We start from the raw sequence: 72,089 nt of genomic DNA on the forward strand, positions 1-72,089 counted from the left end.
TTTAGAATCTCCCATCATACCGAACTTCGCCAGTAAGGTCTTTTTGTAAGCCTCCTGACTAATGAATATGCCTTCTGGTCCCTTTCAGGCTCTAGGGGCTTGCTTCAGACCATAAACAGCTTTGTCCATAATGTATCAATGATCGGGATATTTCTCGTACACAAAACCCGGTGGTTGCTCAATGTATACGGTCTCTTTCAGTTCCCCATTCAAGAAAGCACATTTGGCGTGCATTTGAAAGACTTCAAAATTTTTGTATGCAGCGTATGCCAGAAAGATCCGCACCGATTCCAACCTTGCTACTGGAGCGAAGGTTTCTTCATAATCTATTCCTTCTTCCTGACAATATCCCTTCACCACCAGCCTAGCTTTGTTGCATATCATATTCCCTTCTTTATCCATCTTGTTCCGGAATACCCATTTTAATCCAACCATGGATGCATCCTTTGGTGTGGGAATCAGCCTCCAGACCCGGTTTCGCTCAAACTCATTGAGTTCGTCTTGCATGGTCTGCACCCAATCAGAGTGATCGAGAGTGGAGTTAACAGTTTTTGGTTCTATTTTGGAGACAAACGAATTAAACATGCAAAATTCTACTTGAGAGAATAGAGCAGTTTGCTTTGCTTTTAACTGAGAGCGTTTGAGAACTCCCTCGGATGATTCACCAATGACTTGAGTTGTTGGATGATCTCTTGTCCATTCTGTGAGAGGAGGATAGTTTGGATCATAAGCAGGATCCAGTTCAGCATTTATCTCTTCTTCAAATTCTGATTGAATGTCCGAATCAACATTCTCATCATTCGTCCTTTGATTCTCCCCCCTCGAATGATGAAACAGTTTTAATGATAGGTTCAGAATTATCTCCCTCGACTGGACGTTCATGGGTCGTGGTAGGTGATGTAATCTCCCTCTGGAAAGGCGAATCAGGTCTATTTGATAAAGACGAACCCTCCCCCTGGAATGTTGAGCTTTCATTTTGAGGTTTGCTTGATGAGGGATGTTGGCTTGAGCCCTGAGGTTCTCTTGGACCTTGAGGTTCGCTTTATATGTCTTCTGCAGCTTCGTCGATTATCTTCTTCAAGTTGTCAAACTTGTTATTAGCTGCCTTTGCTTCAGAGAGAATGGCTTTCTCCGGTTCATCAAAGAGCAACATGTACCCTTCAAACAGATTAGATATTGGAACCGAGACTTGACTTGTTTTTGGAAAGATTTCCTCCATTGGACCTTCGCTTGATTGAAGTTTCTTCATGTAATTATCATCAAACGTAACATAATAGATTTCCTCGATTTTCTTTGAACGTTTATTTAGAACCCTATATGTTTTGGAGGTGAGAGAGTAGCCCAGGAAAATCCCTTCATCAACTTTTACATCAAACTTGTTTCGGTTCTCTTTAGAATTAAAGATGAAGCACCTGGAACCGAAGACATGGAAAAACTTAACATTAGGCTTGCGATTATTTAGAATTTCATATGGAGTTAGAGTAAATCACTTATTGAGGAATGATCGATTATGTATATAGCAAGCAGCAGCAATGGTATCAGCGCAGAAATAAAAAGGAAGAGAAGCGAAGCTAAGCATAGTTCGGGAGGCTTCACATAAAGAGCGATTTCGCCTTTCAACTATGCCGTTTTGTTGTGGAGTATAGGGAGCAGAGAAGTTATGAGTTACTCCCTTTTCAGCTAGAAATTCTTCAAACTCTTTGTTTTTGAATTACAATCTGTTGTCGCTTCTTACATTTCTAACCACGTTTCGTAGTTGAAGCTCCACTTGCTTTATAAAAACTTTGAGCTTTGGAGTCGCCTCTGATTTCTGTTTAAGAAAGAATACCCAGGTGAAACGTGAAAAATCATCAACGATAACAAGAATGTACTTACTACCACCGACACTCTCGATTGCAGAGGGACCACATAGGTCGATGTGTAGAAGCTCAAGGGGTTCGATGATCTTCGTATTAACACGCGTGGGATGACTTTTTCGGCTTTGCTTTCCCATTTCGCATGCAGCGCACAAATGTTCTTTATCAAACTTAAGAAGTGGAATTCCTCGCACATGATCACCAAAAACTAGCTTGTTGATATCTTTGAAGTTAAGGTGCGACTGTGCGAGAGCCTTCGGTGCCATAACCAGCTCTCATCAGAATTGGCTTTTGTTAGTAGGCATACAGCAGGCTTCCCTCGTATTGGGTTCAGATTTAACAGATACATTTCGCCTTTGCGTTTGGACTTCAACAGAACTGTCTTTGTCTTCTTTTCTACGATCTCGGATCCCTCATCATCAAACGAGACCTTCAGGCCAGTCCCCACGACCAATTGCGAGACACTTATTAGATTGTGCTGCAATCCTTCCACATAGGCTACCTTTCGGATTGAAAAATCACCATTTGTGATCATTCTGTAACCTTTTATTGTGTCATATGAGTTGTTTCCGTACTTGACAAATCCACCATCTTTGAGAGCCCGAAACTCTCTTAGCTCTTCCCTTTTTCCTGTAATGTGATGCGAGCAGCCACTATCTATATACCATTCGTCGTCGAACTGCTCGTCACTTATAACCTGCAAAAATTAAGCATATTTAGGAACCCAAAGTTTCTTGGGTCCTCGTGAGCCTTTTACAGAATAGGGAATAGCAACCGAAAGATCAACCATATATGTTCGTTTTATTAATGTGGTTTCATCTTTCCTTTTGATAGTGAAAACTTTGACTCTGTTATCTTTTAGTTTCGGTTTATTGAGTCATTTTGTTTATTTTTATTTTGATTCTTATCGAAACTTTTCTTTTGTTTCCTAGGGTTAGATGACGTCTTCTTTGCTTGTGCTTCAGAGTCCGAGACTAGCTTTCCCTTCCCTTTAACATCCTTGACAGGATTCGGCTTCGGTTGGTAATGAGGAGGATGGGATTTAGGACCGAAACTACTCTTTCGATTCTTTTGACTGCAAGAGTTGCAGTGAGAGCATTGACCTGGGTTTTCATGTGGGGTTGCTTTCACCTTTGGATTAGACACCTTTTCCTTGCGAACATAATTGGAGTTTTGGGACTGCCAAAACTGCTTTCTCTCATTGAGATTCTTTTGGTATCTTCTGTTCCGCTGGCGTTTCTGTTCTGCAAGCTGCTTTTGAGACTCGTGAATGTTTGCTTTCGGCTTCGGTCTTTCTTCACGAGTTTCGCTTTTCACTGAAGATGATTCGCTTGCTGCCTTCATTGGTTCACTTTGTATCTCTTTAGTACCACTGGTACTTGGTTTATCAAAGCTTGAAGGCTTGTTGAGCGGTTTAGCCACGTATCTGCCTTTGACTTTCCATGAGGTTTGCTCGAACAGATCGACAGTTTCGTCTGCATTATCAATGGGAGCTGACCATAAATACTCTTCGCATCCTTTAGCGTTATCTTCATTAACCAAGGATGTCAATTCGATCATTTGGTCCTTGGTTATTCCTGTGACGGCATATACTTGATTTGGCACAGTTTGAACCTTTTGATATACAACCGCCTTCTCTTTAAGGACTTTGGACTTGTCCTTGGACATACGAGCGAACTCAACTAAATTTTCAGATATGAGATGTCTTACAGGTTCGGGTTCACTTTTGAGAAACTCTGAACAGTGAACCTCATCCTCTACAAAGATTTCACTCATATCACTGTCCACATCAAATTCAGAAGTATTTTCCACATTTATCTTGTTTTCTAAACTCAACTTGGTACTCAATGAGTCAAATTTCTTCATGATTTCGGTCTTGATTTTCAATTAGTCATTCTCATCCAATATATTTCTAAGCATGTCCTTATGGTCTTTGGACTTAATAAAGGACTCAATTTTGTCCAGACTGATTCGGTAGGCATCCGAAACCTCATCCAAAGAAACAATAGATTCACAGTTATAACAATCAGCATCGACTTCGTCCTCCTTTAATTCAAGGAAGGGCAAAATCATTTTATGAATCTCTATGCCTATCTCACAATCTAGATGCAACTGGGTGATATTTGAATATAAACATTTAGCAATTAGACAAAAAAATATTCCTTTTTTTCAAACACTTCAAATTATCATGTTATAAATAAATAAGTTCGTCTCTAGCCCTAACTAACTCCTTTTCCTTCTGTTCTATCCACATCTTTCTTTCCTCATTTTTGGAAGACACCATGCTGATTTGATCAGTTAGGTTAGAATTTGCTAGGCGAGTTTGTTTTAGACTTCCGCTTAAACTAGAAAACATGAATTTTAATTCGTTTAATTCCTTTTCATAGTTAGTTACGGGTATTTTAAGTGATTCAAGGATGGAATTTACCTTCTTGATCAACTGATCGCATTCATTGATCTGCTCGCCCACTGGTTTGACAGCGAAGCACTTGTCTTCCCTTTCCTTCGCCTCATCACACCCGTCATCCGTTGTGTAGCCTCTCATCTATGACACTCCAGCAGTCACCATTAAACATCTCCCAGCAAACTCAGAGTTATCTTCCTTTGCCACAAAAACCCTGCCATGCGTGGGCTTGCGAACTTCTTCATCTTCGGAGTCGGTAGACCAGACCTCTACTCCTCTGAAATCATCATCAACTATGTTCTCCTGCACAATCAAAGCATTCATTGAACTATTAGAAGCCTTTTTCTTCTTTATCTCCTCCAGCTTACGCAAATGGTAAGCCTCATCATCTTCACCATCCTTCTTCTCGGATAGCTTCCTCAACATACAATCTTTGGCAAAGTGACTTTTGCCATGGAAAAAGTTGCAATCATATCCGGAGTCTCCAACAAGCTTTCTTTCCTTCTTCTCTTCTTCTCTCTGAGGAGTGCTTTTGATCTCCTCTTTCGCCTTTTCTGAGTTGTAGCTTCCGTGCCAGTTTCGGTTCTTGGTGACAGGGAACTTCTTGGGAGCAAAACTCTTCGGGTTGGAAACCATCATTGTGTATTCTTCATTTGTCAGATCACATTCTGATAGATCTGACTCTTCTTCATCTTCTGCCACATTCTTACCCTTTGAGAGAAGGGCCAAGGATCCCATACCAGACACAACCTTTGTTTCCTTTGTCACAACACTTTCGTGTGACTTGAGGATTCCTACTAGCTTCGCCAACAAATAGGTTTTGAACTGTTCATGAGCTTTCACATTTGAAACCACCGCCATCCATTCGGGTCTTAAACCATTCATAAAGGTGACCTTCTGCTCGATCACTCCTCTACCAATTCCGTGCTTGATCATCTTGCCGAGAAGATGGTTGAAACGATCGAACGCCTGAATTAGTTTTTCTTCCGGCCTTTGCTTGAAATCACCAAACTCTGAAAGCAGAAGAGTTTGAATTGAATGCTCTAGATCCTTATCGGTGGAATACAACTCCTTTAGCCTATCCCAGATTTGTTTTGCTGTTGTGCATGAACTAACCAGACGAAAAGTATCAGATTGTAAAGCGAATCTGATCATTCTCATAGCTTTGATGTTGCTCACAAGTTTGTCTTTCTCATCTTGGGGAACTTCCTTCACATCGACCAAGAGCTGGTTATACTCTTTTTGTGTTTTGATGGTTCTATTTGTTCCAGAATGAACAAAAGGACCCAAAGTAATCGCCTCCCATATCAGATAACCGTTGTCTTCTGAGCCTACAATGTAGTCTTCAAAGTGATGCGTCCAGACTTCGTATTCTTGAGTGTATAGAATCGGAATTCTAGTGGTAGATCCGTTGCTGTTGGAGATATTTAGAGGATTGGATTGTGAATCTTCGTGAGACATGATCGCCTGTTTCGAATATCTATCAAGAACCAGACTTGTAAAGTTTGAATTAGGGTTTTATCAAAAACAAGGAACGACGTCAATGAAGAGATGACGGCTCCTACAGTTTTGACAAAAGCGGAAACCCTAAAGAGATTCTTCCAACAGAAGAGATGCGTATGAATTACAAAGTCTCCTACTTTGATACCAATTGATGAGAACTTAATCTCTAAGATCGAATATATTCGTTAACAGATAAGAACAAACACAGTAGAAACAATGAACACGACGATGAATCAAACAGGTGTTGAATGATTAATATGCTCCACCTCAGAAGAACTCTATAAACAATTGCTACTGTAGAGGTGTGCTAGGGTTACAATACAATTAAGGAAGTAATCAAATAAAAGCGTACAAAGAATGATGCATGCATGCACCATTTATACTAAACCCTAACGACAAAAACACGGCTGGACAGGCCCAGGCCGAGTGTACAAAGTGGACTAAGAAATAAGCCCAATGATGCAACTCCTATACTCAACAAATTTCAGATCAATACTAATTAAATAATATGATTTCTCAATTAATATATTATTCTTATAATATATTAATAAACCATTTATCAACCTCTTTCTTTATAATTCATCCTATCAAATTGCTACGGTGAAGGCAACCCAAAAGGACCATGCTACTATCGGGTCAAGTACATACCAATTATAGTTATGGGCTTAGACACCTAATCCAACACAATCTAGCTCCCCCAGTGCTCCATCAAATCTCTTGCTAAGCGCAAGCAACACAAAGGATCAGGTAGCCCCCGAATCAAACAATACCAATGTAGAAAATACCGTTCACAAGGAACAATCCTAAAATAAAAAAACATAAATATAAGCAAGCAATTCAATATAAATAAGGAGATAAGGAGAAGATACATACCCGTCACCACATCGGGATTCGTACGAGCCTCCTCGGCCGTCAACTCAAAAGTCATGCTCTTCACCACAGGTGCATCTACCCATCCCTGGCGGCCGTCAGTAATCCAGAGAGCTGCAGGAGCGGGTGCTGACACCGGTCCTACCGTAGCCAAACTCATAAAATGGGTCTTCTTGTGGCCCTTCTAATTGTAATGGAAGCAAATTAGATCAGATACCGGGGTGGTAGTGGTAGTAGAAGTTCAATCCCTGCTAATATGACCAGTACGGCCGCACTTGAAGCAGCCAGAACGACCCACCCTGCACTCCCCATCGTGCATCCTTCCGCACTTGCCATAATGGCCCCAACCCTGTTGGCCCTTCCCTCTCACATCAAAAACCTTGGGCCTCTTGCCCGAACCCCCGGATACCTGAGCCTCATCCGACTTCCTCTTCCTCTCCATATCAAAATCAATCTCTCTCTTCCAAGCCCTCGCTATTATATCCTCAAGCATCCTGCAGCTGGATCGGCTCACAAATTGCCGAATGTCACTCCTCAACATCTCATGATACCTAGCTTTCTTCATCTCCTCATTCTATACATACTGCAGAATCAAAAGTGCCCTCACTCGGAACATCGCGGTGATCTCAGCCACCGTCTCAGTAGTCTGGCGGAGATCCTAAAACTCTCTTGCCAACTGCTGCACCTCAATCATCGGTGCGAACTCAACCCTGAAACTAGTCACAAAACCATCCCAGGTCATCGAATCAACTGCAGCATCACCAACGGAACGCCCAACCTTTACCCACCAATCTCGTGCCATGTCCTTCAGAAAGCAGGAAGCAAGTCTAACCTTTTCCACGTGATAGTCCGGAGCTTCACATGCCTGAAACTCCCTAAAGGTCAACAAACACGCCCATACCAAGTCCACCATCTCAAAACAAAGACACTCAAACGCTCATCTAAAATCTCTAGAATGCCCTTCTTGACCATACCAAAGAACACAGGAGTCTGATCAAGAATGCAATGCCTAATCTCAGATGAGATGAACTCCCTAGTCTAATTATCTAGCTGCTCGGCTCCAGAACCTAAGCCTGAGCCCTCTACAACACTAAAACTGCCAACAGGTCTGCCCCGTAGAGTCATCATATTGAAAATAGACCATACAACCCATTAGAATAAGCATTAGAATATATTAAGGGATCACAAACTATACAAGCTTCCTGGTTTCCTCGCAACTCTCCTTGACTCGAGTACGGATCCTCTGCTTCTAGTAGTACGAGCCCATACTACCTTCCACGTCTATCCGTACTTTCCTCAAGGATTGCCTTGAATCCGCCAATTCACCCTAAATACATCCAATTAATCCTCATCAAATAAGGCTCCCAGCACTGGATCTCATCCTAGGTTTTTCCTAGGGCAAACTCCACGCCACTCTCCGCCATCAGCTGCAGAAGGAACTCCCTATAACTAGCTCATGAATACAATTACATATCACTAAAACCATATAATTCTTCAAATGAGAGGTCTCACACTACAATGGTTGGACTCAGATAAGAGCTGTGCAATAGAGTTGAAACCTAACCTTCTAAAATTATTTAGTTCCCATGATATGTAACTTAGAATATTCGCTTACTAGTTAGCTGAAGCTAGTAAGAACTAATAAAAGCACAAAGCAAGCAGCATTCGAGCATCAAGTAATCAGAACCAAGCATCACCTATTCATGCCATCATATCACTGACTGATCAGTACTAGCATGCAAGTCTACAAGCTCATACAATAGGCATACAAAGGCATCTCTCCTAGAATTCTATCATGCAAAAACTAAGCAGATCCTTAGCCCTAACTAGCATGTGATTCACAGATTCAAAGATCAAATCATATTAGATAACATGTATGGGTATCTTGGGAAAACTTACTTGAGCTCGGTCGATTACATGCACCACACCCTTTCTTGTCTTAGAAAACTCTTTTCTTAAAAATACATTTCTTTTTGAAAAACTTTACCAAATCCTCAGTTTGAGTTCAGACACACCCGAGAGTATGTCTAAATCCCTCAAACCAAGGCTTTGATACCAACTTGTAACATCCCAAAAATAAGACCTGAATTTTTTTCATTTTTAGGTTAATAAAATAGTAAACAATATCATTGTTATAAAACCAAAGTAAAAAAAATTGTATCAATACATCATCAATCATCATAGTATATCACAAAATGCGAAACATGTGGTGTGTGCTCTGCAATCATCCCGAGCTCTTACCTTTGGAACCAGAAGTACCTGAAACATAAACTGAAAACCGTAAGCACAAAGATTAGTGAGTTCCCCAAAAATACCACATACCATACACAAATAATCACGTAAGGGGCCCCGCCCAATGAGTGTATCGGTCCCCGCCTACACTCGCATAGCGGGCCCCGCCCACTAAATATAACAGGCCCTGCCCAAATTTATATAACAGGCCCCGCCCACTGAGTATAACGGGCCTCGCTTAAACTCATATAACGGGCCTCGCCCACATACAAATCATATGAGCATAACAGATAATAGCATACAAAATAACCATCGGGCCCCACCCAATAAGCATCCCAGCACATACATATACAAGAGTCACACAGACATCTAGTATTCTAGCATAACAGATCATGGGTTAGCATTGGTGCCTTCGACCCGCTAAATACAGTGAGGAAACTCACCTCACGCCGTTGAATCTCATAGATAAGTCCAAATTGGGCCCAAATCTCTTTCGTGGGCTTTCACCCAAAAGTCTGGTAAATTACCAACAACCCAACACTAGAATTCTAATGGCCCAACAAGGCCCAAGACAACGATGGCCCAATACTGAGAAGCCCATAAAACCGAAGCCCATTGCTAAGTACGCGGGGCGTACTCATCCTGTATGCTAATCGTACCCACTTTAGGGCTTGTACGATGCACGTACCAGCTTGTACGCCCAACGTACTTGACTAGTTTGGCCAACCTTCTCATTCAGCTCTTAAACGGTTAAGACTTCACTCCAAAACTTAGATCTGACTTCCTTGGGGTGGTTTATCACGTAAAGTTGCCAACTTTACATGCATACATGACTTAATGAGGCTCTTAGAGCTCAAAAGAGCTTAATGAATGACTTAATACATGCATGAGACCATAAACACCATAAAGTTTGCACCTTTAAGCTTGAGGAACTCTCCAAACATCCAGATCTATAAGATTTAGCTTCTAAAATGGCCTTAACCCGTCAAGACCAACCAAAAAGGGACAAAGAAGCATAAAACCATAACATGAAGAGATCTAAGAATCCAAAGATCAAGGTTGAGACTTTATACCTTCTTGCAACTGAAAAAGGTGCCTAATCTCTGGATACACAAGCTCAAGCTCTAACAAAGCTTCTTCACCAACTCTTTCTTCTACCAAAGCCACCAACTAACTAAGGAATCACCCCAAAAGGCCAAGAACACTCAAAAATGCTATTAGGGTTTTAGGACAATGAAGGCTAATAAAGAGGCCATATCTTGGGACTTAAGGTGATTATATAGGGTGCAACACCATAAAATTAGGGTTTCATTAAACCTCTCGTACGCCCAGATTACGAGGCTTGAACCAACGACCAACCTTCCCATTAGTACGCTAAGTGTACACGTGTGGTACGCCCCGCGTACTAGCTTCTCAGCTAGTACACTAAGCATACTAACCACTAGGAACAAAATGCAATAATATTGATTACAAAGGGCTAAAAGAAAACATACCCATTTCAAGTGTTACAGTTTAGTATGTGGTATTTTGGTGGAACTCACTAAGCTTTGTGCTTACAGTTTCAATTTATGTTTCAGGTACTTCCAGTTCGAAGGGGAAGAGCCCAACTTGATCACACCGCATCACCCTATGGTTTTTGCATTTAGAGATTTTGGGAATTTGTACTCTGATAACATTTTATTGTGATACTCTTTGACTATTTTGATATTAGTATCGTATGATGGAATGAATTTAAAAACAAAAATATTATTCGTATTTTTGGGATGTTACAAATATGTTGTGACATGCGAGGTTGAAACACTAAACATGTTGAAAAACTATGAGTTAGGTAGACGGAAAGAAAAAAGTAATAGTTGGCAGTAGGGATGGGCATTTGATCATGGTGCACCGGACAAGAAAAAGACCAGAACCGAAACCAAATTAAGAACCAGGTTATTTAGTCTGATTCTCGGTTCTCCATTTCCCACTAAATCGGTTCCCGATTCTTCGGTTCTCGGTCGAGTCCAATACCAAACACATCCACGAAGAGCACACTTTCTTGTAGAACCGAGCTAAAACCGAAATCAGGTTATTCGATCCTAGTCTCAGTTCTCCATTTCTCACTAAAACAATTTCTAGTTCTTTGATTCTTAGTCAGTTTTGGTCCGGTCCGGACCCATGCTTAATGGCTAAATTCATAGTAAGTTTAAAGGGCAAAATGGAAAAAGCTTGAGTTACAAGGTGGAGGGCGGGATCATGAGGATGAGGGGTGGTCCAGGGGACTATGTAGTATGGGAGATAATAGAAAAATTGAAAATGTGGTTTTAACCTAGACGACTAACTCATTTCTATATTAAAAAACGACTCAACCCAAATGTTTCTTTTACGTATGGTTTTGGTTTTGTATATTTCTAATTTATTGAAACAATTCAAATAACTTACATATAAACGACTCATTTTCGAGTTGAAATTCTCAATCCTAACCGTACCTGTTTAATTTTAGTATCGTGTTAACTCATTTTATTAAATGAGTTGAAATATCTTACTCAAGTTTATTTATTTGTGGCGATTCCTATCGTGTTAGTTTTTTCCACATCTTAATAGATGCTTGAGAGATTTGAAGTTTCCTAAGATTTAAACACTTTAGTCTTTACTATGACTGTTATTTTTCTTTATGTTATTTTTCTTATCGGTTAATATTTGAGTAGACATCATGTTGAGTTTTTTTTTAATAATATATATTATTAAACATTTTTGTTATTAGTATATATATATATATATATATATATATATATATATATATATATATATATAAGAGAAAATGATAAAAATAGCCAATTATCCTAATCACTTTGCGGAAAATAGCAAAAAAAAATCGAAATTGCAAAAATGGCCACGAAAATCGCAGATGGGAATGGTCCATCTGCGATTTCCCTTTTCCATCTGCGAATGTACAAGTACCTAAAGCACAACTGTGCTTTAGGTACTTGTACATTCGCAGATGGAAAAGTCCATCTGCGATTTACACTGTTCATCTGCGATTTTCGTGATGAAATTCTATAAAAGGATTTTTTTTTTCCTCATTTTTCACTCTTCAATATAGAAAAACTCTCTCTCTCGGGGATTCCTTTTGACGATTTTTTGAAGAAAATGGACGATTACTTCAACAATCCCGAAAATATGGTTAGATTTTAACTCTTTTTAAGTTTTAATTAACATTTATTTAGTATATGTCTTTATTATTTTATTATTTATTGTATTAGTTAGTGTAAAAAAAAAGAAATTATATTGTTTGTGATTGGGTAATTTTGTTGTATTTGATAGTTATAATATTTGTTATTACTAAACTTGAAGTTTAAATGCTATTTTGTTAGTGGTTGTATGAATGTACAAGTAGAGACTGCGTAGAGTGTGCATCGGGTAGTTGTACATTTAGTAAAATGGTTAGAATATGCTTATTTTTTTAAGTTAATAGTTAAATAAATTGTTAGAATAATGTTTACAATATGTTTGGTTAGTTATTTACAATATGTTTGGTTAGAATATGTTATTTTATATATTTTGAAACTTAAAAATTGTTTGTATATTTGTCGTATAAGTTGAAAAATTGTTAATTTAGTTGTCGTTTTAGTTGAAAATTTGTTTGTTTATATGGTTAGAAAATGTTATTTGATATAATTAGAAAGATAAAAATCGTTTGTAAATTTGTCGTATAACTTCGAAAATTGTTTATATAGTTGCCGTTTAAGTTGAAAATTTGTTATAGTATGTTATTGTTTTTTAACGTAAATATATAAATTATTTATTAAATATTTGTATTTGCATTGTTATTATTGTTTATGTTATTATTGCATTTAATCTCTAATAATATATTTTAAAATGAAATAGTTGTTTAGTTTTTTAATATGTTATTGTGTTTTTTGCAGCATAATTATATAACTTCGATGTGAAAGCTATTGTAAACTTAAAGGGATCGGGGTGTAACATATGTGAAGTATTTGAAGTGTTAGATGGTGTGAGACGTGATATATTTAGAGATACAGTATTTGGTTACTTGTTGGACGTCCCTCGTTTACAAGGGGACGGATTGCTGTTCCACAAAATGTTCCTTCATCAGATACGGCCGGACGGTGTTTTATCTTCAGATGGAATAAAACGGTTATACTTTAGAGTAGGCGATACGAAAATGGTTTATGGGCCGGAAGAGTTTTGTTTGATAACCGGGTTGAAATTTGCGGAATATCCAAAAAACATCGGGAAAAAAGTGTCAGAAAAAACAGTTAGTAGTAAAAAAAGATGTTTATTGCGTGAGCGGCTATTTCCGAACCATACAAATAGTTCGGTGAAAATCGATGACCTGAAAAGTTTTATTTTAAATCAACCATTCTTAGAAGTTGACAATGCGGATGCAGTTAGAGTATGTTTGATTTACATTTTATGTGAAGGTTTTTTGGGAAAAGAAATAAATGATCGCGTGCCACAAGATTGGTTTTTTTTTTGCGGAGAATTTGGATGTTTGGAACAGGTATTTTTTGTTTACTTTGAAAGTTTTATATTATTAATGTTAATTTATATTATAACTAAATTTTTTTTGTTTTGTTAGTTTCGCTTGGGGTAGCTATTTATGGGATTTTACGTATGATGACCTTGAGGATACATGGAACAAGATAAATAAATATTTATCACTTCCTGAGCGTCGTCAAACTTTAAAATACACCGTCTTAGGATTTACGGCTCAAATTAGGGTATAAAAATTTACTTATATTTAAATTGTTTTATTGTTATGTTAGTTATTTTAATTTTAACTTTTATTACTATAATTGTAAAAATTGTAGATATGGATATATAAGATGTTTCTGGCTGTTCGTGCCTGTGGATTTGTATTGAGAAAAAATAGAGACATGCCTCGGATGAAACGATGGAGTGGGACAAAAAAATTGAAATGGGTTGATGTGAACAAGATTTTTGCAAAGATACAGGTTTATAAATTTTTTTAATTATTAATAAAACTCATTATTATACTTTTATATGCATTTTTAATATGTTCAATTTTTTAGGAGGGACAACCACCAAAAATAAAATGTCACCGAGTGATGATGAGATGACATCTTTTTATTATATGTCATTTCAAGAGTATGTATATGGTGAACGGAAATCAGTTCCATCCCCAGTACGGGACCATTTTAGGAGACAAGACGAATCTTCGTCTAGTATGGCGTCTAGTGGTCGCTCTCACGGTAGAGGTGGGCGCAGTGGAAAACCCAACCTAGAGGAGATGTTGAAACAGCTACATGCACTGGAGCAACATGTGTTTACGAACCGAGAACCTACAGAGGTGTTTGTTGAAGAAGTGAATAATGAAGATCTATGGAATAACATCAGTTTTGAGGAGCCTGTAGTATTCCAAACAAATTTTGATGAATGGGTTAGTTACACGCTACATTATTTTTTTTATTTATTGACATATATTAATATTTGTGTTCATATTTTATATTTGCAAATTTAGATTGTAGAAGATGAAGTGATGAATAAAAATAATACAAATGAAAATATTTTTGGTGATATTGAAGACGACAAGGTTATTATAGATATTACATTTACGATTTTAATAATTAATTTTTAATGTGTCTTTCGTTAATAACTATAATGTGTTAATTTTAATGTAGGAGTTGGAGGAGAGGAATGAAAATGCTGGTTGTAGTAGGAACAAATTTGATGATGATGTGTTTGATGTAAATGATAATGAAGCTAAAGAGGTTGTTATACTTACATTTATTTTAATTTTTATTTAGTAGATTGAAACATGTTTTAATTAGAGATTTTTGCTTATTAATTTAGGTGTCGGAGGAAGATGAAATACAAATTACGGGAAATGTAAATTATTATGATGCTTATGGTTTTGATGGCAAAGAAGTTACACCTGATAGACCGAGGGCTCGAAATCCATCAAAGTATTTGTGCCCTCCGTACACCGAGGTATTCGTTTAATTTAAAAACTTATATCGTAATAATAGAATTTTTTTTATGTGAATTATTTGAATAATAGAGATCTAAACATTTCAATATTGTTTTAGCTGCACACAACACCGAAGCAAAAAAGAAGAGCAAAAAGGAATGGTGATATGAAATCAACAAGCCCCGTTCCTCCTCCATCATTTGCTGTTGCTCACGACTTCTCCGTGTTGCGCCTGCAACCTTACGTAGCAGGCGGTGAGGTTGTGATCCAGAATTATTTATTTCATTCATATGACGTGCAGCATCGTTTGTTTTATTTGGTGTTAGATAGAGAATTTTGGAGCGCCTTGTTTGGGCATACACACGATGGATGGTTGGAGGCAGCGGTAAAATAATACTTAATTTATTTTTTTAAAAGTATTTTCTTTTTTAGTTATTAACAAAAGTATCATAATTTTGTGCAGCATATCACCCTTTGGTATAGACTACTGATGGAGAGACGTTTTGATAGCGACCGACATACAATAATGCCACCAAATTTTTTTGTTTGCCATGCTCTGGAGGAAGGGCAGGATTGGAGGGCGTTTATGGCTGGTATTGCTAAATACCCCAACTTCATGGTTGCTTGGTGGGATGTCTGTGACAACCGTCAAAATTGAGTCAAGTCAAAGTCAAACAAAGTCAACAAGTCAAAACCAATCGACTCAATTAACCCTTGTATATTAGGGTTTACACTATGTAATTACTGTACAATGCAATATTTTAATGAGAGAAACATTATTTGGAAAGTTCGTGTGTTGAATTTCCTAAGTCTCAAATGTAGTAAACATTGAACCAAAACGATAAAAAAAATATTGCACACTCATCGGGAGTGTGTACGACACTAAAACACGGTTTAACGGGGTTTACGAACCTTGCGTTGTGAAGCCGGACACTCAAATTAATCACAAACGAAACCTCTCTAAATCGTTTTCACTCTATCTCTTTCTATTTGAAATCTCTCCCAAATCTCTCTCAAAAGTTACTTTAACTTTTTGTAATCATTCGGGCCATCCCGACCCTTAACCGGGTCAAAAACCACTTGAAACGGGGTAAAAACGGGTAAAATAACCGTAAGGAACCAAAACCCTCCTATTAGAAGCGAAAACTCTCATGAGAAGCCTCTCAGGACCGAAGCCTCTCATGAGAAGCCTCTCAGGACCGAAGCCTCTCATTAGAAGCCTCTCAGGACAGAAGCCTCGCATGAGAAGCCTCTCAGACAGCCCATGCGAGAGGTCTCGCAGACGGCCCCTTTTTACCGGTTTTTCGACTACGACTTCGTTTTAACTCCGTTTTTCATTATTTTAACGTGGGATTTTCACCCAAAACTTTATTTTATAAACTAAGGCCCCAAAATATATAAATCTCCAGGGTTTTTATAAAAATGTATTAAAAGAATTGGTGGTTGGACTAATTATTGAGGGAATATTTGCTTTTCCTTATTTTATGACAAAAGCAAGCCACCACCACCTCACTCTATGATCAGCCACTCTTTCCCACTACTCCTTGTCACCTTAGTGGACCTTTACACCCTATCTCCAGCTCTTCCCACGTTCTAAGAGCTGGAGGATTGGTCCTCTCTCCTCATTCTCCTTAAAAGCCCTTTCATTCTACACTTAGCAACCAAGAACACTCTCCAAAATTCTCTCATCTTTTCTCTCAACTTCAAGAACTTCAAGGCTTTCTCCAGGGATTTCTTTCTTCAATTAGTAAGTATCTTCATCATTCACATAATTATTAAACTCCATTCTACTCAAATCATTGATATCTTACACAAATTCCATCTTATTCGGTGTTAGATTCTCGAATCATCAAGACATCTTCTTAGTGTTCTTGGGTTGAACACTTCCTCTATCTCACTTTCATCTACTGAAATCACATAAGGTGAGTTCATACCCCTACATTTACATGTTTTTCTTAAGTTTTAAGGGGGGAATACAAGTAAAATCATCAAGAACACAATTAAACTTTTTCTATCAGATTACATCAGAAAAGATGAACTTCGATCACGGACTGTTTTGGTCAACTTAAATATTTTAGTTTTCAAAACTGTTCCAGGTGCAAGTATTTCAAACTCTTAGCTTTAAAATGGCTACTTGCACATCTCCATATGATTTTTCTACAATTTATGGTGATTTTTACAAAACTGCCTATCATTTCAGAGGCAAACCCGGACCAGTCTGTGATTATGAACATTTTCACCTCTGTTAGAGATCACTAAAAATCATGATAAAATTTACGAACAAACTAGACTCATATTCCAAACTCTCAGAATTTGCGGATTTGGATTTAGATGATTTTTGTATAAATTTTCTAAGAACAGTAACAGAAACTGTATACAACAAAAAGTTGCTGTCAATTTCGTTTCACCTTGTAACATGTTGAGCAAGGTGTATATCTTTATGTGATTATATGTTATTGCAATATATGACATTTTATCTTAATATTTAGACACACATCAGTTTACAAATGGATTTGGACATATAAAATATAAAGAATAACAAGTGATTATAATCAAAGTACAACCGATACATTCAAACATTTAATAAACTATTTTGAATATAGTTTGCATACATTACTACGTACTACCCTTGGTTGATAAACTATAATAGGTATAGTTTATGATACATTACATAATACATACATTTAAAAAGGGTACATTTATACAAAGGATATTTTCATTAAGCAAGGTACGACCATACGGTACCAAGTTTTCATAACACGTAATTCCGTTAATGACTTTATGAAACATTACATAACACATACATTTAAAAAGGGTATATTTATACAAAGGATATTTTCATTAAGCAAGGTACGGCCATACGGTACCAATTTTTCATTACACTACACGTAAATTCATTAATGACTTCTGTGAGACATTCGATTCAATTTACAAATAAGTCCTGTATTATAACCAGAGTCTCCTCGAGGGAGAGCGTGATACTTGTGTATAGATCTATATTGGGTCTGACAAACCCACACCTTAGCTGCATGCAACAGCTAGACCGACAGGTCTGGGGTGACAAATGTCATAACATTTCTGACGCCTGAAGAACGTCGTTTCAGGCCAACTAGGTCATAGCATGGCTATAATAACTCACATGTGGTATTAACAAACATAGAATTTACGGGGATTTCATTAAAATTAAACGAGTTTATGTCGATTTAAACTTACATTATTTATTATAAGTAAGAAAAGTTACTTATACATTTCGGTCTTTGGATTTAAGACTACATTTACACATTAAGGAAAATATTGGATTTTTCTAAAACAAATACTACTTTTACAAACGAAAGGCTTTTAATAATACCAAACAAAAGCTTATGAACTCACCAACCTTTGTGTTGACACTTTTTCAAACAACTTGTATTCTCAGGAAATCATTAAACAGGTAACCAAGTGCTTTTGAGGATGGGACGCTTAGGCGTCTACTATTTCATATTTTGTCAACATATTGTAATTGATTCGTAAACATGTAATTCATACAATGATGTAATTTTTTCAATTATATATATGTTGGTTGTGTTTGCTTGAATTACTATTACAATTGTTGTTATGATACTATACATGAAGTCCTCCACCCCCGGACATTTCCGCCATCCTTGGTTTGGGGGTGTGACAATGTCGATACGGTAAACTAAATTTTATTTTTTGAAAATATTATCGTTATTGTCGTTATGTTTTTGTATTCTTATTTCTAAACAAAAAATATTTCTTTTTTATCCTTATACAGGTCCTATTTCCGATTCATTCAGCCCCTAATCACTGGTTATTTGGGGAACTACGATTGGCGAATATGGAAGTCCATATTTCTGACAGTCTCGGTAGAGTGGCTTATGAAAAATTCAACTCTGATGGAACCTTTACCAAATTTGAGGCTCGAGTGGCAGATTATTTAGACAAGATTAGATATTGGGCCCGGAGGAACATGCCAAGGATTCCATTGAATATGCAATTCATATTCGAAACAAATGTTCCCCAACAAAGTAGCCATTTGGGAGATTGCGGTGTTTTTGTTTGTATGTTTATGGAACAATTAGTTTCAGGCCAACCAATACGTGAACTTATTGACCCAAGGAACGCAGCTTTAGAGTTTCGCCAACGGATGGCAAAAATTTATTGGGGGTCGAGTCTTGGTCCTATGTAGTTGGATTATATATTTTTTATATGTAATTGTATGTTGGATTTAATGACCTAGTAATAACTTAAATACTTACAACATAAGAACGACACCACCATTTGTTTTAAAGTAACAAGTACAATGCTCTAAGCATAACAACAAATACAACAATTTATTGATGTAACAACCTAAAAACTATCAAAACAATACTAAAAAGCTTACAACTTGTAAATAATAATTGCCAAAAACAACACCCAACTACAAACCAAGGCTATCTTTAACTGCTTATTTTCTGATTGAAAGAGCTTGTTACTGTTAGCTATTTTAGCTATTATGATAGATGATTGGTCCTTCTCTTCATCAACCCAACTGATAAACCCGCATTTTGGTCCCTGTAAATTTAAACATTGACAATAAGAATTGTTGCTATATTAATGATTAGGGTGTAAATATGAATGAGGTTAAGAACATGATACCATATATGGGCAAGCGTAAAATAATCTTCCTGGGTTTTTAGTTGTACCCGAAATCCTAATGATACGTTCACCTCCTCAATTACAGTATGCCATTCGCCTTTTTTAGTCTATCTAATATGAATTAATTTCACATATAAATTTAATGGAGTTACATTACACCCATTTATAGAAGAAAATTTATTACAAACAAGTATCTTTGACTATGAAATGAACTGGTTTGACTACGAATTTATAAAGTTGATCTATGAACTGCATACAAGTACATTGTCTTGTCTTGTCGGTTAGTGATGTTTGACTATGAAATGCACTGGTTTGACTACGAAATTAAAAGGTTGAACTATGAACTGCATACAAGTACATTGTCTTGTCTTGTCGGTCAGTGATGTTTGACTATGAAATGAACTGGTTTGACTACGAATTTAAAAAGTTGAACTATGAAATATGAACTGTAGAGAAACACCAATTTGTATATAATTAAAATTGTATTTGTGTGATGATTATAATACACTTTCATTGCTTGTGAAAATAAGTACTTACACCGAAAGAAGCTTTACTCAGCTACCATTATTCCTGCATAATCTACAAAGAACAAATCCTAATACCTTCACAGCCATCAAGAAAACGGATACCAACCGCTTTCAATTCTGTTTTGTGGCTTTAGGTTGCGTGGTATAACATATTAGTTTTATTGACTTAATTAAGATTTCTTGCTAATGTATCTCGTGTACTCTTTACTTATCACCAATTTATGTTTGTTTTTTTATGCAGATTCGTACCTTCCTTAGGTGCATGATACCGTTGATATATGTGGGTTATTTACCCCTTCTTGGGAGCTATCTGACAACAATGTACTTCGCAGTGGCTTTGGATGGAAATCATGAACCCCTACTCTTAGCAATTGGTTTGGGAACCTTAGAGTGTGAAGAATCATGGAGATGGTTCATGATGAGGTTAAAAGAGTGTTTAGGTGAGGATACAGAGGTTGGTTTCATAAGCAACCTATGTGATAAAATAGACTTTGGTGTTCAGAGTGCCTACCCGGATTCGTATCATGGATATTGTCCTAAAGATATAGGTCGAAAAATACGTGAGTCTGTTGGACATAACGATACGGAAGTCGAATCGTTGTTTTGGAAGTCATGCAATGCATATAGTGTTCATGATTTTTACTTGTGTCTGGAAAGGTTGCAAAGTGCATGTAGGAAACCACCTTTCTGCACCTTGCTTAGGAGTCCAATTTACTGGCTTGACGATATAGCAATTTCAAAATGGACACGAGCATTTTTCCCAAAAGTACGTTACAATGTTAAATCGATTGATGTCCCTGAAATGTTGCAATTTATATCCACACGTGAGTTTCCTATAACAACGATAATTGAGTTAATCAATACGTCGATACAATCAAAGTATGGTGAACGGGCTGAAGTGGCGGGTAAGGGAGATTGTTATATTTAGTTTTTTTCTTGTGTTATTATTTTTCTAAAATTATCAAATTTTCCAGGGAGGTTGTCTGGTGGGTTGACCCCTTATGTTGAGAGTAAGGTTCAAAAACGTGTCAACAAGTCTTATAATTGGATGGCAAGACGTTTGTATGGGGATACATTTGCAGTCGATGACAATTTTGCCACCAGCAAAGTACAACTTGAATGAAGGGTATGTAGTTGTGGGAAATGGCAAAAAAGCGGTATACCATGTGGCCACGCTATAGCATGTCTAAGAACCCGTACGTCTGAAGCCATTCATGAAATGGTTGATTACAAGTTCACTGCTTTCTTGTATCGACTTGCATATGGATCTGAGTTGGTGAATTCTATACCATCACATGTGCTCTGGAAAACAACAAATGAAATGGTGGTCCTGTTACCTCCCTCAATGAAGTAGTTATTCATGTAACCCATTTGTATTTTATGTCGTATTATGTATTAGTTATTCATGTACCCCGTTTGCATTTTATGTCGTATTATGTATTACTTATTCATGTACCCCATTTGCATTTTATGCCGTATTATGTATTAGTTATTTATGTACCTGTTTTGTTAATTCTTTTTTAATTGCGATTGAGGAAACAACATACATTAAAAGTAAGGGACATTTATTAAATAGTCACAAAACACACGTACAACAACAAGCAACTTAACTAACGAAAAACAATTAACTTAACCAACATGCATATTAAAAATGAGGGACATTCTTTAAAAGATTCCATGCATCTGCGTGGGTAAACTCGCTACCATCATATTCAAAACGGTATAGTTCCAAAGCCACCTGTCGCAGAATGTCTTCATCCGTATTTGCATGTTCATTATCCAACTCGTTATAAATATGTTGAAATTGTTTCACCTTTATTTTCAAATCCAGAAACTTCGCTTTGACATCTCTTCTTCTTAGATATTGAGTACGCCCCATTAAATGGTGAAACAAATGACAGACACGAGACCAAAATGATCCAGCGCGAACTTGTGGGGGACCCGGTGGAAAATCCTCCTCTACAGTTACAATCCAAGCTTGAACCAAAGCGACCTCCTCTTCGTTCCTCCATATATGTGGTACAGGTGAGTCCATAATTGCAAGGGGAGAAGTAATACGATACAATTAAAATGGATATTAACAACTATTTATAGCGACTCCTTATTTTCCCGGTGCAATGGCTTGTCAACTCAAGTAGCAGTGTATTGTGTTGTCATTCGACGAAATGACTTGTCAACTCGAACAGTGATCTGTTGTGTTATCACTTAGTACACTGCGTTCGTCAGTTAAGTTTGACTATGAATTGCAGACATATTAGAGGATTGGACTGCGATATTGTGTATAAACTACTATAAATTGACATTAAGTTAAATAAGTAGTTTACTAAACGATGTTACAGCTGTTCATATATTATTTTTGAAATTTTACTCTCTTTGTTTCAATCAAAATGAGTTCTATACCATGGAGCAATGACGAGTTCTTGGTTCTTACACGTGCTTATATTCATGTGTACGAGACCAGCAAGTTGAACGATCCAATGTTTTGGAGTCGTTTAACCAATATTTTCAACGCTGAAAACCGAATGACTACAAGAAACGATCGTGACGAACTAGACATCTTAGCAAGATGGTATGAAATGAAAACCGAAGTTCTATTATTCAACGATGTTTATACCAAAATTGATGACAACCGTTTAATTGCTACTGAGGAGGTCATCTTGGAAGCTGCTAAGGAGGAATACAAGTCATTAAGTGACGGGTTGGAATTCCAGTTTGAAGCCCCTTGGAATATTTTGAAATATATCCCGTTTATTTAAAATCTATTTCAGTTTATTAGGTGAGTACTAGGTTATTTTCATGTATTACATATATATTCGATGCATCTTCTATGTTTAATTTTAATTAATAAATGCCCATTCCATTAGTTTTCACAATACATTAGAATACATTACTAACTAGAATTCCATGAACCATTACAAACATTACAACAATTACATTAAAAACAACGACATACTACAAACAAAGAATTAAAATAAAAAACAAGTCCATGGGTTATTATTAACGGAAATTAGAGTGGTCTACATGAAATACTGATTATTTTTTACAACCTTCCAAACTTCCTCATATTCGAAGTCTCTGCCGTCACGCTCACAGATGTAAAAATCTGTAACAACTTCCAAGAACTCTTCTTCGTCCCGACAACGAAGTTTGGTACTTTTCGCATAATTACACGCTCGATTGAACCATGTCACTTCTTCCTTTACATCCATCCATTTAGTAACAACATCTGATTGTTCTCGTTGTTGTCCTTCTCCCATCTCATGGTTGAACAAAGCTGTTATGCGAGTTCATTCATCACCTACTAGGCAATGCGGGGGAGCAAGTAACGATACACCATCCTTAACACTTAGCCAACATCGTGTAAGAACCAACACCTCGTTTGTCGTCCATGGCCTTTCAGAATTGGAACCAGGTACTTCATTCGAAGAACTTGCTGCATTCGACGACATTTCTAAATATGAGAGTTCGTTTCATTTAGGTGATTTGGGTGTTTGGTTTTTAGATCTTAAACATCTATTTATATTAATAAATTTAGGACTATGAATTACAACTTTGACTATGAAATGGTTGCATTTGGACTACGATTTGCAGCTTTCTGCAGTGACTTATCATGTCAAACAGTCATTTATGTCTTGTCGCTTAAGAGTTTGACTACGATTTGCAGGTTACTGCAGTGACTTGTCATTAATGTCTAGTCATTTCAAAGTTGGACTATGAATTAGAACTCTGACTACGAAATGGTAGCATTTAGACTAGTATGTATAAATACCACTTATAGCACCAGTTTATTATAATGTCGACTTTATTATGAGTTCCTCACACAAATTCGAAGTTTGCTCATGCAACGAAGTAGATTGTTACTACTGTGATTCATTCGACCCTTTTTTTACACCCTCTTCAGCCGGGCCATATATGTCAGATGAAAATTTTGAAGAATTGAAGAAGGCTGAAGAACAACAAGAAGAGGACAAAGAGTCATCCCAACTTCTCACTCAACGTGGTAATGATATTGCATCGGAATGCAAACAAGCTCAAGAATGGATAGACCTCAATAAAAACAAAATCAAAGAGCATGAAGATTGGATAAAAAAGACTAAGAAGGCAATCAAAACGACTGAAAAATGGCTTGCTGAGAAGGACGAGCAGTTGATACACATTATGGTGCAAAAGGATCGTTTGGAAGACAAAATGAGAATTAGGGATGACTATATAACAATGGAGAAAGAGAAGTACCTATTGCAGTTCCCTGAGTTTAAAAATTAGTTACAAAATTGTTGTAATATTATCATGATACAGATTAGGTTGCAAAAGGATCGTTTGTTGTTTTTTTTAAATAACATGTTGTAATTGTTATAATCTGCAAACTAAATTTTATAATATAAAAGCTTCATTAATTGTTATAATCTACAAACTAAACTAAAATATGAAAGCATAGCAATGTCTTGTAAGATTTAATAAAAAAATTACAATACATAATAAGTTAACAACTCTTCATTTCAAGGTTGTTTTATATCAAAATCAGTGTCATAGGTTTGTGAGCAACTCGCTAAACCACCAATATTAAATGTCATTTCTGCAGTAGAAATTGTGCGACGTGCTCCACTACCGGACGCCCTTCCAGTACAATTGTTTCTCGTGTGTCCTAGTTGACCACATGTAGAACACTCTTTTCTAATTGGACCCTCACCTTGGGATGGAATGCGGTCTGTGTTTCTTGGCCTGCCTGGCTGACGTTTATCCATTATAGGTGGCTTAACAATCATCAAATCATCGGGGATATCCCATTCGGATGGCTTTGGCATAGGATTTATTGATTCCTCATACGTTTTCCTCAGTGTTTTGGTAAAGTAAGCATTTAATGCATACCTCGAGCAGTCTTGGTAATTGTTCACTGTTAAACATCTTATGACATGACCACAAGGTATCCCATCAAGTTGTCAATGCCTACATGTACATGTCATATGTTGGAAATCAACAATCACATTTTGTGCCCCCTTTTTGACCTCGCATTTCGTATTTGAGATCATGCGAACATCCCACTTAGTAAAAGTTTTTTTGTTTTCTTTTACAATTTCATTGGCCCAAGGGGTAAGTATTGTTGTTGCTTCCGCTAAAAAAACAGGCAAAATGAAGAAGTTAAGATCAATAACATTAAATTAATAAAACATTAATATTAAAAATTAACTTAATACCTGCAAAGTTACGTCTTTGAAACCACCATTGTTGCATTGTTGCACGAAAAAAATCGATCAACATAAGTATCGGCACCTTACGTGCGTGTCTAGATAATGCATTTATAAACTCCGCATTGTTGGACGACATAAGATTGTATCGGTTCCCTTTAAAATGTGCTCTTGACCAAGTTTCTGGATTTATACTTTTTAAGTACTCCCATACCGGTTCTTTTGTCTTTTTCATAACATCCATGGCAGCGTCAAAAGCATCAACTGTGTACGCCCTACAAGCCTCCCAAAAAATTCCTTTAACTGTGTTACTCTTCCCGAATCTAGATACTATGTTGAAATACAAATGGACACCACATATTCCATGATGAGCGTGAGGAAAAATGTTGGCAACGGATGTTGCTATAGATGGAGACCTATCAGATATAATTGTAAGCTCCTGCATATTTCCTATGCAATCACGTAGTTTTTGAAAAAACCATGTCCAAGAATCGGTACACTCATTTTTGCATATACCATATGCAACCGGTAATATTTGGTTTTGTCCGTCCTTAGTAACTGCAAGTAACATTGTACCTTTGAACTCGCCCTTTAGGTGGGCTCCATCTACTACTAGGGTCGGTTTACAAAATTTGACAAAAGCGCGTACCTACAATACATTGTATATCTATTCAAATACACCAAAATAAAAATGAAAAAATTAATAAAATATTATAATACTAACCGAGCAACCGAGTGCGACGTACAAAAACTCAAAGCGATCATCACCATCTGTTTTAATATGTGTCACCGTACCCGGATTATGTTTGACCAAATTGTGACAATAAGCCGGAAGTTTGGTAAAAGAATCCTCTTTCGTACCCCTTAACAACAACAATGCATATTGTTTCGCACGCCATGTCTGATGGTATGAGATATTGATATTCAATTGAGCATTCATATCATTAATAATATATTTTCCCCGATAAACTCTACTATAGTCTTCAGCCAAAACATCAGCAAGATATTCACCCAAAACATATTTGTTTGCTTGTCGATGATTAGGTTGCAAAATTGTTGAAGAACATGTGTGTACATCAACAAATTTATTCACTTGGAAAAGTCCATCAGAATTTTTAATTGCTTTTGCTCTTAGTAACCAAAAACAATTTATCGAAACACACACAGCTTCATACCTTGATTTGGTGGATCTACTTGTCCACGTCTGAAAACCTTCTCGAAGACATTTTTTACCAATACACCGCTTTAAAAGTTCTTTGTTCTTAAATATACTCTCACATTCAATCTTTTGAAGAGTCATGTCTACCATCTGTGTTGTGATATCTTCATTAATATCAACTGGGCATGCTGGTACAGGGGGCATACCGTAAAAAAGGTTATCGGGAAACTTAGCTTTAACTTCATCACCCAACTCATCTCTATCTGAATTGCTTTGTAGGTCGGTTATATCTAAACGTACATCAGCAACATCAACATAATCCCCGTAAACATGCTTTTTTTCATTTTTTTGACTCGAATTTTTTTTCTTTTTACTTTTATCTACTACACACCTATTCATAACTTTAACTTCTTGTTCGGCAACATCATCACAACGACCACCCACATCATTAAGATATGTACCAACATCATCATCACCAACATACTTGTAATTCTCAGGATCCACATAGTTAATAGGTGAATAACTAACATTAACATTTTCAGCAACACTGTGAAACTGAGGTACACTAGGAGTATTGAAAGTACCTATCAGATCGTTGCTCCCTTTATAGCTGCATAAATTACCAACCGGCTGATTTCCACTGTGACCAGCCTCATTAACCTCATCTCCTTCATCAACCACCACAAACACTTTGACAGCCCTTTCTCCACTGCATTTGATTACATTTATCAACATTCTAACATCCATGTCTTCAACTATAGCTATATAATAATTCAATTCAGGATGATGGAAACGAAGACTAATTCTATATTTGTCTAAACAAACTAATTTTGCTTCTCACCAAAGTTACAAAATCACTATAACTAATATACTCAGAAAATATCAAAGCGAATTCAGAAATACCTCCCTGTGGACATACGTATTCCAGATTTGTTTCAATAACTTGTCATCTCCCACCGGTTACAAGACAAACCAAATATTCAATCATTTTTTTAGAGAGATTTTAGAGAAATTTCCTAAACAAATAACAACTAAACTGATAATTTTCTACAAAAGTTTATATATAGTAACATTATTTCGTAGTCAAACCAATTGATTTCATAGTCAAATTAAAAAAAAATTAAAAAAATTAAAAAAAAACGTAAATTCGCAGATGGAATACAGAGAAATCGCAGATGGACACAGTCCATCTGCGATTTTAAGCCTGAAATGCCCTATATATACAAAAAAAAATTCAATCCACCTGCGAATGTACAAGTGGCTAAAGCACACTTGTGCTTTAGCCACTTGTACATTCGCAGATGGAATGTGCAAATCGCAGATGGACCATTCCCATCTGCGATTTTCGTAGCCATTTTTGCAAATTCGATTTTTTTGGCTATTTTCCGCAAAGTGATTAGGATAATTGGCTATTTTTGTCATTTTCTCTATATAAAAGCACATTGACTTTAGGAATAGTAATCTTTTTAGTTTTAGATTTTTGACACTAAACTTTGACCATTTTGTCACTTTTAGTCCCTTTCGTTCACTTTTTGGCAATTTTCCTTTTCCCCTAATTTATAGAATTTTGCCACAACTTTTCTGGGTTTAAGACATTTGCCTCATAATTTTTGAAATTTTACACTTTGGTCCCTTATTATCTTAAACATTTTGGGATTAAAATTTTTGCCACAGCTTTTTGGTTATTTTGACAATTTTGGCCCTTGCAATAAAAACTTTTGTATTTTGATAAAAAAAAAAAAAACACACAAAAAAAAAATTTAGATTTTGCCACAGATTTTTAAGCACTTTGACACTTTTAGTCTTTATTGTAAAAAATTATATAGTTGGCCCTTGCAATCAAAATTTTTATAATTTTGTAAAAAAAAACAAAAAACCTTTAGATTTTTGCCATAATTTTTTAGCAACTTTGACACTTTTAGTCCTTATTATAAAAAAATTATACATTTTGGCACGAAATACACAAAAAAAACATTTAGGTTTTTGCCACAATTCTTTAGCCACTTTGACAGTCTTGATCTTTACAGTCAAAACTTTTACATTTTTACATAAAAAACACAAAAAAAACATCCCGGGGCGAAGCCCGGGTTTCTTCCTAGTTAGAATAAAAACATAAATTAAAAATTGACTGGATTTGAGATTGTCATACTATGTCATTGGATCGATAGTGGAGATAGATGTGACAATAAAGGAACACTACTATTTTGGTTTCTTTGAGTTTTTTTTATTGTTGCGACAAAAAAAAAAGACGACACTGCTGTAGGAGGATGAGAGTTTAATTATAGGTAAAAACATACAACAAATCTAACAAAAAAAAAAATTGTACATGGAGTTAATTCAACGTAGTCTTTTTACAAAGGTTAAAAGGAGGGCCAAACTTGCAAGATAATAAAACTAGAAAACAACACATGTATGAAAATGCAAAATTAGACCGTAAAATGTAGTTTTCAGTATTTTAGGGTTATTCAATTTGCGCAGCAGCCGCCGCTTGACTCGTGAAATCAGGAACTTTTCCCACTACCTTCGCAGGTAAATTTAATGTCTGAATTTGTAATTGTGATTGATTTTGAGTTGATAACTAAGCTAATACATCGAAGATAGTGTCTTAATTGCGACGACTTGACTTGTTGATGTAGTCTATCTATTTCAAATACTTTTATTTGTTGGGTTAGAACTTTGAAGCTGCATACATGTTATGCATTGTTAAATTTTGTAATACGCTAGTTGAAAATCTGTTAAATGTTTAATCCTTCCACTACATTCCATTCTTACTTCTCTCTATCTCTCAGCAATGGCAAGATCTGTGGACGGACCTGGAAAGATTAGTTTTGAGCAGCTGCATTCAGGGATTAAAGTGGCTTGTTCAGGTTTGGTTTCGCCATTCATTGTGATGGTATTCAGTCTCGTTTTAATGTATTACTAATAATTAATCTATAACAGGATCAGGAGTAGAGGAAAAAACCTTGGTGCATTTGTTTGGAAATTTGGATAAAGATGCCGTCGAAGCATTTAAGGGTTCAATTCCACGCTTTATCGAGGAGGGAGACCTCCGGTATTACGAGAGGTTGGGGGGCCAAAGCAAGTGAATGAGAACGACTGACGTGAAGATACAGAAAAGAAGAGCGCATGGTAAATCCAACGTTCTTCCCATAACAGAATTTCAATCACCTGTTTATTCATAAAACTTGAGAGTACTCTACCGACTATTTAAGAAACTTAATTGTAACAAGGTACATATGTTTGACATCACCTTTACTTCAAGCTTGGTGAAAGAAGACGATTTTATATGCTTTTGTACACTTTCCCCATAAATGGCCTGATAGACTTTTTGAACGATGTCCAGATCCTTGTATACCCTGGTGCAGAGAACCTCGATGAAAACATGTTTCGGCACACAACCTTCATGGAGTGCAGATCTCATCAAGCGGGCATCCCTGATATAAGGATGTTCTGTCCACATTTTTTTCATCTATCTTTTACAGAAGGCCATAAAAATGTGGACATAACATCCTTATATCAGGGATGCCGGCTTGATGAGATCTGCACTCCATGAAGGTTGTGTGCCGAAACATGTTTTCATCGAGGTTCTCTGCACCAGGGTATACAAGGATCTGGACATCGTTCAAAAAGTCTATCAGGCCATTTATGGGGAAAGTGTACAAGAGCATATAAAATCGCCTTCTTTCACCAAGCTTGAAGTAAAGGTGATGTCAAACATATGTACCTTGTTACAATTAAGTTTCTTAAATAGTCGGTAGAGTACTCTCAAGTTTTATGAATAAACAGGTGATTGAAATTCTGTTATGGGAAGAACGTTGGATTTATCATACAAAGGAAGAACAAGCTAAACAGGATGCGGATCTACTTCATCATGTATTGACTAATGATCACGGCCCTGATGGTATGCATGTAGCGGCCATGATAGCGAGGGAACCTATAGCCCACCTCCAGTCTGTGCTCAAGCACTTCAAAACAAAGTCGGGTGGAATATCTATCTACGATGTAAGTTTGCAAGAACTTTGATAATTGAGTTAGAAACATAGAATTCAAATATATATTGTTTAATCTTTATATTATTTTATTTTGAAGCATGTGGAGATGCTTCAGAAACACAAACTCCTGCGCGTTATTTTTCAGTGTTTACTTGATCCCATATCCTACTTCACTGAGGTTCTTGATACCTCTTTAAAAGATAAAGAGCATGATTTTCATGACAAAGACGCGCTCATGCGGGTGATTGTCACGCGAGCAGGCAGAGATCTGAAATTAATAAAAGAAGCATATTTCACTCGTAAAGGGAAAAAATTGATTGACGTGATTGGCGATTCAACAAAAGGACACTATAAGCACTTCGTGTCAGATTTGTTTCGAAGGTTGGAAGTTGATGAGAAGGAGAAGGAGAGGGAGGAGAAGAGGAAGAAGAAGAAGGAGGAGAAGAAGGAGGAGAAGGAGGAGAAGAAGAAGAAGAAGAGGGAGGAGGAGAAGGAGGAGGAGGAGGAGAAGAAGAAGCGGGAGAGGGAGGAGGAGAAGAAGAAGAAGAAGGAGGGAGGAGAAGAAGAAGAGGAAGAAGAAGGAGAAGAAGAAGGAGGAGGAGGAGAAGATGAAGGATAAGATGTAATGATGATGATGATGCTGCTGATGATGAACAGATGATTTTGTTTATCTTCTATTTTGTATTTATATATACTTTGTCAAAGGTATCGGAAGCTCATAGTTAATCCTTTTTTTTTTTTTTTTCTAATTTAGTTGAAACAATCTCTAAATATAGTTTAATATTATTTAGTAAAAACTTTTTATCAAATATATATTTTAATAAAATTTAGTTGAAACAATAACCTCCAAATATTTTTTATATCTTCTATATATTTACCCCTGAAAGATATAGCATCCAAATATCAAGCAATATCCTAACTAGGTAACTGCTTGGACTATTCCAATACTAGGCACATGCTACAAGGCAGCATAAGAGTACCCTACTATTTTTTGCTTGAATATACTTTTAATTAAAAATCAGTAAGCATACAAATGAACATAGTAAAACTCGAAGTACATTACTATTTCACACAGTTTTTCATCTTCTGTCATCCTAACTTCATCTGCTACTCTCCTTGTCATTGTTATCATGTGAAAAGTTAACATAGGTCAACATATACCCTTTGGGTATTTTGGTCAATTTTTAAAATAACAAAATTCATCCACACTTCAAGGTTGCTTTGTTTAGTACCGAAATTCTTCATGCTATATGGTTTTAATCTTAATCAAGAGTTCATGTTTCAAAAATTGACCTTAAAAGACAATCACCATACAACGAGCGATGACACATACTCTAGGTAGGAAGGGAATGTTCCCGGTTTGACATTTACTTAACAAAGCATCAGGTATGATTATTGTAGTGAAAAATGCAAACTAAAATGTGGGATCAAGTTATGTGAAAGCTATGCAGAAAATAAGGACCAATATGCAACACTAAAAATTTGATTTATTACCTAATTTTAACATTTGTTTATCATCATTTAATTCTAACATTAATCTATCAGTCAATTTCTCATTAGGGCTCAAATGACTGGATTCTAACAAGTACCAACTACTAAACATTTTAAATCATTGTTGTAGACAATAAGACAAAAACTTGACATGGCAAATGGTGTGAGGCCTAACCTACAGTTATAGTAAAGCCTTGATAAGGTTGTATATTGATGTCAAAATTTTAATCAAAGTTTATTGAAGAAAGTAGGTATTTGATATATCCCGCCGGTTTGGTAGGGTCTATCAAAGGCGTCATTAGATGGAGTATTTAGGAAAATTTATTTAGATTAGGAAATGTATCTTATTTATATTAAAGAAATAAGGAAAGTTTATTGATTAGGAAAGATATTTCTGGTTACATTAGGAAATTAGGAAAGTTTATCCATGTTGGTAGGTATTCGATCCAACACCTATGGGATCGTTCGCGTAGAGTTGGATGTCGCCAACATCCCAACATCAAGGAGGCGACACTCACCAGAAAAGTGAATGCACAACAATTTTCAGAATTATTCTTGGCCATTAATCATCTAGTTGTGACAGTCGGAGGACAAGAAATCCAGCAAGAGTGGCGGCGAGTTCGATCTTGAGTTCGGGTCGTTTAAAAGGAACCCAAAAGACGACAAGGTTCATAGAGGAGGAAATTCAGCCACTGATTTTCGTGAACTCAAGGCTCCAACTTTCAAGGGGGAAAATGGATTTACAAGGTGGAGAGATTTTTCAAAATCCAGATCATTGGGGGAGCGGGACCAGCTGAGGGCGGCAACCATTTGTTTGTATGGAACAACATTATCATAGTATTGTTGGTGCCTGTTTCGTTCTTGGAACGGGTTAAAAGAATGCCTACGCGAATGGTTCCGGCCAGCAGGAGAAGGAAGCTTGTATGAACAATTTCTAGCCATTCAACATGAAGGAGAGGTACGCAACTCTGTAAGCCAATTCGAAAGCATGGTCTGCCAACTGGGGGAATTAACGAAAAGGATATTAGAAGGCACGTTTATTAATAGACTGAAGCCTGAGATACGATATGATGTTCGGATTTTACAACCCGAAAATCTAACCAGAGCCATGAAAATTGCAGTCATGGTGGACGAGAACAAGTTCATGGTGGGAGTACCCGAGACGGGTAGTGGGACGACTCAGTTTGCCAACAACATGTCAAACCGGTCAAGTTCTACCTCAAGCAACACAGTAGCAGTGACCTTGAACAGCAAAATCAGCAGCATCGGCTTCACAAGCTTAATATGATCATTCAAATGGTTAACAAAAGTTGAATTTGCAGAAAAAAATGTCAAAAGGGCTGTGTTTTCATTATGATGGTAAGTTTGGACCTGGGCACCGTTTCCCAAGCTAAACTTTACAAGTATTGATCGTAGATGAGGACGAGAAAACGAGGAGGGCAAACAGGATCATGCTCAACACAACTTGGTTGAGGTATCACTAAACTCCGTCAATGGTCTCACTCCACCACAAACGATGAAGGTTAAAGGCGACATTGGAGGAATTCAAGTGCTGGTATTAATCGATAGTGACACAGCTCATAAATATCATTATACTTATAATGAGGAATTCAAGTCCTTGTATTAATCCTCATTATAAGTATAATGATATTTATAAAGTAACTAAACCTTTTACATTATTCCTCATTATGTGTCTCTATTCTACCGGTTAATTGATATGAATACATATTCATTAAGAGTCTAGATAATAATACATATTCTCCATCTCGTTCTTTAGAACACCATCTATTTGATTTTTATAGAGGGGATAAAGAGTTTATTATACAAAGTATGTAAAAAAAGGAGATTCTATTTTCTCTTCTTTTTTATTTCTTCTCTGGTTAGAATCTAGGAATTTCAATTCATTTAAAACTTAAAGTCCTTTTCTATGACAACCCGAAATTTAGGGCTAAAATTATAACCGTCCGTTTAACCGTGAATCTCATGTTAATCCGAATTACTGAGTTTTAGTGTATCTTCAGAAGGACAAGTAAGTTCATTCTAACTATAATGATACTAGATGATTATTGCTTAAACATAAATTTGGGTATAAGAACTTCATCTCCGTGTATACTTTGAATATCATGAAATGATAGTAAGAATCAAGTTGGGTTATTTTAAATTAAGACGACTGTAATAACGTAATTTTTAAAATTCGTGCATATATTAATATGTAAAGAAACATATTTTTATAACAATTGAAAATGTAATTAGTTACGGATTTTTGTAAAATATATAATGTGTGACAATCATATAAACACAAGGCATATATGTTATATAATTAAAATTATATAACAATATATATATATACACACACACGAATATGAGACATATGTCATACTCAATTATATTTATATGTGGATTAAATTTCATAAACATACATAGATATATGTCAATTTTTAATTTAAGAGACCAGTGTTAAACAAATTAATAATTTTATATTCTTAACATATGAGTTTATATATATATATATATATATATATATATATATATATATATATATATATATATGTGGGAAAAGTGAATATGTGGCTGTCATGTATGTAATATTAGATATAGAACCACCAAAATTGACTTCATTTTGATTAAAAAATATAATTTTTTTTATTGTTAGCTTCTTCCTATTACTTTTGAGCTCATATTATTTCTGATTTCATAATTTTTCCCTAACATCTATGTATTTCGAATGCATTGTTTTTATTAGACTTCTAGTAGGCTTCATAACTTTATTTGACACCTACCATATGTATACTTGCATGGTTCTTTTTGATGTGTTATGAGAAGAAATTTGTTGGGTTTTCAATAAACAATTTCAATCTTTCACTATAGTTTTATATATTAAATTTGAATATGAAGGCTTATAGGTAGTTGATAATCTATTCTTATACATGGTTAGTGGTGCAAAATTAAATATTTAAAACTCCATAAAATATATACAAATCTTATAATCTAGTCTAATAGAGGATAAAAGAAAGATAGTAGAGAGATTTAATTGCATTTTGTTAAAACTGTGTAATTTTTGATGTTTCTATACCTAATATTAGGTACATAACAACCATATATATATATATATATATATATATATATATATATATATATATATATATATATACCTCACAAAGCATTTACCCCAAAATGCTGAATTTTAAAAGGTACAACCTCTTATACAATATGTATAATAACTTTATGCTTTAAAAAATCATGAATCGGTCGGCATTTGAAAAAGCCAAATAAAATGATAAAATTTTGAATTGGACAAAGTTTGACCAAGTACTACGGATATCCGATTGAATCGGTCTAGCCCCTATACAAGTTATAAAGCATTTCCACTTTATCTTTCATCCCACTCTCATCGGTCTTCATGAAACCTAAAATACGCCGCCCATAACACCGCCACTGTTGCAGGCTTCCGCAACCGCCACCATGATCTATACCCCAATCTCCTTAAATCATTCACAAATACAACATCAATGTCTATATTTTGTATTTTTTTTGTTCATGTAATAAAACTAGATTATGTGCGTGTTTATTATGCTAAAGTCTGGTCTTTTTTATGTTTCCAGTATTCCAGTTACTCTCCCAATCAGTCCAGAGCACGAAAAGCAACGTTATTACATTCTCTGGAGCCACATTTGAAAGAAGGGTATTAGAGGGATATTTATCATTGAAAAATAGCAAATTAATTTTATTTTTTAACCACTTCTGGCATTGTACTTTCATGCATTTTCTTATTTGAGCATTATAATTTGAATAAAATGAAATGGAAGTGGGGTGTTTTGATGAACAAATCAACTAAACTTGAACTTAGCTTGTGCTTACTAAGATTGAATTTTGATGGATTACTTATGGAACCAAACTACAATGAGAAGAAGCACAAGTCATGCAACAATATGAGGTTGGGCGGTCTCCTTTTTGTGATTTATGGTTTATATATTTTTCGTATCTATTTTACCTACAAGGGTGAGAAAACAGAAAGTTGATTGATTTTTTAACTTCATTAATATTGAATATGATTGTTACGATGTTAGTATGAGATATTATAGATAATTTACTAAACCAGAGATATGGAATGTTTCTTCCTTTCTTGTTCTTGTTCAACAATTTGGTTTCTTGATCCTTTGATAATTTACTAAAATTTCAATAGCCATACGTCTATTTCATGAAACCCTTTTCTAGCTCTAACAAGTTGAAGATGCAATATACCTTGTATTAGTTTTTTATGCAAAACTCTTGAAATTTCTGTCCCAAGAGTGCTGCCAAAAGACCCTCGTATCAGCCATATAACCCTTGGGTTTGTGCTATATATTAGACATAATCTTACATGCCTTGATACCCACGATGCTTATGACCTGCAGCCTAAATTTCCTTCCTATTTAACCTTGTTTGATGCTGGAATAACTATAAATATAATTATGTGTGTACAGCTATGCGGTTATTTTAAGAAGCTTACACATAGAGTTATGCTTTTGTGATAACTCGAGGCACAAAACCTAACAGTTTTCTTGAGGCCATGCATAACTATCTACATGAGGCTCACATTTGAGTTGATTATTTAAGCCCCTCAATGAAACTTACAACTTGACAATGTAATCCACTATGAAGTAAAATAAAGTAATATCTCATGTAATTTGGTTACTGTTTTGTGTGGTCAAAGTGATGTCAGTCTGTACATAGTGTTAAAAGTTAAATTAAATAAATAGATAATAGAATCATGATCATCTTATGAACATATATATGCCGGTAAGAATTATTTGATTAATATACTTTTATCACTTATAAGTAAAACGTGACAAGGAGTCTAACTTAGATCTGTGTTTTGGCTATAAATTTATGACGTCAAATGTGAGTTTAAATTAAACAAAATTATGATAGTGTCTAGAATATATTTCCAACTTACGAAAGCTTATAATCAAAGATACTATGACTACTAGACTTTAGACTATTAATATATAATCTAAGTATTAGTATATAACCTAAATGCATATACATATTATGTTTAGGTCCGTTCGACAGTTTACGAAGATTACGAGCTGATCAAGCTAAATAGAAGTCCGTTTGCTGAATATTAAGGTGTGTCGATAGACTTTTCATAAACCTTATACACAGTCGAAAAATACCTTTCGAAAACGGATCGATTAGTCAAATTAGAATATTATTAATTGTTGATTATGCCCCTATGTGCAATATAAGATATGTCATTGTTTTGCCTTCTGTGACATTTTTATGCTTAGTAAATTTGGTAGATATGCCTATCTTGGTACTTGATACGATTAATTGCCACTATGATATGCTATATGAAATGATTGCTATGTGACTATGATCTTGTTCAGTATTTTCTGGGTATAAATGTTATGAATCTTGATTATGATAATTCGAATATTGCATGATTGTACTTGATTTACGATCGATTATGCGGGGTTATGCGTAGAGGGCAAGGGTAGAACCTAACACTTAGCATGAAACCCTATCCGGATACCTTCGAGCCTGGTCGGTTGAAAAATACCTTCTAGGAAAAGAGCTTAAGCCATTTACGAGTTGCTCGGTCTTTCTAGATGCCCGTGCGACACATGGTACGTATACACTTCGGTGTTTGCGGACTGGAGTGATGTTGGTCATTCGAACGAGGCTTGTACAAACATCGCGTAAGTGTTGGGAGGTGTCGGATGAATGTCACCGCTTCTACCAACACCAGAACTTAACTAGGTAAGGACCAAAACCACCAAATAGGGACCTTTTTTGCTAATAATTTTTTTTTTCTTTTTTTTTTTTGAATTTTACCCTAATAAATTGACAAACAACATGGACCATTTTTGCAATTTTGTATTTTAAATATTATAATTTTTTTTTCCTAAAAACCTATTTGTTACTATTTAACTTGTCCGTTTTTACTTGCTTTTTAGTAAACCGGCCGGTTTTTCGTAGTTTGGCTACAACCGTTTTTTTTTTAAGTTTAAGAACCGATAACCAGTTACCGGTTGAATCAGCTAATCCTGTCCGGTTTTCGAAATCCACATTAGCAAAATCCAACACATCAACAAAACCGACCCATAGTGAGTCAACAAAACTAGCAAATCAAAATGTCATGTCAACGTAAACTGAGTTGACTGGTAAAAATATAAACATTGAAGAAATTGAAAAACTTACTAATTAAACTATAACAAAAAATAATGCAATGTTAAAATCGAATTTTTGTTAAAACATAATCACTTTCTTGCCATTTGCAATATAATATACGGTATTTAATCCAAAAAACTAGAATCAAGAAATCATGATGTTCCGATTATCCAATCAAAGCCACCATGTTCTCAATTTTTTTCAAATCTTCATTTACTCGGTGAAATTCTCAAACAAGCACATACAATTACTCATCAACATCTATTTCAAAAGATAAATAAAAAAAGAAATGAGCAGTGGGAATTTTAGCATTTTCACTAGGGATGAGCGTAGGCGGGTACCCGCCTCATTTGGCGAGAACCGAAACCGGCGGTTCCTAGAAAATTAGAACCGGAACCGGAACCGGTCTAGGCAGTTCTTAAATTTTTAGAACCAGTCCTGGAACCGGCGGTTCCGGTTCCAGGAACGGGTAACCCGCTTACATCAACTTTATTAAATTTTTTCGATAAAACTACAATTTATTTCGGTTGGAATCGAATCAATTCGGACCAAAGACGGACAAAATCGGACCAATATTTTCTAAATCGGTCAAAATAACACACACATATTAATACTAGATACTAATATATATATATATATATATATATATATATATATATATATATATATATATATATACAAGGGCGGACGTAGAATTTTACAGTAGGGGTTGCACAGGAAAGTTAGGGGTTGCACGGTAGTATAAAAAATAAAAATTTTCGAAAATTTTTCCACTACGGCCGGAAAAGTTAGGGGTTGCCGGTGCCACCGTGGACCACCCCTAGGTCCGCCCCTGTGTGTGTGTGTGTATATATATATATATATATATATATATATATATACCGGTTCCGACGGGTACCCAGCGGGTAGCAGTTCCTAAAAAATAAGAACCGGAACCGCTTAAGGCGGTTCCGTAACTTTAGGAACCGTAACCGGAACCGCTTAAGGCGGTTCCAGTTTCGGAACCGGCAATTTCAAGGTGGTTCCGGTTCCGAAGGCGGGTACCCAATTCCGATGCTCATCCCTAATTTTCACATCAAAACCAAACAAAAAGATACACGAAGAAAATTTAAAATATTACCTCGCATTCATGACCTTTTTTGGAGATAAACTCATCGTTTCCCTCGTAGCCTAACATTTTTTCTTCTGGGAAAATATGTAAGAAGAAGCACACAGTGCTTACGGTTTTAATTCTAAGCAGAAAACATTTGATTGAAAAATATAATTGTTGACATGAAAATAACTCCTGATTAAACTTTGCTTGATTTTAGAGATATAAAAAGTCATAGTTTGCCTATATGATCCTTTTTAGAACATATTCTTTTTAGCAAATGGATTACAATTATCGTGTTTTCTTTTTATATATTCGAATTATAAAGACATAAATTATTAAGTATGATTTAAAAACATTTTAATAGTTCCCTTTAATAATACTTATTTCATATACTATTCGAAAATATAAAACATGGTTTGATAAAAGTAAAACACAATAGCAGATAAATTTAAACATAAATCACAAACGCGTGTTAGTTGCTATGTTGGTGATTTGTATTACCAATGTGTATTTAAATGTAATGGATTAATTTCTTGACCAAATACAATCTTGATAAATATTAAACAAGTAAGGTATGTGTCAAGTACACATTTGTTTGAGTTTGTTCAAGATTCAAAGTACACTGAACGAACGGGGGTCCGAGGGCAACGCCCTGATAGCAGGGTCCAAGGGGCAAAGCCCTTAGCTGGGGTCGAAAATTAAACCCAGTTTTGACCTTTTTGAAGAACGTGGTTTTCTAAAAATTAACCTGATTTTGACATTTTTAAAGAACCCGAATTTATAACAATTTGTGATGGTTACAAAACTGCCATGTGGTAGTTTTTGGCAGTTTTTCACACAAACAATTTTAGGACAAAGGAGTTATCTCCTATTATTTGGTCATTCTCGTTTTTTAGATCGGTAAACAACACGGAATCATAACTCTCAAACATTCTCTGTTTTTGATAATTTATGAGTTTCATCCGATTAAAGATTTCAAGAGTACCAACGAAATACTTTGATCTGAAAGTGAACTTCATGACTCTGAGATTATTCGAGCAATTCGAATTCTTATCCCGTGTTTCTAACATGCTACGTATTCATCTTGACGCTTCTTCTATTCCTCAACTGCTGACATTACCTCTTCAATCTCCGGTCATACCAACTTTCCTAAGAAAAACATATTATCATAAACCTTATCCAATAATTAACCATTTTCAAAAAAAAATCAAAAAAAATCAAAAAATCATCCTATTACTCCCCCCATCTTTACAAAATGGTTTTATAAAACTTCATCATCTAATTTGTTATTTTTAAGGAATTCATGTATTTAAACAAAATATCACGTGACAATAACATTTAATAAAATAAAAATATTATTACAATTTGTGTAGCTCCAAACGGTGCACAACATGGGCAGCCGCCTATGGCCTATTGTTCCAAGGGGTCCAAAAAATTTATAGGTTATATAATATTTTAATCCATTTTTAAGAAAAGAATAAGATAAATTAGAAGAAACTAGAGGTAACCAAATTCATAGGTTCATATTAGATATACTATTAGAATAGACGGGAAGGAAAGCGTGTGTATGATTATATGTTAACCATTATTGTCATCGTCGGATTATATGTTTCAAAGTTGAAGTTACTAAGGAGTTATTTAAGATAATCGATACCGTAAGAAAGATCGAATGGTTTGACTATTTTATGTATAGAAAAAGATATTTTACACAAATTTGATCCATGCTATTTTTAATGATTTCGTATCCACAAAAGAAAAACAATTTCATATATACCCTTATTAAACTTTAAAATATCATATGTATCCGACTTAAAATCTAAATATTATAATTACCTTTCTTAAATTTTAAAATATCATATTTACCCAAATTTATTTTTTAAACTTTTATAATCAGTTTTTTATACTTTTTAATCATATTAATTTATCAAAAAAGCTAACCGACCATATTGCCCTTCAATATTAAAACTTTTGGCATACATTGGATTGATCGAATTAGCCCTAATTATCTAACCATGGGATGGAGATCGACTCCTCACCCTAAAAAAGTGTTTTACCTATCAAACCTAGGGATGAGATTTAGAATCGGAAAATCGGACCGGAACCGGAACCGTTAGAAACCGAAATATGTAAAACCGGTCCGGGTCCTGGGTTTAAAGAATGACTCTATCCGGGTTCCTGGTAATCCGGGTTTCGGGTCCTTCGGGTCCGGGTAGACCGAGTTTAAGAACCGGAACCGTGTTAGGAACCAGAACTCGTTTTAAGGGCCGGAACTGGTTTCTATGGAAAGGTTAAAACATGCATAATCTTATTCGTTTGAAGTCGGATTGGCATGAGGTTTTTTTCCATAGTATAGTTTATAGTTTTTACATGATTTTAGACTATAATTTTGTCATTTTTGGGTTTATATTCATTGACTTATAGTCTCTCAAAGTCGGGATATCAAAGCTGGAAGTTTTATGTTTTTCAGGCTTTTTTTGTATTCTGTGATAGTTTTAAAACATGCATATCTCATTCGTTTAAAGTCGGATTGGCATGAGGTTTTTTCCATAGTATAGTTTATAGTTTTTACATGATTTTAGACTATAATTTTGTCATTTTTGGGTTTATATTCATTGACTTATAGTCTCTCAAAGTCGGGATATCAAAGCTGGAAGTTTTATGTTTTTCAGCCTTTTTTTGTATTATGTGATAGTTTTAAAACATGCATATCTCATTCGTTTAAAGTCGGATTGGCATGAGGTTTTTTCCATAGTATAGTTTATAGTTTGTACATGATTTTAGACTATAATTTTTTCATTTTTGGGTTTATATTCATTGACTTATAGTCTCTCAAAGTCGGGATATCAAAGCTGGAAACTTTATGTTTTTCAGTTTTTTTTATATTCTGTGATAGTTTTAAAACATGGATATCTCATTCGTTTGAAGTGTGAATCGCATGAGGTTTTTTCCAGAGTGTAGTTTATAGTTTGTACATGATTTTAAACTATAATTTTATTATTTTTGGGTGTTTATTCATTGACTTATAGTCTCTCAAAGTCGGGATATCAAATCTGAAAATTTTATGTTTTTCAGTTTTCTTTGTATTTTGTGATAGATTTAAAACATGCATATCTAATTCGTTTGAAGTCGGAATAGCATGCGGTTTTTCCAAAGTGTAGTATAGAGTTTGTACACGATTTTATACTATAATTTTGTCATTTTTTGTTTCATATTCATTGATTTATAGTCTCCCAAAGTTGGGATATCAAAGGTGTGAATTTTTTTTTCTCAGCTTTATTTTTGTATTTTGTGAAATTTTAAAACATGCATTCGACACACTTTACCCGGTTCCATTTGACCCACTTTGATATTTCCGGGTTTTCCGGTTCTAGACCCACTTTACCCGGTACCTTACCCGGAACCAAACCGGAACCGGTTCCTATATACCGGTCCGGTTTTCGGTCCTAAAAAATCGCGTTAACCGGTTCCCGGGTTTTCCGGGTCCGTGTCTACCGGTCCGGGTTTTGACCCACTCTCATCCCTAATCAAAACAGTATCAATCCAGTTGATACCCACCAGACCTTTTCCCCTGAATTCGACTCCCAATCGTCACTAGACTGGAACATACTCCTACCCATCGAAGAACTCCCTAAAATGTTCCAAGAAATCCTCAATCTCTTCCACTTTGTAGAGGATCTAAAAGCCAAATACGAGCAATTATTATTCTATGGCAAAAATCTTCAACCCCTTGAAGACCAATTCAATACTAACAAAAACAAGGTCGCAAATTGTGTTTCTCAGGTCTGGTTACAAGCTTATTTTGATTCTAGTAATAAAAATATAATTTTTGAGGCTTATTCTGATTCCGTACTGACCAAAGGTTTAGCAATTTTATGGATTCAAGGTCTGTTTGGTCACCATGTGCAATCTTGAGGTTTTCCAAGATTTCATTGTTCATTTGGGTTTGCAACAGATTTTGACACCTTCTAGAAACAATGGATTTTTGAATATTTTGAAAGTAATGGAAAAAGGCCTTAACTTTATAAGTAAAAGGCTAGAAGCTGAGAAATGGATTGAATCGTCTACCCATATATCAAACCCGTAAACAAATTGGAATCTAATTTAAAATTTAAGAAATCTGTTGAGAATTCAAATATTGATGACTCAAAATCCGATGGTGATTCACAAATCGAGAACCCTAATATTAATGGACAATGGTGTTTTGGGAAGTATAAGACAAATGATATCAACGATTCTAAAGAGCGGCCTTAAACCAATCGAATTCGAAGTCAAAGATGTATTTAGCATGGTGGACATGCAAGGGGTGAAAGGTAGAAATGAGACACTTTTTAATTTGAAACTGGTTTCAATGGAGTTTGAAAGGAAGAGCATGATTAATAGGCATGACGGGAATTCATTCAATTGCGAAAGGGTTTTAATAATGAAAGGGTAATTTGGTCGATTAACTTTATTTGACAAATTAATATAATTTTAAAATATAAAAAGTTAGTAAAACAGTTTAAAAATTGTTTTAAAAATAAATTTGGTAAAATATTATATTTTAAAAGTTAAGAAAGGGTAAATATGATATTTAAATTATAGATCGGGTAAATATGATATTTTGAAACTTAATAAGGGTATATACGAAATTATCAGATACGACTATATTTATGTCTTTGAAAAACCTTTTTATTTTCGATTGTTTGAGGCCAAAAATGTAGTTGGATCGGGCACAAGTAAAAATGGTCTGATAATATCGACCAAACATGAAAGAGGTGGGCCCATTCAGTCGGCCCTAAATGCCTGAACGGTTTGATAACATTGACCAAACATGAAAGGAACAATACAAAAAAAAAAAACATTTACTAAAATATAAAGTAATTGATAATATGGACCGATACATAGATGCTAGAACATTCATGCATTTTAAATAAATTGCTCAGGCAGGTTGAAATATATATATTAAAATGTCATGCAAGAAAACAATGTAACAAATATAACAGAATCTTAGATTTGGAGTTAGATGTTAAATATCTTCTCCTAAAATTACATTAGAATATAAATAGAAGAGTAGAATAATACTTGATCTTATCGGAAAGGGAAGAAACTACCCCTTTTTTTCTTTGGTGTTTTTGGTGTTATTGGTGCAGCTGAAGCAGGGACCAAAGTCAAGAGGAAGTCTTTGTAATCGCCCAAACAAGTATTTCCAATCCTCTCACAGAGAGATTTCTTACCCCTTTTAGTGAATTCTCCATCGATTAGGGCGAGGTCAATGCTGTTCCGTGTCACTATTACACGTGTCAATGTGTCAGCACTCCGGGATGAAAATGAATCCTCCAGCACCTTCGTAAAGTAGCCAACCGGGTCTTCAATACATTGTTGGACGATTACAAACATTTTGTTTGTTTTAACATCCTTCAAAATAAAAAAAGTATGTTAGCCATTACAATAACCCATGCTTATATAGAAACAAAATGTATGTACATCAAATGGAAAATCAATGTTGTTTTTCATCCATGAGTTGATGGATGTAATCCGATCTTCTGTCAGCTTCTTCAACGCGTCTTTTGTTTTGCCTGCGCCCACTATTCCACAGAAATCACTGTTGCGTCTCCAGTGTTCTAAATCCATCTTCCCTTTGTACGGGAGTTCACACACCCCCAACAAAACCTGTTTATTCAAACATTTAAAATTATATATTTTTTAAGTAGGTAGAAAAAAAAAAAAAGATACAATTCACCTGAAGGTCAAGGGTTTTGGGGGTAATGGCTTTGAGGTCTTCTTTGAAGTTTGTTCTAAAGATGGCCTCATATGCCATACTAAATCCCACGATCTCTGGCAATGTTCTAGTGCACATTAATTCTACTACCACCTTTTTTTGGTGGAAGTTTTCCAGGTCATTCAAGGCAACATGCAGTAGGCGGGCATCCCTTTCAAAAGGATGTTGGGAATACATAACCAATGCATTCTGTAACATATAAAGTTATAAACCAATAAATATATAAAACACATAATATTATGATCAGTTAGTTTTTATGAAGTAAAATACTTTATATTTGGTAGGTTTTGCTTATCCAGTTGTCAACATATGCTGATATATATACCTGATCTTATGATAGATTAAAGTACCAGGATGTTCTTGGTACAATTACATGACATCAAGTGTATGAAAAAACTAGCATTGTACTTACAAAAATTCTTTTTTTCCAGCATATTTTATAGAGAAATAAATTTTAATAATAAAACTCTAGAAATTGGATTTTCATTATAAAAGTTTGATTTCCTAATTTGCTACAAAGTATGATTCTATAAAGTATTTTGCATGAAATAGTATGATGCTATAAGATAGTAACTTTGGATTTTCTTCTTTTTAATGGAGTGGTAAAAAATTAACCTGCTTCCATTTACTAACTGTTATTTGTAAATTGTTTTATCCCAATACAGTTAAGAACTGGATTCTTTGTTTAAGAATAAAGGGTACATTGATCATTTCTGGAATAATTGTGATTTTGTTTTTTTTAGGATCAAAAGATGGTGCAAGAATAAGAGGAAAGGGCATTTTGGTCATGGGGTTTGACTAATAAAAGTAGAAGGAAAGAGGATCCTTGAGAGGCGGTTAGGTTTACTTTTGAGTTTTGGGTGAAAAAAAAACTGATTATTGGGAGAAGTAATAAAAGTAAAGGGTATTTTTGGTATAGGGTGGGATTTTAAATCATGAATTGTCCGAATTTGATTTATATCAGAAGATTGGGTTACCAATGTGTTACATTACCTAGCCTATTCTGAAATTAAGGCCAGAGGTCGATAAATTATTCACTCATACAACAATTTTATGTAAAATTATTATTTTCAAAAAATTTAATTTTTACATATTGATATTAAACTTTATTTTAATAAAAGGTCTCACACCTAGATGATTATAAAGAGAAAATATGAAATTACCATTACTCCTCAGGTTGGGGAATTGTAAAAACCTAGGATTCTAAAAAAATTGTTTGATACAAGTTTAAAAAAAAAAAAAAAAAAAAGAAGTCAAGAACAACTCACTTTAAACACCAGAAATCGGCCCTCCAATTTATGATCATGGTCATAGTTGAAAATCGGCAAAAGGCCTTTGAAATCTTCCACCCCAACAGAATCACCAAAGACATTTTGCATGACATCTTTACTCAAATTCCCGAAAGTGTTCACTATACTAACCTCGTGGATCCCCATGCCTGCATTATATTGTCATGTTAGGTTATTACAGCAAAAACGATGTTTTGTAACGTCCGACAAAAATTTTAGCTGGAAAGTAAAAATTTTAGCAAAAAGGAATGAACTTTTTTTTTTTTTTTTTGCATATTCAAACATATCAAATAGTAGCTACATTACATGAGATATAGGTAATCTTAAAAATGAAATCAAAAAAATGTAAAATCAAACCATCAAGAGCGTCTTGTAAATCTTCGTTTTCAATTACAGACGTCATTGCTTAACGACGGAAAGAGAGGGGGAGAGAGCAAGAGAGGGTTTTTGTGTGTGTCATGTGTGTGTCTCGAGTAAGGAAGCAAGAGGGGATTTGTGCGTGTTTGTCCGCGCCTACAAGAAGCAATATAGAGGGAGAGTGTAATAAAAAAATGAAAATTATCTTACCCTTCGATTTTTTAAATATACCCTTAAGTTTTGAATCCCTTTCCAAAAAGAAAAATTATGTTTTTTTTTTTGTTATATGTCTAAAAATGAAAATTAGGTTTTTAATTTGAATATTACCTCTAATACGACAATCTCATAAAAAGACCATACCACCTTTGCTATTTTTTTTGCTTTGTTTATTTTATTTTTTTAAGTACCTATATTATTAAGATAATTAGTTAATTACTTGGGTCTCACCTATACGTGCACAAAAAACAGGTCTCGGGAACCGAACCGCCTCCATGAACGAAAATCAGTTCATGCGGTTCACCATGAACTGATCCATTGTTAACCGATCTGGTTTAGGACCCAACCGACGGTTTCCATCGATTTGAACATACTACCGTTGGGACTGGTTTAGAACCGGTTTTTCCAGGAAGCTATATAGCTGTTTCAGGTGGTTAGAGGCTCGCTTTTTGGCCCCTTTTGTCCATATTAACCCTTCATTGTACATACATGTATTAGATGTTGAGGCTTAATCAAACTACTAAAAACTCTCTTTGAATAAAAAAAAACTCTTTCAAATCAAGCACTGGATTTGGCTTCCGTTGGTGGTGTGCACAGCTGAGTGGTCCGTTTGTACGTTGCTGGTTTAGTGGTGGCAGGGGTAAACAATGGTCATGAGTAGTGAATGATCTTAGGGTTTTTTTTTATTGAGAGAGGAAGAAAACTCGTTTAGTAGAAAGAGAAACGAGATGATTTCAGTGAAGGGGAAGAAGAACGGATATAGGGGAAGGTGGAACGCCTGGTTTCCGGTATGAAATTATTTTTTCTAATTATTTATAATTTTCTTGGAGGACTCGGCGTGTTGGAAGCCTCAGCACGGCGTGTCGAGTTGTTTTTGGCCGCAAAATTTAATGAGTCAACTCGGCGAGTCAAGGTGCCTCAACTCGACGAGTTGGCAGCTGGGAAGGAAACCCTAATTTTTAGGGTGTTGCACCTTATTTAAAGGTCTTAAGTCCCTTGGCTGGTGTCCTTACCAGCCTCCTCTGTCCAGAAACCCTAAAATCGAGCTTTACCTTCCATTGTTGAGTGTGTGAGCTTGGGGGAGAGCCTTGAGTGTTCATTTTTGGTGCATGTTGAAGGAGCTAAGGAATTAAGAGTTGCTTGGCTTGAAGAAGAAGTCTTGGATCCAGAATCACTAGCTTAATTGCTAAGTTTTTGAGGTATCAAGTTCTCACCTTGCTTAATAGTTGCTTAGATCTCTTCTTGGGTTAGATTGTATGCTTTTAGCCATGGATGGATGGTTGATGGGGGAGTAGGACGTCTCAAGTGTTTATTCTTTCAGATCTAAGATCTAAATGAGCTCTTTTGGCATAAAGATGCCAACTTTATGGTCTTAAGGGCTTAATGCATTCATTAAGTCCTTCTTTTTGCCTCTTATGAGCATTTGAACCTCTCCTAGTCATGCATGAGCGTAAAGTTGGAAACTTTACATGGCCATTCAGCTTTAAGGGTCAGATCTGCAGTTTGGGGTTATGCCTTTAGTGATTAAGTGCTTAATGATTAAGCCCTCACCCTTTTAAGCCTAGGATTTGGGTTTTAAACCCATTTTGGTGGTTCTTAGTGGTAAATGTCACACCCCCGGCCGAGGCGGCGGAATACGTCGGGCTGTGCGACTTAGTTTATGGATCACAAGCAAATTGAATATACATCACAAGTTACAACAATCACAACATAGCAGTTACATTACACTTTAAGGTTTGAATACAAGGTTCATAATAATGATAAACTCATAAATTTGCCTTATCATATAGGCTGACATAACAAAAGCTAAATAAAACTAGGTCGCTTGAAATCCATGACTAATCTTCTGACTGGAAGCTCGCTTGGTGATATCCTAAGAATACATGTAGTTTTGAGGGTCAAAACAAGGTTGGTGAGAGTTCACAGGTTTTCTACTAACCGCAGTAATGATACTTTAAAAGACTAAAAAGTATTCCATATATAGTTTAAACCATGTTTGAAAATGTTTGATAAAAGAGAAATTTATAAGTAAATTCATACTTAAAGTATTTCATAGACAGAGAAATCGTGAGTAAAGTTCATACTTAGAATGTTTGATAATAGAGAAATAATGAGTAAATCCATGCCCAAAATGTATAGTAATCAGAGAAACCGTGAGTAAATCCATACTCAAAATGTTTGGTACTTAGGGAACTGTGAGTAAATACATACTCAAAATGTTTGGTACTCAGAGAACCGTGAGTAAATCCATACTCAAAATGTTTGGTACTCAGAATACCGTGAGTAAATCTATACTCAAAATGTTTGATAATCAGAGAAACCGGATCCGTGGTTTCCAGATTATGAAATCTAGTTAATGCTTATAGTGAGTCCTATAACCGAGCTATGTGACTGTACCTACCCCTACGACGCTTCATTGGACGTCGTAAAATTGTTTTAGATATTTATCACCCGCTTCGATTGGTCGGTCGAGGTTGTAGCTAGTAACCACGGGTGGGGGTGTCAACCCATATAGATCTATACATACGTATCTCAGCTCCGATGATTAACGGTTATAGTGGTGTGGGTCTTCAAAGTGTTTGTTTGCACTTAAGGTAATGAATAATGACTCACTCATAAGGCCCTTAACTAGAGTTTGTCATGAAAATCAGTTATACTCGATAAGAAAATCCATAAAAATGTGTAATGCTCGTCCAAACAAGTGGTAAATCCCATGGTAGTGTACACAGTACATAAATGATTTCAAGATAAGAGTTTGATAACTCGTATATGTACGTTTAGTATGAACTTGAAATACTACAAAGGTGATAACTTTTTATGACATAAGTTTTTTTAACATATTTTGTCATAAAATCATAATATTTTGTATGCATAAATCATTTGTTATCTGTACTAGTTGTATTTAAAAAAAACAACGGTAACAAATTTGCATAAAACATATTTATCACTAGTTTATTTGTAAATGAAATATTATTTAACAAAATAATATTTAATAACTAGTTTTGAATTCGGTAAGTGTTTGTCAAGATCAATATATATATATATATATATATATATATATATATATATATATATATATATATATATATATATATATATATATATATATATGGCACATGTATTCTCCCCCAACGCGTAAAAATATTAAAAAGGGGTCGTATGTACTCACCCTTGAAGCGTGAACGAGTATCGAGGGTGAAATTTGTTGCGAAAGTCGTTTTGTGACGTTCCGTGCTCTTAAAACGAATCACCGATTCTATTTAATTTTACCTAATAACCAGGAGGGTAGTTTTGGTATTAATTATTGAGTGTAAGGTTGTTTTTAATATAACAAATAAATTCTAGGGGTTAATCTTACTAAAAGTTTTCGACAAGGGACTGATCTCGTAAATTATTTCAAAAACAGGGGCTGAAAGTGCAGATTCTCAATCTAAGTCACAGTTTTGGACGCATCTTGCTATGATTTTTCGAGGGAAGGGGCTGTTCCTGATTATTTTAATGACAGTTTTGGAGTTTGGATTCAGTTTGTAAGGAAATTACATGGGAGGGGCCATTATGTTTATTTTGAATTCAAGTTTGGGAGAGGGGGGTCTGATTTGTATCCTGATACATCTTCAGGGTCTGTTTTAAACGAACTGAATAAAAGTTTACACAGTGTCGTCTTCTTTCTCTCGCTACAGGTACATGAACTGGAACAAGACCTGTTCGTTGGGTCTCTTAGTTCTCGGCTGTATGCTCGACAATGAGTCATCGGAACGAAATGGCGAGGATGGAGATGACTTACCGGAGGCATCCCGGCGGAGATGGCGTCGGAGAATGGCGACGGTGGCAGTGAGCGGGGATGTAGGTGAGTGGCGGAGCTCCGACGGCCTCTTCCCGCCTGGTTTTAGCTTCCGTTTGACGGGAACGATGATTTGGAGAGATATGGGGGGCCGGAACTTATCAGCAGCAGCAGGTGAGCTGTGGCAGTCGACTGTAGCTCCAACTTTCGTTTTCTTGCTGCTCGGATGAGTTCGACGAGGGGGTCAAAAGGAAGCAGCAGCTAACGACGGTGGTGCTTCATAGTAACGGAGACGTGATGGCAGTTGGTTGATTGCGGTGGCAGCCTCCTGCTGCCTCCATTTCTCCTCCTGTTTCCGCGAGAATGAGTGAGAGGGAAGAGGTGGTGGTTGGTGTTTACTATGGTGGTGATTGATTATCTGGACAGAAGAGGGGATTAGGGGCTGTTGGTTGACAACGGGTGGCCAATGGTGGTGTTTCACGGTGGTTCAAGAACACCGGTGGTGACAATGGAAGTTAAAAGGTGGTGATGTGTGATGGTTAAGGGTGGAGAAGATGTGGTGTTAATGGTGTATCAGTCAAAGAAAGATGAGGATTGTGTAGAAACAAAGTCTATATATTTTCGTGTATATTACTTTGATCAGGAGGGAAAGAAGTTTTACAGTTTCTTCATTTGAGTGGTGAGTTGGTTTTTGACTTTCAACTAAAGTCCAAGCTAGAAGAAAGAGAGAGGGAGGCAGAAAAGGATGTGAGAGAGATATATGGGGAGAGAGACGTAAGAGAGAGGGGGCTTATCATTTAGTTATATTATTATTATTATTATTATTATTATTATTATTATTACTTTACCAAAAAACAAAATGTAATATTTCACTAGGCAATTAATTTGCCTTATAAAAGATTTTTGTTTTGTATGATGTCGGGAAATTTTTACGATAGTGTGGAATGATTTAATTCAAAGATTTTAAAAAACCCGAACGGATAAATTTTTAGAGTTGTAGAACTCCGGGGATTTGTGTTTAAAGTTTTGCGTCTAATTGGTCTGAAACGTCTGATTTTTCTGACTTTTACAAATATTTTTACTAAAAATATTTTGAATAGTATATAAAATATTAGAGCATAGTCTGAGTCCAAAAACACTCTCAGAATTTCTATCTGAAGTGTGTAAATGCCTCAACGGATCGAAACGGTTTATGAAATCAGGTAAAACAAGTGTTATACCGGTTATGTTTCTTAAAACGATCATATCTTTCGCATACGATCTCCGTTTTGGACGTTCTTTATATATCTGCGATCAGGGAAACATGTACTACGAGTCTATAACATTTTCTTTATTCACAAATGCTTAATACAAAATTTTAGTTATTCAGTCGTTGACTGGAGTTATAGTTTGTGCTTTACGTTTTGTTCGACATTTTCCATAATTCGAGATAACATACCTCTTCCTATCTTGCTGTATTTGAAATGACATTATATTTCTACTAAGATATGCATTAAATTTCCATCGGTCAAGATACAAAAGGTTCGTGGTGAACTGACCTTTTGCTGATTCAACCCTAAATTCCAGGATGTCACAGTAAAGTTGGAAACTTTACCCTTCTAGCTGCCATTTTATTTGAGATCTAAGTTATGAAGCTCTTAGTTTCGATAATGTCAGCTTAATGAATTAAGATGTTGGGTTTCTGGCGAACTCGGCGAGTTAGATCGGTTTCGTCCCGACTTTGCAGATTAATGGAGAAACACGGCGAGTTAAAGGACAACTCGGCGTGTTGGGTCAACTTGGGCCGTTGACTTTGACTTTTGACCTTAGTCTTTGACCAAGTTTGACCTATAAGGGGCTTTTGGGCATTTTGAGTTGTATTTAAAGAAATCGTTTCTATTTAGGGGTTGAGTAGAGCGGATATTCGGAGCCGGGATCTGTTCAACTATCGTTCTGTATTCGAGGTGAGTTTCCTTAACGGGTTTAGCGGGTCGAAGGCACCAATACTGACCCATGTTTATGTTATGTTGTTAGTATGCTAGCTGTCTTTGTGACTCTTGCATGTGCTTGTGTTTATATGTTTTCCGGGCTAAGGCCTGATGTCGGGCGGGGATTGATGAATATTTGTATGCTATGTATCTATGTGATTATTGCATGTGTATGTGGTTATTTGATATATGTTATTATATGTTGGGCGGGGCCCGTTTACCGAGCTCATCTCGATGTCGGACAGGGCCCGATGACAGGGTGGGGCCCACTATATGTCGCACCCCCAAACCAAGGATGGCGGAAACGTCCGGGGGTGGCGGACTTCAAGTTTAGTATCATGGCAACGAGTATAATAGTGATCACAGTAAATACAACCAATCATAAATATAATCGAAAAAGTTACATGGTATCAAGTGTTTACATGTTTCAAAATCGATTACAACATGATGACAAAATAATGTTAAATGTCGTAGCGTTCCATCCTCAAAAGCTTGTGGCTACCTTGTTTCATTGATTTCCTGAGAATACAAGTCATTTTGAAAGAGTATCAACATTTAAGTTGGTGAGTGCATAAGCTCTTTGGTATGTAAGGATGAAAACCTTTCTTTGTAAATGAGTTGTGTGTTACCAAGAAAAATCCGATATTTCCCTTATAAAAGTGATATGTGGTCTCAAATTCCAAGACCAAATATACAAGTAATGTTCACACTTATAGATGAAAAAGTGGTTCTAAATCGACATAAAACCCTTTTAGATTTGTAAATCCCCGTAAACTTTATGTGTCATTAACTCCCTGTGTGAGTCGCTATAACCATACTATGACCATGTTGTCCTGCTACGACGTTTTTCAGGCGTCGGAATGTTACGACAATTGTCCACCCGTAGACCTGTCGGTCCCACTGTAGCTAACAGCGATGTGTGGGGTGTCAATCCTAATATAGATCTATATACAACTATCACGCTCTCACTACAAGAGATTATGGTTACAACTTCAGGAAATTTTAACCCGTACTCTAAGAGTACAATGAAGTAATGTCTCACAATTTACGTTAACAAGTTTACGTGTTTGTATAATGCAAAACCTTTCTCTGTGGTGTGATTAAATCCCCTTTATATAGTATGTTTGTAATGTAAAATCCCCGACTATACCTATTATAGTCTATTGAACATGTTTGAAGTGAATGCAAAACCCTTATCATGAATGACTAATTTCTGTTTATGATGTTCAAGTAACAAGTAATACATTCAACATTTAGAAACTTATTTTTATACACTTTGCTCAACATGTTACAAAGGGTTATAATATTGTAAGTTGTTTAACTAGTTTTAACTTTTCTGCACTATTTTAGAAAAATCACAGAAAAATCATACGGAGTCGAAAACTGAATACGTAAACTCTGAGAGTTTAGAAATTGTGTCTAGTTTGTTCATAATTTTTACTATGATTTTTAGAAACCTCTAACTCGTATGGAAGTGCTCATATTCACAGACTGGTCCGAACATGTTTCTGAAATGACAGGTTGTTTTGTAAAAATCACCATAAATTGTAGAAAAATCGTATGAAGATGTGCAAGTAGTCATTTTATAGCTATGAACCTGAAATATTTGCACCTTGTACAGTTTTGAAAATAAAAAATTTAATATGTTCAAAACAGTTTGTGAATGAGACTCAACTTTTCTGTTGAAAGACGTTGGTTAAGTTTAAGAGTATTTTAGTGTTGTAACTTGTATCTCCCCCATAAAACTTGATAAAATGTGAAAATGTAGGGGTATGAACTCACCTTGAGTAATTTTCGGAGATGGTTGGTGAAGAGAGGTGATTTCCAAGTCGAGATTACTTGGAGAAGCTTAAGGATTTGGAGTCCTAAGAGCAATTATGACGATGCTTGAATGAGTTTTTCGTGATTGGAATTAGAGAATGTAGAATTATACACGAGTGAAGATGAAGAACTTACCAAGAGATATAGTAAAAGGGCTGGTGCTTCCTGGGAACTTTCGAGAGTATAGAATAGAGAAGGAAAAAGGTAAAGCTTGTCTTGAAAGGAACGATTGGGTTTTATAGATGGAGACTAAAATCTAATGAGTGGATTTAGAATAGGAAATCTGGTGGAGTGTTGGAGAAAAGATTTGATTTGACTAGGTACTTAAGGCAAAAATGCCATAAAGTTGTCATAGAGTGGTTATGGGGAATGGGTTATGTCATAACTTTTTGGAAAAGTCAACCAACCCTTATAGATTATCTAGCATAATAGCTATAGTCTATAATAAAGATTTCCCCCATAATATGATTTAATGGTGAGTCTTAAATACAATAAGGACGGGTTCTATATCCCAGAGTTGGAAAGGAACGCAATGAGTGGTGTCGGGATAATCCATTTGGAGTCGAGGATTCCGTCCGGGGTCAAGAAGTCCGTCCGGAGTCATCTAAGGTTCCGGAGTAAAGGCGTGAGAGTCATCCCCATACGGAGTGGTCTTCCGGGATCACAAAGATCGTCTGGTGCGGATCCTTTCAGGGCGGTCGGTTCCGGAGGAGAAGGGCATTCCGGATGAGAGGGCGTTCTGGAGCGTGTAGAGTTGTCCGGCTCATTCTAGAGAGCCATGTTCCGGACTCATGTGGTTCCAGAGCAAGAGGGTCCTTCCGGGTCTTGGTTTATTAGGTTGCGGATCGATAGAGGCGTGAGTTATGAGTGGCGATGATCCGTAAGTGACTGGAGTTGGGGTAGTTTCGGGCCGAGCCGGAGTGGGGGAAACCAAACGTGGCCTCGGACCGAAAGCTGGTTCATGACCGAACGTACCTGAACCGAATGTAGTCTTTGAACTTCGATTGTCTGGATCGAAAGAGGTTTCGGCCCGAAAGTGAATACAGAAATGAAGATGAATCCGGGGCGAAATTGATTCCGGACCGAAAGTGGTTTCGGTCCATTGCGGATTCTTGCTTTCGAGTAGTTTTTGGACTATGTTAAGTGGATGGGATGTCCCAAAAGTTTATAAACCGTTAAGAGACTTTTGTAATAGACTTTGTTTGCGACTTTTAGCAATGTTTAACTTTGTACTGCGGGTTTTCGAAAAATCCATTATGCCTTGTTATAAGTGTCACACCCCTCGAAGGGTATGTAATAATGTTTTATCGAGTCGATCCATCACTTACCCGGCTAGGGTTTAGAACTTCTGAACATGCGAAACTTCCAAGTGATACTTTTTATTGATTAAAAGAGTTCGTACATTAGGGTAAATAAGTACATATCAGACTCACTGTTTCCGACTTTGACTTTGACTTGACCGGAATTTGACTGTTGTCACACTATATGTTTATTGTATGTTTGCTATGTGGTATTTTGGGGGAACTCACTAAGCTTTGTGCTTATCATTTTCATTTTATGTTTCAGGTACTTTCGGTTATAAAGGGAAGAGCTCGGGTTGACTGCATCGCATGCACACACACACCATTGAGATTCCGCTTATGATGTTTTACACTGATTTTATGGCTACTGATACATTGGTTTTTATTTGAATGTTTGGATGATATTGGAAAAATACTATTTTATCTATTATTAAAATGAAATTTTTGGGATCATATTTTTGGATGTTACAAGTTGGTATCAGAGCCTTGGTTTGAGAGATATGGGCACACTGTCGGGTGTGTCTGAACTCAAACTAAGGACTTGATGGAAGTTTTCAAAAGAAAAACATTTTTATAAAAAAGATTTCTAAAAGAGAAAAAGGGTGTGGTGCATGCAATCAACCGAGCTCAAGTAGGTTATCCCAAAATACCCATACATGTCTATGATATGTTTTGAATTATGAATCTGTGAATCGTATGATAGATTAGGGCTAAGGATCTAGGAGAGATGCCTTTTTATGTCTGCTTTTGAACTTATAGATTTGCATGCTAGTGCTGATCAGTCAGTAATAGGATGACCTGATTAGGTTATGCCTTGTTCTGATTACTTGATGCTCGAATGCTGCTTGCTTTGTGCTTTTAGGAGTTCTTGCTAATTTTAGCTAGCTAGTAAATGAATATGCTAAGTTACATATTCTGAAAGCTAAATAATTTCAGAAGGTTAGGTTTAACTTTATTGTGCAGATCTTGTTTGAGTCCAATGGTTGTAGTGAGAGACCTCTCATTCGAAGAATTATCTAGTTTTTGTAACATGTAGTTGTATTCGTGAGCTAGTTAGAGGAGGTTAGCGTGAGTTCCTTCTGTAGCTGATGGCGGATAGTGGTGTGGAGTTTGCCATAGGAAAAACCTAGTATGAGATTTAGTGTTTGGAGCCTTAGGTGTGAGAGATCTGCTGACTATAAAGCAATTTGGCTGAGTTAAGGCACTTCTTGATGAAAGTACGGATAGATGTGGAAGGTAGTATGGGCCCCTACTACTGTAAGCAGAGGATCTGTACTCGATTCAAGGAGGGCTACAATGAAGCCAGGGAGCTTGTGTAGTTATGATTTCCCCGATATGTGCATTGATGTTTATTCTGAAAGTTTTATGGTCAATTTTCACTATGGTGGTTTTGCGAGGCAGACCAGTGGGCAGTTCCGATGTTGGGGAGGGTTCAGGCTCAGGTTCTAGAGCGGGGCAGCTTGATGGCCAGACGAGTGAGTTTATCTCGTCTAAGATTACGTGTAGCATCCTTGATCAGACTCCTGTGATCTTTGGCACGATCAAGGAGGGTATTTTGGAGATTCTTGATGAGAGACTGAACACCTTTCGCGTTGAGATTGTGGCTTTGATCGAGATGCACTCTTTGACCTTCAGGGAGTTTCGGGCATGTAGAGCGCCAGAATATCATGGGGCTAGGTACCCCATTGCGAGTAGCAAGTGGTTGGAAGATGTTGCCAACGCCTTTCATACCAGTCGTTGTCCCAAGAGGGACAAGGTCAGACTAGCTTCCTGCCTCCTGAAGGACAGGGCACATGATTGGTGGGAGGAGGTAGGGAATGTTATAGGAGATGATGCTATTGATTCGATGACCTGGAGTGATTTCTCGACCAGATTCTGAGCCGAGTTTGCACCGGTGATTGAGGCGCAACAGCTGACGCGAGAGTTCCAAGATCTCTGTCAGACTACTGAGACGGTGACTGAGATCACCGCTATGTTCAGGGAGAGGGCACTTTTAGTTCTGCAGTATGTGGCAGATGAGGAGATGAAGAAGGCGTGGTACTATGAGATGCTGAGGAGTGATATTCGGCAGTTTGTTAGCCGATCCAGCTGCAAGACACTAGAAGATATGATAGCGAAGGCTAGGGAGATGGAGATTGACTTAGAGATGGAAAGGAAGAAGAAGCCAGATTCTGCGGCCAGTGTTGAGGGTTCGGGAAGAGGCCCAAGGTATCTGATTCCAGACCGTGAGGCCAACATGGTCATAGCCGTTGTGGCAAGTGCGGCAATATGCATGAGGGGACGTGCAGAGGTCAATTCTGAACTCGACCTGCCTCTCAGGAAGCACGTCGGGTAACTCCTCCGGAAATACATCAGCAAACTCCCTGACAACTGGGACCTCTGAAACTGAAGTTTGCTCCCCAACCCGAGTATCAACCATATAAGCCAAATAAACATGTACACCCATGCTAAATATACTATCGATCCCTATCTGCCGAACAAAACCCCCAACCAATACTAGTTCACTCTCCATAGATAACCAGTTCTTCCCCACTTTAGGTTTGAACTAGCACTCACTGGCCCTCATAATCAATCATGGAACCAAACTTAATCAGCCAGTCCATACCCACTATCACACATACATCCTCCACGGGCAATGGGTTCAGATCAATCGGGTAGGGCACCCTGAAGATCTCCAATACATAACCATGATATATTACAGATGCAAAAACCACGTGTTCGTTAGCGATACAAACTCACAACGGACACTCTAACTCCTCAATAGGCATATCAAACTCCCTACTAAATGATCGAGATACAAAGGACCGACTCGCGCCTGATTCAAATAACACAAGAGTAAGCAAAGAGTTTACTAAGAACGTACCTATTAGGTGCATAAACGTAAGCATAACATACACATAACTACAAAACAATAAATAGAAACATACCAGTGACGACATCTGAAGCTGCTCTGGCCTCCTCGGCAGTGAGCTGGAAAGCACGACCCCGAGCTCTTGGGGGCTTTCCCTCCCCTGGCGCCCATCGGTGATCCTCAAAGTAGTTGGGGCAGAGGCATGCGCCGACTTGGCAGCGAGCAATAGGCAGTTGAACTTCACATGGCCAACTTGATTACAGTGGTAGCAAATCTTGGAACTCGGAACTGGGGCCGGCTGGCAACAATCCCTCGCATAGTGCCCCTCCTTGCCATATTTGTGGCATATACCGCCTGATTGACAGCCCCCTCATGAACCTTGCCGCACTTCCCATAAGTGCGGACCCTCTGATTCCCAGATCTAGTATCAGTGGCCTTGAACCGCTTTGGCGCAAGCTGCGACTGTTCCGGTGCCGGTCTCTACTCCCTCTTTTAGAGCTCCATCTCAATCTCACATCACCTGACGACCTCTTGCAACTCCAACAAAGAACCATAACGTTGAGTGGATACAAACTGTCTGATATCCGTCTTGAGCATGCTCAAGTAACGGGTCATCTGAGCTTACTCAGAAGCAGCAAACTCAGGACAAAACATGACCATCTCTGTAAACATCTTGGTGATCTCCATTACCGACTCAGTCCCTTGTCTCAAATCCAAGTGCTCCTGGGCCAACCTCTCATGCTCCACTAGCGGAACATATCTAGAACGGAACATCTTCGAGAACTGCTCCCAAGTCACAACAACTCTCTGCTAAGAAGAATACGAGATAGTAACAAGTCTTCACTAATCCTTCACTCCGGACCGCGGAAGGTTCGGAGCGTACTTGACCCTCTGGTCAGATGGGCAAGAGTAAGTGAAGAAATATCCCTCGATGTCAGACAACCACTTCATGGCTATGATCGGATCCTGAACTCCATCAAACGTGAAAGGTCTAGTATGCTCAAGAATCATATTAAAGTGATATTGCTAATTAACATATGATACTAATGGTCACACTAACAACAACTTGATATAACTGATTATTTATTAGAAATTGATTTTAATAAATATTCAATAAAACTCTTATAATTAAATTGGAAATTATTTATTTCATGGAAATAATAAATTTCATTAGCAAGTAATATTACATAATTCATATGGTATGAATTAATAAGTTATGTATAACTTTATGGACTAGTTGAAACCCTTTTGTCTTTTACTCAAAATACAAAGTTTATATTTTATAAATTTTGAGTTTATAAAATTTAAACAAGCTCTTCTCTTTTGTATATTATTTTCAAGAAAAAAAGAGTTATGGGCTTTTAGTTATTTAAATGAGAGAATGGCTCTTTGGATATTTAAATAAGAGTATGGCCTTTTGATTATTTAAATGAAATAATGGTTCTTTGATTATTTAAATAAGGGCATGGTCTTGTGATTATTTTATTCATAAAATAAGGAATTGTTTCTACTATAAATACAAGACCAGATGCTTTCATTTGGCTTGCTCATTCACACTCTCCAAAACTGTAACCTCCTTGGAGGAGGTTACTCTCTCTCCTTTCTTCGTCTTTTCTTGATGATTACTTGCTTTTACATCCCCTTTTTAAGTTCATATTTGTCACAACTAGAAATTTTAGCTAGGAAATTTTGTTTTCATGTAAACATCAACTCTTGTAAAATTTGTAATCTAAGTGGATATCATGTTCTATGCTCAATCAAAATCAACCATTTGAATCAAAAATCCTGAATGAAGTACAAAACCTAATTCAACACATCACATATACTCAATTTTGAACTAGAAACCCTAATATCCCGATTCAAACCCAGGATGGACCAGAAGTCGTTTATTGGGCCTAATGGGCCAATAAACTCTCGATTTGAGTATTTTGGGTCAAGAATCCTTATATGGGCCCTAATGGGACCCATATTCATTAAATAATAGCATTTTGGCCGTAAGACTTCACATGGGCCTTATTGGGCCTAAAATGTCTCACTTAGTCATCATGGACCTTAATGGGCCGTAAATGGTTTCATAAGCCCTTTTGGGCCGTAAACTATCTTCTTGGGCCTCATTGGGCCGTAAACCCTTTTTCCTTATCTTTATTGGGCCGTAAATCCTCATAAGGGCCCGATGGGCCGAGAATTCTCAACTTAGGCCTCATAATATCGAATATAAGCAAGCATGGCCCAAACTTTTTCCCTTCTCTTTTCCTTTCCTTATTCTCGACTAGACAAAAAAAACAATGGGATAATTTGAGGTGCCACCTAAGTTTTGCAAGGTGGATTTCCATGCAATTATCCAACAAATCTCCATGCTAATCTCATGTTTCTATGAACTATTACATCAAATTTCTCTCTTCTCTCCCTCTTATCTATCTCTTGGCCAAGGGTCTCCCACCACTACCTTTATTTTCAATTCTAGCTACTACATCCCTCCAAGAACTCCTCTCCTCCATCCTCCAAATTTTCGTGAGATTTTAGGGACATCAAGGACTCTCCATTAAAGCTCATTCATCCTTGGTAAGTTATTGTGAAACTCTAACTTTTGATTCAAGTTACTCTAGGAATCCATTCTTAACCCACATCATCTTGTGATACATGCTCTAGATCCACCTTAGGTTCGAGATCTACTCAAGAAAGCTTGCTAAGGGTCGAGATCTTTCCATTTCCTTCATCAAAAACTGAAATCTCCAAAGCAAAGTGAGTTCGTACCCCCTATTTTCGATTTTTACTAAGTTTTGGGGGAGAATACAAGTTGTTTTGTGTAGATCTATGTGTGTATGCATGATTTTGTGTGTTTCATGATATATGTGTGATTATGTGTAATAAACTTCATGATCTTGAACATATACTAAAATGTGTGATGATATTGTAGAACATAACACTTATTTCAACTTTTTATGCAAAAAAAGGTTTTAAAATACATCAAAGTTATTTAAAACTAAGAAATTTGCATTATAGGGCAAAATATGACAAAATAACCAAACATAAAATATTTTATGTAAACTCACGGTTTTAAAGGATCAAAAGGGTATATTTTGGTAAATATTGATCTTTATGGTAAGTGTGATCTTAAAAAGGGCTAGGAGTGTAAAAGTTCATAAACGGGCTTCTTTTGGGCTTTTACGAAATTTCGGGCCAAGATGGTAAATTTTGGACTTTTGTGGGCTTAAATGTTATTTTCAACAAAGTTGTGCCAGAATGTAAATTTTTGATAAGAAGAACCGAAAATGTGAATTTATTAAAACTTCGACCAAAAAGATGAATTTATTCATAAATGGGTCAAAAATGCACATTTTCATAAATCCAAGCCAAAAATGATATTTTTGATAAAAAGGAGTTAAAAATGTTATTTCTTCTTAGAACTAAACTTAAATGCAAATTTTGGCCTTAAAGGACCTAAAATGTCATTTTTACCAAACATGTGTCATAATTGTAAATTTTCAGTTCTGAACCAAAAATGACCTTTTACAAAAAGATGGACTTTTATGTCATTTTGGTAAACAACATAGCTTAAACAACCAACGTAACAAATCACAGATCAATTTCGGTATTCTCATATCCTTATTGGGCCTATAAAATAATATACATGTTTAGTGGGTCTTAGTTGTCCTTTTATATGTATATTGGGCCCAGGATATACCTTCGCATCTTTATTGGGCCTATAAATAATATACATGTTTAGTGGGCCTTAGTTGTCCTTTTATATGTATATTGGGCCCAAGATATACCTTCGCATCCTTATTGGGCCTATAAATAATATACATGTTTAGCGGGCCTTAGTTGTCCTTTTATATGTATATTGGGCCCAGGATATACCTTCGCTGTAACACCCATAAAATTTGAGCCAAATTAAAACATTTGATTTCATTCAAAAACCATTAAGTTCATACATCTTGTTTTCAAAATAGTTTAAACATCAGAGTATCCCCCAGAACCATATTACATAAATCAAAAACATGAGGAGCGGTACGATCACGCCTTCGCCTTGCCACGATCTCCTGAAGTACCTGAAACAATACACTGAACTGTAAGCCCGAAAGCTTAGTGAGTTACCCCCAAAATACCAACCACACATAAACATACTCGTAACATATCACAATTAGAACAGCCATGCACATCGGGTCTACTGTGTGACTGGTCCACCCGCACCGGGCCTTCAGTCCACCTGGTCCACCCTCCGAGTCTAGCCATGTACATCGAGTCTACAGTGTGATTGGTCCGCCCGCACCGGGCCTTCAATCCACCTGGTCCACTCTCTGAGTCTACAGTATGACTGGTCCGCCCGCACCGGGCCTTCAGTCGGTCTGGTCCACTCTCCGAGCCTTGGCACGTCTGGTCCGCCCTCTTGGGGCCTTCAGCCTATCCGGACCGCTCGCTGGGCCTTCGGAATATCCGGTCCGCCCTGGGTATGTTGGCCTACAGCACAAAGCAGGACCCGCCTCAACCCAACCCCCGTCAAACAACCATGTGCACATAAAACAATTAATCACATAACAAATCCTTAACCAGACAACAGTCTAACAGATCACATAGCATATCAACATCCTAACCAGGATTCCGACCTATCCGGTCACTAGGTCACTAACATAACACCACCCTAAATACCGGGTACCGACCTTAACCAGGTCACTAACATAACACCACCCTAAATACCAGGATGCAAATCTAGCAAAGCAATAACATAACAAACAATACCCGGATTTCCATCCGATAAAGGGCCGGCCTTGGTACCGTAGACCCTGTCGATATAGTGAGGATAACTCACCTGCAATTGCCGACTGAAGAGATACGACCAAGCTGCTCCGACCACCTACACGAACTTCACCACACCACACTACCAAAGAACCAATACCAAAATTACCAAAATACCCTTGGAAGTCAAACTGGTAAACTCTTGGTCAAAGTCAAAGTCCTCAGTCAAAGTCAACCTTCCTGGTTGACTCTACTCGCCGAGTCAACCCGTCGACTCGTCGAGTTCTTATACTCAGAAAACTCCCATAACACGACTCAACTCGCCGAGTCGCCCCAAGACTCGTCGAGTTCAACGATCTCGGAATCCCATCCTGTCCAACTCACTGAGTCGCCAACCGACTCACTAATCCAAAGCTTTAACCAAAAGAGGTTGGGTTCTGCGACCAGACTCGCCGAGTCCAAGGCAATCTTCAACAGACTCGCCGAGTTGTTCTTCCAACTCGCCGAGTCCATGCACATGTTCATACAACTCGTCGAGTACACCCATGTGACTCGCCGAGTCTCTTCAGTTCTCAATCCATACAGAGGCTTTTCGAGCCATGCAGGGGCTCCAATCCATAGATCCACTCTTCTACAGCCTAACCCTCACATAAAGTTGCAAACTTTACGTGAAACCAAGGAGATATAAGCCCAAAACACTCTAGGGCTAGGGTTTATGACAAAGGGGCTTCACCAATAACTCTTAGACAGGAGCTTTATGACATTATGGACCATCACAAGCCTAGATCTGGGGTAGCAACCTCAGATCTAAACTCTGAAGGGTCTAATTAGTGGTTTGGTCTAGGCTTTCTATGTAATAGGTTCTTTTGAGTCAATTTATAGCTTTTGGTAGATTGTGTGTAGTTTACGGCCCAACAATGAGTTTACGGCCGTAAGCCTGTTTACGACCGTAAACCCAAGGCCGACCCAGGTCCAGTATATATAGAGGTGTTCTAGGTCTTTTGTCAGTTGTTGATGCCACAGAGTTCACGGCTGCTATTACCACAAGTTGTACCAGACGTTATTCCTAATAGAAAGCGTGTGCAAGCTTGTTATCATTCTTGTTTCTACTTGTTCTTTATTGTTATTGATTGTGTTTGCTATTTGATCACTGGTAAGATCCGTTTCAGGACCTTACAATTGGTATCAGAGCAAAACCAGTGTCAAGGCATCCTACAATCGAATTTTTGACCGTGTTCTTCTTTGTTTACGACTGAATTTGGTGTTTGCTGCGAAAGGGTTTCAAGCTTAATTCAAAAAACTGCGTTTCTGGGAGATTACGGCCATAGCTTACGACCGTAAACTTAGATTACGACCGCAAACTCAAATAAGTTCTTGAACCGTAAATTTGGTTATTGGGCCGTGAATAAGGATTTTTCAACAATCGGAAACTTGGATTCTTAGACCGCAAACTTAGACCGCAAACACCTTTACGACCGTAAACATCTTTTGACCGTGAACAGAGTTTACGGCCGCAAACTCTCTTTTGACCGTGAACATAGTTTACGGCCGCAAACTCTCCTTTGACTGTGAACTTGAGTCTGACCGGAAACTTAATTTATTTTTAATAATTTAATTTCTATTTAATATTAATTTAATATTAATGGATTCACAAAGTGAAACACACCACCACGAGCTGGATTCTGTAATGGGCACAACCACTCGAATTCCAAGACTGCTGTCCGCTGAAGGTTTCCCTGAATGGAAGTACAGGATTGAGAAGTATATCAAGATGAAGGACTTAAAAATTTGGAGAAGCATCATAAAAGATCCTGTCAGAATAACCACCACTGTTGCAGGGCAAGTGGTTGACAAGAAGATTGAGAATTACACAGATAAAGACTTCGAGAAGGTTGAAGAGCAAGAAAGGGCTTTAGCCACTCTGACTATGGCCCTATCTCTTGATATAGCTCAAGGTTTTAGGGAGTACACTTCTGCTAAGGCTTTGTGGGAAGCCCTAATCGAGGTTTATGAAGGGAATGAAGACATGAAGGAGAGTCACCAAGATATGCTGCGACAACGGTTTAACATGTTCAACTACGTTCCTGGAGAAACTCTTGAAGCACAGCTGCAGCGATTCACAACTGTTACCACTGAGATGACTGTAGCCGGGATCTTTTACACCAAGTCTGAGATAAACAAGAAGCTATTGAATGCTCTCCCAAAGTCATGGGACATGAATGTGGCTGTTATAAAGAAGACTAAGGATCTAAGCCGGCTCTCTCTTGCTGAAGTGATGGCAGTCATCAAGGCCTGTGATATTGATGACAAGCAGCGGGAGATAAATCATGTGAATTCATACTCAGCTGCAAACCTTGGGATCTCTTCTAACAATGCTCTTTCATCTCTCACTTTTTCTTCTGCAGGTCAACCCTTTGCTGCTCAGCAAGCTCAGGTTCAGTTTTTTTCTACTCCATCAGCTTCTTCTCTTCCTGCTGCATCAGCCATGCCTCTCTCTCAGAACCAATCATTCGTGGCTGCTCAAGCTGCTTCTTCCTCCAAAGGGTCTAGGGTATAATCAAGTGCCTCCTCCTTTCAATCATTCATATCAGTTTCAACCTTTGTCCAAGGAAGAGATTGCCAATGAACCATCAATGGTTTATGTCAAGCCATCCGGTTTTGTTTCGGGAGGATTTATTAATGTTGAAAGTACTAACATTTCTACTTCTCCTGTAGATCAATCCTTAAATCAGTCAAAGCACGAAGTTGAAGGATCTATTTCTGAAAATAAAACTGAGTCTGAACCTAAAGTTTTAGTTTTAAATAAAGACTTTAATTTTTCTGATGTTGCTAGTGACAATGTTTCTTGTGATGTTTCTACATCTTCTGATACCTTTTTGAATGGTTTTAAAGTGTTTGATGATGTGGTTGGAAATTCTAATGTTTGTGATGTTAATAATGAAAAACCACCAGTTTCACAAGTTTCTCCATCTAATGCACCCTCACTTGTCTCACAACCTAATTCTTGTTCTTGTTCATGTGAGAGAAGCAAGGGTGTTGGTATGGAAAACAAATCTGAACAATGCAGTACAAGTTTTAACAATAACAAACAGATTTGTTTCAATTGTGGTATTGGTGGTCATATAGCTAGGAATTGTTCTAATCGAATGTTTGTACATTTTGGGTCACCAAGAGGAGAGAACGAATTCAGAGGAAGGTCTTTAACTAGAAAGTCCTCTAGAAATCGTTCTCGGAATGATGATTGGAAGGATGATCGGAGTAGAAAACGGGCTGTTTTTCAAAAGCATATAAAGGTTATTCATAACAAAGTCCCAAGCAGTTTGCCAAAACCGAACATGGCCAAGCCAAGGTCGGTTTCGTCAAGAAGCAGCAATGGGTCTTCAACCAATTCTGGTAGAAAACCCAAGTGCTCCAAGCAAAATGATAAAAATCCAATTTCAAAACCACCCGGGACTGTTAGAAAACTTAATTATCAATGGTTGCCCAAATTAGCCTCCAATCCATCATCTGTGTCCTCTGAAAGGTTATTAAATAATGATAGATCTGAAAAGGCATCGGGACAACCCAGGAAAATAATGACCTGGGTTCCCAAATCTAAATAAACCCGCACATTTTGCAGGGACAGTTGTGGGGGAATGTTGTCAAACCTTGGTTCGTCGACAGCGGCTGCTCCCGACATATGACAGGAGATATCACCCAACTGCATAACATTCAATCTTTTAATGGGGGATATATTTCCTTTGCGGGTGGAGAAGGTGGCAAAATCACTCAAAGAGGAACCGTCACAAATGGGGTGTTAAGTTTCGAGAATGTCAACTTTGCTCCCGAATTGAAGCATAGTTTGTTGAGTGTGTCTCAGATATGCGACAAAGGTTATTCTACACATTTCACTGAAATGGAATGCATGATTCTCAAGCCAGGATTTGTCATCCCAGAAGAGTGGATTCTTGTAAAATCTAAAAGGGATGGGAATGCTTACATCATTGATATGAATAGCAATCTTCCAGAACAAGTTACGTTCCTCTTTTCAAAGATCTCAGAACAAAATGCAATGCCATGGCACCTAAGACTCGGTCATGATAACGCGAAGAACTTGAATCGTCTTGCAAAGAATGAGATGGTCCGTGGTTTGCCTGTCAAAGACTTTATAACGTTTGAAAAGTGTGTGTCATGTGCCCAAGGTAAGCATCACAGAAAACCACACCTGCCAAAACAGGTCAACTCAATTAGTCAGGTGCTTCAATTGCTACATATGGATCTGTTTGGACCAGTCAACGTTCTCAGTATTAACATAAATTCATATTGTCTGGTTGCGATTGATGATTTCTCTCGTTTTACGTGGGTTTTCTTTCTGTCCAACAAAGCTGGAGTTGCTGATCTAATTAAGAAATTCATTGTGTTGATTGAGAACCAAACTAACAACCAGGTGAAGGCGCTTCATACCAACAATGGAACAGAGTTCAAGAACTCTGTACTCGATCATTTTTGCGCAGAAAAGGGTATCATGAGTCAATACAGCTCCGCTCACACACCTCAACAAAATGGTGTTGCTGAGAGGAGAAACAGAACTTTAAAAGACGCTGCAAGGACGATGTTGTGTGACTCCAAACTACCAGTTTTCTTTTGGGCCGAGGCGAAAAACACTGCTTGCTACGTTCAGAATCGCGTGGTTATCAACAAAGCTCAGATGAAGACCCCGTATGAGATTCTATATGGTCACAAGCCTTCAGTCAGTCATTTCCGTGTATTTGGCTTCCCTTGCACCCTTCTTCACTTAGAATCCAACCTGAAGTTTAATGCCAAAGCCGATGATTGTTACTTCGTAGGGTATGCTGCTCGCACCGCTTATAGGGTCTACAATAAGAAGACAAAGCAGGTTGTAGAATCTTATGACGTGCGCTGGTTGGAAGAAAATGAGACGGATGCTTGAGTAGGTCCGGATTGGTTGTTTGATTACACATCTCTTTTCAAGTCCATAAATGTGTTTTCAGGTAGCTCATCTGGATCTGTCTCCGGTTCGAAGAATGTTTCTGAAGATGAAGACGAAGAAGTTGTCTACAAACCTCCAACGGTATCCTCTTCACAACCTGAGGAGGAGTCCTCTGCTTCGCCTGAGGGGGAGTCTCCTGCTTCGCCTGAGGGGGAGTCCTCTGCTTCGCCTGAGGGGGAGTCATCTGTACATCATGATAGTCCAAAATCTCCAGTTCAGAGTGATACTCCTGATGCTGAAACTACACCGCTCACTCCTATAGAAAGAGAGTTCATGTCTAAAGATGCTTCCGCTGTTACTTCAACCTTTATGGAGCTACTCTTTCCTAAAGATATTTCAAATGAGTTTGTGGCAGAGTCGTTTGGCGCGGCTCAATCAGCAAATGAAGGAGGTGTCAATATTCACAATCTTCCTGTCTCGCTTAATGATATCAGCCAAGAGATACCCTCCAGGATTCAACGCGATCATCCGATCGAAAACATCATTGGTCAGCTGGGAGACGACGTTAATGTTGGATTAGATGTCTAAGCCCATAACTATAATTGGTATGTACTTGAATTGATAGCAACACAGTCTTTTTGGGTTGCCCTCAAACCTAGCAACTGGACAAGGAAATTATGAAAGGAGAGATATTAATTTATAAGATTAATAAATTAATATGTAAATGATTTATTAATATGTTAATGGATTAATATATTAATTAGAAATCATTATGTTTAATTAATAGTTAGCCAGAAATTAATCAGAATTAATTTTGGGGTTAAAAGAATTAATTATAAAGTGCAGGGACTAGTTTGCAATTATCTAATAGTTGAGTGGAAGGCTCCAGAACCTCCTTGGAAGGAGGTGGACGAAATCTATAGGGGAAACCCTAAGGATTTCGTCCAAGGGGTTCTAGATAAGGCCCTTGGGCTTTGCTTAGGCCTTACGCAAGGAGCATTAGGGTTTTCCCTAAACCCTAGATCCCTCAGCTATTTAAGGAGCCTCCTGGCTCACATTTTCGGTCACTCCTTCTTTGTGGAAACCCTAGGGCCGAAAATTGCATACTCTCTCTACTCTCTCTCCTTCAAGTTTCCTTCTTGCTAGTTCTTGGGTGTGATTCCATTAGAGGCATTACATTTGTGGTGCTAAGCTTCCAAGAAGATCAAGATCAAGATCAAGAGGATTATCAATTGTTTGCTATAACAATTGAAAGGTATGTAACTCTAAAACCCTAGTTTGTTAATTTCGAAATTAGCCTCTCTCCTCTAGGGTTCTTGTTTGCAATTCAAAGTTATATGTTCAATAGTTAAAACATAGATCTAGGTTGCATGTGAACTTAGGAATTGTTTTCTAGTTTATTTGTTTTACCCAAAACCCATCAGTGGTATCAGAGCCATTGTTTGTTTTAAATTGAATTGCTATAATGGTTGAATTGCAAATTAGGGTTTATAGCCATTAAACCCTAAAGGCCAAATTTTCGATTTTAGGGTTTTGGGTCAAAGGGTTTTCGAAAACCCTAGCCTCCAAGAACCCTAATCGAAATTAGGGTTAGGGTTTTGAAAACCCTAGCCTCCTCCCTTATGATTTCGAAATATGGTAGCTCGTTTTACGGTTTCTTTGTTTTGGATAATAGTTGCCTTATTGGATAATTGAGAAAAATAAGGAAATTATCCTATCCCCATATTTTCGAAATCTAAGAAGGGATATGGATTAGGATTAAATTAATTGTTTAATTTAATTATATAATCCTTACAAGATTTAATAAATTAATTAAAAGTTAATTATTAGATAAATATTAAATCTAGTTATTTGGTTTATTTTAAATTTAAATTAATAGTTTAATTTTTCGAAATTTATATATAAACCTTTAAAGTTTTAAAAAGTTTAAAACACACCTTATATATGTATTATAATTAAAAGTTAAATATTATATATGTATAAGAATATGGTCAGTCAAATCGCTAGTATGCCTCATTCACCAAGCTAGTCTATAAGGGGGGTATAAGGAAACTGCCTATAAAATGGTAGTTGAATGGGTGTCCACTCTCACCCACCGCTTCCTTGATTAGTGGAGGGTCGTTAGCAGAACGGGTTTGATAGGACAACTACATCTCATTAAAAGTATAAGGTTATTAAAGAAAGTACTAGAACATTATTTTACAAAATCCCAACTCTAGTTACTTTAGGAAAAATGTGAAAAGTGTGCTAATCCATGAAATTGCACATTATGCTTTATTGGTCGTTAGTGGAGCGTGTGTGGTTAACCGGCACACTAAAAGGCACTAATAAAGAGTAGTAATGGGTATCTCATAATTGTCATTTTGATGGAGCGTGTGTGGTTTACCAGCACATCAATAGTTAATGATAAAGACAATGAGGTTACCAAGCACATTTGCATGGTTATTCACATCTTGTTTGTGATCCTCGGCATCCCAGTCACAAATAGAAGAGCATAATCCGAGATTTAAACATGCCATTGAAAAGTTCAATGAATCTCAAAAGATCTAGGAGTTTCCAATACATTTAAAACTTAACCTTCTTTTTCGTTTTTTATGGTGGAAATTGGTAAATCGTCATTTACCTACCTTCAAATATTCTGCAACTAGATTACGACATCCCTCTTCTAGGTTGTAGAGTATTGTGTTGGATCTTAGCCTTGATGTTTCGTTTGGGTGTTACATCAAGGATTCTAATCAACTTGACTTGAATTTCTCCCATTTTGTAGATGTTTGAATCTAACAATGGTCTTCCCAAATCCATTGGAACAAGCTTTCCAAATGAAGATGGCGTTCCAAGATATGATCAAGGAAATAAGAGTCATGCTTCACTTCCTCCACCTCCTCCTATTGTTCTCCCTGACCCACAAGTTCAAAGGCTTGAAAAGTTCAAGCTCACTCAATCCCTATTGGCAAGTAAGCACGAAGATGGGAAACCTGTGTGTGCACACGTCTTAGAGATGAAGTCACACATTGATAGGTTAAGGGTGTTGGGTGTCGATATCTCAGAGATGTTGACTGTTGACTGGGTTCTTCAGTCACTTCCTGATTCGTATAGTGAGTTCGTAAGAGAGTACTATACGATGGTTCACGACGTGACCCTCATTGATTTGACCTATTTGCTGATAGCAGCTGAATCAGCAATGATCTGGCGTACTGATCAAGCAAATTTGTCTTGTGAATCAAACTCCCAAACTTCAATGGACATTGAAAATGGTGACATTGGAAATCCAGAAAAGGTAAATTCTGAGATAGTTCCTTGTGCTATTCCAAAAGAGTCCATTTGTTTCTATTGCCAAGAGAAGGGGCATATGAGACGAAGCTGCCCTATTTACATGAGAGATCTAAGAGATGGGAGAGTCAAGACGTATGGCTCTGCTTCAGGTAAAAATCCACTATCTAACTCCATTAAGTTCCTATTCATTGATTCTTAATACATAATGTGATAAGATTACATTTAAATGTTTTGCAGGATCAGAGAAAAGAGAGGAAGCTTGATGGAAAAGCAAGATGAGTCTGATCACGAAGAAATGGATCACGATCGCATGGATTGGAAGATCAGATTTTAAGCTTAGAAAGTTATGATAGATTTGTTAGGAATATTTGATTACATAGTTTTTCAATTGATTTTGCATTGTAAGGACATGTTTTCCGCTGCTTTTATGAATAAAATAATTTTTTTTGGTTTGAATAATTTTATATATCCTTGTAATGAAATCGTTATGAAAAATTGATGTTTGTGTATTGTTATCAATAATGGATTTGATTCTTAATTATGTTATTTGTGGAAATGTCGAGAATTTGCCAAATAAAGGAAGATTCTCATCGGCCAAGTTTCAGTTGGACAGAAACTTGGAGTCATGCAACTGGGTTGTGTGATGAATGAGAAACTTCATAGTTGGAAATTAGACTAATTTTTTGACAAAGTGTGAAGAGAAAGACTAGGAGATCGAGTACACTAGGTTGTGTATTGATCAAGTCCACCACAAGAGTAACAAAGATATTCGTCA

The 72,089-nt window shown here is 36.8% G+C and overlaps 3 protein-coding genes across 7 annotated transcripts; 2 read left to right on the forward strand and 1 right to left on the reverse strand.

Moving 5' to 3' along the window:
* Positions 1-20,281: 20,281 nt before the first annotated feature.
* Positions 20,282-21,085, forward strand: LOC145131279 (uncharacterized). Its single transcript, XM_079065993.1, has 2 exons — positions 20,282-20,867; positions 20,937-21,085. The coding sequence occupies exons 1-2, from the start codon at positions 20,282-20,284 to the stop codon at positions 21,083-21,085; spliced, it is 735 nt and encodes a 244-aa protein (XP_078922119.1).
* A 7,625-nt stretch (positions 21,086-28,710) lies between these two features.
* LOC145134889 (annexin D4-like) lies at positions 28,711-31,139 on the forward strand. 3 transcript variants are annotated; one of them, XM_079069700.1, is made up of 5 exons: positions 28,711-28,833; positions 29,094-29,171; positions 29,245-29,433; positions 30,091-30,306; positions 30,394-31,139. In XM_079069700.1, exons 3-5 carry the CDS (start codon positions 29,431-29,433, stop codon positions 30,913-30,915), a joined length of 741 nt encoding a protein of 246 aa, XP_078925826.1. In that variant the 5' UTR covers positions 28,711-28,833; positions 29,094-29,171; positions 29,245-29,430; the 3' UTR covers positions 30,916-31,139. The 3 variants fall into 3 exon arrangements, with proteins under 3 accessions (XP_078925826.1, XP_078925825.1, XP_078925824.1); XM_079069699.1 differs by having other exon boundaries at positions 30,116-30,306; XM_079069698.1 differs by lacking the exons at positions 28,711-28,833; positions 29,094-29,171; positions 29,245-29,433 and adding an exon at positions 29,781-30,008.
* A 12,856-nt stretch (positions 31,140-43,995) lies between these two features.
* On the reverse strand, positions 43,996-51,074 carry LOC145133038 (annexin D4-like). 3 transcript variants are annotated; one of them, XM_079067982.1, is made up of 6 exons: positions 50,438-51,074; positions 49,823-49,923; positions 46,060-46,229; positions 44,753-44,980; positions 44,497-44,682; positions 43,996-44,427 (listed from the first exon to the last, which is right to left on the reverse strand). In XM_079067982.1, exons 3-6 carry the CDS (start codon positions 46,225-46,227, stop codon positions 44,101-44,103), a joined length of 909 nt encoding a protein of 302 aa, XP_078924108.1. In that variant the 5' UTR covers positions 46,228-46,229; positions 49,823-49,923; positions 50,438-51,074; the 3' UTR covers positions 43,996-44,100. The 3 variants fall into 3 exon arrangements, with proteins under 3 accessions (XP_078924108.1, XP_078924107.1, XP_078924106.1); XM_079067981.1 differs by lacking the exon at positions 49,823-49,923; XM_079067980.1 differs by lacking the exons at positions 49,823-49,923; positions 50,438-51,074 and adding an exon at positions 46,438-46,560.
* Positions 51,075-72,089: the final 21,015 nt, after the last annotated feature.

The sequence above is a fragment of the Lactuca virosa genome, chromosome 8, assembly GCF_052849685.1.
Source record: "Lactuca virosa cultivar CGN04683 chromosome 8, Lactuca_virosa_CGN04683_v6, whole genome shotgun sequence".
Lineage (NCBI taxonomy): Eukaryota > Viridiplantae > Streptophyta > Magnoliopsida > Asterales > Asteraceae > Lactuca > Lactuca virosa.

Coding starts and splice junctions, on each gene's coding strand:
- LOC145134889 (XM_079069698.1), top strand. CDS start 29,838: ATGAGATCTGCACTCCATGAAGGTTGTGTGCCGAAACATGTTTTCATC. Junction 30,009..30,090: donor TCACCAAGCTTGAAGTAAAG/GTGATGTCAAAC, acceptor ATGAATAAACAG/GTGATTGAAATTCTGTTATG. Junction 30,307..30,393: donor GTGGAATATCTATCTACGAT/GTAAGTTTGCAA, acceptor TTTATTTTGAAG/CATGTGGAGATGCTTCAGAA.
- LOC145133038 (XM_079067980.1), bottom strand. CDS start 46,483: ATGACGTCTGTAATTGAAAACGAAGATTTACAAGACGCTCTTGATG. Junction 44,981..46,059: donor GCCGATTTCTGGTGTTTAAA/GTGAGTTGTTCT, acceptor TATATGTTACAG/AATGCATTGGTTATGTATTC. Junction 44,683..44,752: donor CCAAAACCCTTGACCTTCAG/GTGAATTGTATC, acceptor TTGAATAAACAG/GTTTTGTTGGGGGTGTGTGA.
- LOC145131279 (XM_079065993.1), top strand. CDS start 20,282: ATGTACTTCGCAGTGGCTTTGGATGGAAATCATGAACCCCTACTCTTA. Junction 20,868..20,936: donor TGAACGGGCTGAAGTGGCGG/GTAAGGGAGATT, acceptor CAAATTTTCCAG/GGAGGTTGTCTGGTGGGTTG.